This window comes from Myzus persicae, unplaced genomic scaffold, assembly GCF_001856785.1.
Source record: "Myzus persicae strain clone G006 unplaced genomic scaffold, MPER_G0061.0, whole genome shotgun sequence".
NCBI classification, from domain to species: Eukaryota; Metazoa; Arthropoda; class Insecta; order Hemiptera; family Aphididae; genus Myzus; species Myzus persicae.
The window spans coordinates 1,305-73,393 of NW_019104003.1; the positions used below are offsets into that span (position 1 = coordinate 1,305).

The window sequence follows — 72,089 nt, forward strand, 5'->3', positions numbered from 1 at the left end:
TTTATTTTTTACCTAAAAGTTTTCCAAAGTGATGGTAAAACGTTTAAATTTTACTTTGTTATTACCAACTAAGTATTAATAAATAATAATCAAATTAATTATAAATGCATATTGTATAGTATTAAATATTATTAAATTAACAGTTAATAAAACAACTACTTGTCTAAATACAAACATTTATAAAATTAATTTTAATTATTATTACTTATTAGTAAGAATGATGTATTTAATTAAAGATAAGCTATTATTTTATTTTACCATAGTTTTCGTAGACAGCATCTTATGATAACAGCAGTATCAAAAATAAAATAACATGGACATTAATTAAGCTCATAATATGTATTCATACATTAACATTCATGAAATATGGTTAAATAAACAACTAACAACTACCTAACTCATTATATATGCTGTTATTATACTTTTTGATTTATTTAAGAAAATAATAGTTAGTTGTAAATATTAAATACTGTTCACTGTTACCTGCTGGCTACTAGCACACAAGCGAATTACTCTCAAATCACTCCAGAATAGATTTTTATGGGTTATCACTGTTAACTAATAACTAGACACTCAAACTGAGCTTACATACAAAAAAAAATATTTTATTTTATATGATTATTTTTATTACTTTTTGCTCATAAGATATTCTGATATTGTATACATATAAATTATTATAATATTTATAATTTATATTTTATTTATTCTTGAATAAAATATTTGTTAAACTTTAACAATAAAGCCATTTCAAAATTGGTATCAGACATGGAACCCCTTCTTCTGCTAAAAACCTGTCCTCCTGCACTAAACAAACGTTCAACATGAGCTGACGATGGTACTGCAGTATTGTACTCAATATAGGCTTCTTTCAATGTTATTGGCAAATCTTCTGGAGATTTTATGTTATGGTTCAATAAATAATCAGAAACTATTTTTTGTAAATCATAATTATTTTGGGATTCTTGCAACTCATCTTCAAAAAGCAAAAAATCATCATCCTCTGTCACATTTTGATGTGACAAATCATTTTGAACCAAAGGTTGTGAAGAAGTATATGTACTGCCTGCATCCTCAGCACAAGTTTTTAAAGTTTCAACCAACTTTTCTTTAATACTTATTTTTTCTTCTGAGCTGGCCCAGTTCAACTTAAATTTAGGAATTAAAGCAGATGATATCTGACATGTGCTAGAACTCATGTATCTTTGAAACCTATAAATACCAAATACAATACAATAATTGTTTAAAATAGTTTAAGTAATTTTATTATAATTAAAATCAAATACCTTTTTTCTATTCCTTTTTGCAAAGCATTTACCAATGGCGTACAGTAGTTTAAACTTGACAAACTTTTTAATGATTTATTAATCGCAGTTAATGTAGGAAGTAAATATCCAAGACACACATGTTTGTCCCCTTGTAATATGTCTAAGCTTTTTGCGATTGGCTGCATAACCTAAACATTTTAATAAATAGTATAACTTTAGTCTTTAAGTACTTTAATACTAGATATATTAAACTGTATTGCAATTATGGGAAACAAAAAAATATGAGTTGATAGTTATAAATATATTATATAAATACCTTGCAATACTCAATTAGAAATAAAGTTTCACGTGGTCTAGAAAATGGTGGCAATGACGTTATAGAAAATACTTCATCTATTTTATTCAAATTACTGACAATGCATTTAATAGCGTCATAAAATGAATTCCACCTAGAATGTAATTTAGATGTAATATGAGTTTTTTTTATTCAAAATAGTTAAATAATACATAAATATACACAAGGATATAAATTTACATTATGTACCTTGTAGCATTAGGAGTAATTAAATATCTGCCAAGAACATTTTTTATTTGATCAGCATATTGCGTTGATTGGTTCTGCTTGTTAAATATAGGTACTCAACAATTAATAATTTAACATTTTGTAAAATTGAATACTCCCTATTATTCTGTATAAGTATGACGTTTTATGTAATATAAAAAAGACAAATCTTTAAATGAAATATTATGATATATTACCACAATAATGAAATTATTATTATTGCACTTGGGTATCTATGTGGAATCGATAAACTGCAATGTTGATCGATATGGCTTAAGTTTTAATAGATTTGGTTTGGCTTTTTTCATGTATGGTAGCTTTTCAGAAAATGACAAAATGTGTCATAGTATACGTTATTGCGTCGTACGTCCGTGCACCTCTTATATGTATATTGCATAAATTCGTAGAAAACGTGAACATTTAAAGGTAATATTGTTGTTGAAATAGCTCTGCAAAGTAGTGCTGCAGGTGTATCCTTTATTATTATTTACTACCTATATGTTGTATAATATTATGTATCTAACGGGTATATTGGAGCGTTTGATTGGCACACGCACACAATACTTATATAGTAACAGTGTTGTTATTAATTAAATAATTAACGAATTTCTTTCTTACCACAGTATAGCAAGATTTAATGCAATTTTTTTCTCCTACTCTCTTACGGCGAGCTGTGATTTTTTTATTTCGTAGAAAATCTAAACACTGGATGTCTGATCCACGGACACAATAATAATATCATACAGTTTTAATATCTAACCGCACGTAGCCGGAGCACGCTCTATTGTAATGGACGGTCTGGTCCCCCGACGTGAACGCACTCCAGCCAGGATCTACGCCTCGACAGTGCACTTGTTTGTCCGCTCGCCGCAGTGGTTGGTGACTGGTTATAGGTATATATACGGCAGGGGCCGTGTGTGCTGGCGTGGAGCGTTTGGGTTTCGATTGCTCTTCGCGTGTCGTACACCGTCCGTCGTCGAACGCGTATCTGCCGACTGCTGCAGGTAGAATATCTCTAAATGACGCGAATTAAATAATTAAAAAAATTTAGTATTACATATATTATAATAGGCGCTATCGTGATTTCAATCGTTTCGTTTGTTAAGACCATATTGTAACGATTAGTATACACTTTATATTATATATACGCGTTTATATATTATTTTGTTAAATAATTATCGTTAGTTACGACGTCGTCATTCCGATCGTCTGATTTGCGCAGCACATTATGTATACGTAAAATACTTAATATTATTATCGAATAGAATAATTCATATAAAAATGGCCGAAGTGTTGCGATTACCGGAGGACGAGCGTAAGAGAACGGCGCAATCCGCCAGGCAGAAAGCCATTAAATTTGGGCGGACTTTGGTGGGAAAAAAGGCCGTGATCAGCAAAGCCATCGTGGATAGTTGGCACAGAAGAAAAGGACGTAAAGTCAGACCGTAAGTCGCTGCCATTTATTTATTAGTTTTCAGAATACTTTTTATAAGGAAGTATTTAGTATATGATTTAAAAATTACATGTACCTCCACCACTTCGCTATAGGACGAACGTGTTCGTGAGAAATAACAATTTCGATAATATCGCGCTTATTAAAATGTATAGTAGGTAATAATTGTATAGGTAATTGTATTAGGTATAGTGTTTAAAGTGTACTTTTTTTGCTATCAGGATAGTATGTAAACATCGTCTGTACGAACGACGATCGAGTAATTATTTTTTCGTAATCTTTTCAGGTTGGAAGGGGTATTTAATTATATTAATTTGATGTTATAATAATATATATAAACGTATAAATAAATGTATTTACAGTCTATATTATAACTTGTATACAACCATACATAATATTGGAGTAATTTTAATAATTTGATAAATATCAAAGTCTGTATTACGGATAAATCATAGATTTATACTATTTATAGTCAAAAAGGTTTTATGTAGACATGTTGTATATTATTACAATGTATTTGATAATTGTATGTTTTTTATGTCTAACATTAAATATAATATATAATACCTATCTAGGTAGATAGATTTATGTACTAAATTATTGTGTAAACGTAAGGCGTAACCATTAGCAACGAAATCAAACATAAAACCATAAATCGATATGTTTTCTAAAATCATAATAATATATGACGAGGTTTCCGGGTACAATAACACACACGTATCGTAAAGGTGAAGTTATCCTTAAATTTAAAAAAAATGGTACACAATCTGTGTCCTTTATACAGGAGGACGCACCCTCCAAACAGGTTTTATAAACATCCTGCAAACAGCTGAAATGTGTTGTTAAACGTAATAAAGGTTCTACCCGAATAGGCCGAATATTTAGTAATATTATGCGACGGATGTTGTTCGATTTGGCAAAGCGAGTATGTACTATGTATGGAGACTAAAAAAAATTAAAATAGGTGAATAAAAATTGTTTTAAATACTGTATCGTAAATAATGAACCAAAATCGTATTGAAATATGCGATTTGAATAATACACTATATTTTGTAATGAGTTGCATAAATCAAACATGTTTTATTTGTATATAGGTACACATTTTATATTATGCTTATCGTATATTTTAATAAAATGTTGAATATTAATATTAAGATAACGTATTATCCAAACATTTTGTATTTTCGTCCGATATTATATTGTTATTATTATCAATGTGCGCTCGGTTGTCACGCTAAAGTGTAAATACGTGAATGAATTAAACATGAAATTACAATATTCGATATCACGCACACGCACCTGGGAATTGGTTAGCACATTGTTGGATTGACTGTATTATTGCACGATGCATAATTTATATTATGATAAATGCATAAATGCAGCTGTCAGCCTGTCGCGAGTAGCCAAATTGAGACATTTTTGTTTTTTTACTAATAATAAAATCACACAATTACAACGTACTTATTAGTTGCTTGTACACACTAATACATTTTAAATAGGACTCTGGGCTTATAGCATTTGCTTATTTTTATGGTTTGACATAAAATCTAGCAGAGTGCTACGGAAGTGTATGTCATGTTACGAGTTTACAACCCATTCAATTGTGAAATTTGAAAGTGATTTTTTCAAGGGGTTTTCAAGAAAAAGAAGCTTATTTCCAGTTTTTAATATTATTTTTGCTTTTATGCATATTATCTCTGTTGATATATACATCATAGCCTAGTTAAAGATAGGCGGTCCAGACAAAAACCTAGAGATTTTAGATAATTTTAGTTATTTTTTGTTGTTTTATTATTGTTCACGGTAAACTTGGAACTAAAAATAATTTTACTCCTTATTTTCTAGTAATAAACTCCGCAACTCGTATTTGATCTCATAGGACATAGGTCCTAAATATTTATTATATTATTTATGCATTATGCCTGTCCATTAGTAAATTACTATACTTACCGAACACCAAACTGACTGGATTTTGTCCTATACCATACTCACTTTGGCTGTAACGCGAAAATAGTTTGATCGAAAACCAATTTCCTATACCGTTGACTGATGGAAAATGTCGTGGTTACATTAACTATCTCTAAGAGTACAATCTCCTTTACAATATTATGATATATTCGATCACTTCAAATTTCGACCGTGGTATAAACTTTAACATGTTGACCTGCAGTGACCAAGCGTCCAAGTATAAACTTACCACAGTATAAATTGACTGAGGTGACCACTGTTCACATAATATATACAGTCACAGACGTATAATATGGAACTCGTGAGTGGAGAAAGAGGTTACTAGGAAAGAAGTATTCCCAGGTATTAACCACATGGTGTACACTTTACCACAGTATACCAAATTGTTGAAAATATTCCACCATGGGTTATGTGGTTTGTCTGAATGACTAGTCAAATCGTTCTACCTAAAAAATATTATTTCATTTGGCGAAGAACGAGAAAATTCTAACCACATATGGATTACACTGACATGAAGGTAGTGCAATAGCCCCTTAAATTATGTGGTAAACAGTAACCCATATGGTTCACAATTATTGGGCATGCCATGTGGTAGTATTTAGTGTGTAATATTCAATACGTTAAAGTAACAAAATGTTGGTCACTAGCTGCATTGCTGCATACAAGTTAAGTATATTAAATATAGCACGAAGAGTTCAGAGCTAATTGATATTTTTTGTACCACTCATAAGAGGTGTCCTTTGGCGATACACACTTCTTTTTTTTTTAAATGAAAACCCTCCCTTTTTTACGGAAAATCAACGCCCAGACCAAACCGCTGGGTCTAGAGACTTGAAATTTTGTTGAGAAGTACCTTAAGCAATGTAAGGGCGCACTAAGAAAGGATTTTTCAAAATTCGACCTCTAAGGGGGTAAAATGGGGGTTTTTTGTATTGCTATATAATACACGAGCAACGCCGTGACGGGACAGCTAGTATTGTTATATTAAATTTAATAATATACTAATCTCGGGCCATTTTTACAAATTATTTATATCGATAGATCAAATGATTGTAAAAACATCTAAGCCCATACCTACTTGACCCATTTCCATATCATAGCTTCCTTATTAGGTACATAAAGTTTTGTAACTTCTAAGCTACTTGTTCAAATTTTGATCTAGATACATTCAAATTATCAAAAAAATATCTACAGAATAATTATAAGTGAAAAGGCGGGTTCTTATTATCTTTAAGCGAGACAAAAATCTCAAGTATTCGAAAAAATGGTTTTCAAGTACGTATTTAAAAATTCCAAAAATCAGAATCATATATTGATGTATGAATGATTTGAGCATACAAAATAGAGTGAGCAAGCATGCTTAAAAAATCAGCTTGTACCTACATAGGGTTAGGTATATGATATTTTTTAAAAAATTAATTTGTTTTACCGTGGTATAATTGAAAGCAAATAGTAGGCAGTATTAAACAAAGGGGTGATGTAGGTGAGTTACACCACCCATTCTACTTGAACATGTTTATTTGTTACAGATACATAATAAAATGGTGAAAAATATAATATTTATATCACAATATAAGCCAGCTGTCCTATGTAGTATGTAGTCATTATTTAACACATATATTCGAACCTATATTTGAACATTTAGGTTCGGTGGACTTGTGGACATAACACTTTCCCTTTAAAATTCCTGGCTACACACCTGCGGGTTTACTCAATGATGAGGTAGGTACACTCGAAACCTACGATACAGCAGAGCGACTTCACGGTTTTTTTACTCTTTGTTTTATGATTAAAATGTAAAACGTACAATACCATTTACTGTAGGCTGTCACTTAATGGAACTGATCGATTTTAGATTCCTTCCGAGTGAAGTTAAAAATGCCTGATTTGAGTGCAAATGTGTTGTTATTTTACAGTTTTTATGTAAATTATTTTTTTATCAAACCGTGTGTTTACGTGCGCCTTAATATTTGCATGTATAATATGGACGGTCACCTATTCGACACTAAAGTGTTGTGTTGTGTGACTCTAGTATATCAAGGAGAACATTCGTAAAGACTTAAAATAGACTTATTGTAATCAATAATTATCATTGCATTCGTGACGTTCGAGCACACGAAACATCGACATCGAAATATTATTATTATTATTATGTATCGGTATATGCTATTCTCGTTAAGTTATTTTTACGAGAGTAAATCGTGGTCGGCATAGCGTTCCATAGATAGGTATATAATGAGTACAACTAGGTAATTTTTTGATGTTTTTTTTTTAAAAACAAAATCAAAAACTTACCAAACCGGATTTAATCATCATTCATTCACGTGACGGTGCATAATATTGTGTATATCAATTTGGTTTTCGCTAACCTAACGTGTTAATGCACTTAAACCAATACGGAGGAAGTTTATACATAGATGGAAAAATTTGTGAGTGGTTTCGAGATTGGTAGGTGATACTCTTCATACTAATACTCCACATTCGCATATTCTGTTTGAAATTCTAAGCCTAAGGAGTGTTGTTGCAATTTATTATTCACTTCAAGGTGGTCTATAAAAGTTTCCCCACACCTCACAAAACAACGACCCAAAAACCAATATGTATAATGTATTATTTATCACTGAATATTAAGTATAGCACGAACAATTTTTGTTGATATTTCCTGATATGAATGTATTTCTTAAATTATTTACTATCTATATAATTTTCAAAATTTTTGCCAAACGTTTAACTAGCATCAATGTTTTTTTTTATATCTTACTGTTACATTCTGAACACATATTTTATTTAAATACAATAATTAGTAGGTACCACTAATAACAATAATAATAATAAAATAAATGATATCTACAGACATTATTTTTGAAAAATTTAAGCTGACCACGTAATCGCATATAAAAAACCCACAATATTCATAGAGATAAAATTCTATTTAAAGTTGACAAAATTCTTGTTAACATGGGTCATGGAGCCGACATGATCAAAATGTTAGATTGATAATTGATATGAGTATGATCAATAGTATAAAATCAATTATTGTTATGTATATACCATTTAAGTACTATTGTATTACTACATACACTGATTTTTGATAAAACAAATTGTTAATGCCGGCGACAAAAAGTATTTTCACTACGGTAATATTATTTTGTAAGATCCTTTAACTTTTACCTTAAAAAGACAATACGAATAATCAATATTATACTATAAAAGTTTTGTTGTTGACAATAATACTGTTAATTTTTTATAACTTGTTTACGCGATTAAATAACTGAATTTTTTTATACATTTATTTTTAGGTTAATGCAAAAATAATTATAAAATCATGACATATTATGCATAACATATACAATATTTATAATATTTAGGTTTAAAATAAATTGGGAAGAGGGTTGCGGGTGCTAAGCGCAATTTATGATTGGAATTTGACTGCATATTAATATAATATTATTATTATGTGGTTACTTATGAATTTATTGTTAAAACTAAAAAGCTTAAAAGTTTTCTATATTATAGGCTTACGTATTCATATAAGATATATTCAATATTAATTAGGTAATTGCATCGTTAATAGTTAACAGTGTCAATAAATTGTTAACACCGTAGGACGGTACGTGCAATATAAATCACTTATTAACTAATAAAGTTTATAATTCTATAACCAGAACAATGCATAACATTTACATTTATTTCAATATTGCAGAGCGAAATATGGTGTTGTAATATTTTACAATTAGATTTATATCTTCTTACTTTATTATAGCGCAGAATGCAATGCATAGTTAAAACATTCTTAGTATCCTGCAACACTATGTACAACGGACTAAACTGTAAAAATATAAGAATAGACTAATAATAACGGACAACTATCGTAAAACTAAAAAAAAACTATTATTGTATTGTATATAACTATAATATATATTCGTATTTGACCATTCGCGCTTTTACAGATTACAGCCATACCTGAGCATTAGCGTTATTGTTTTCATTGTCTTCTATCGTTCTATGGACCTTCAAGTATCTACGTAATTTCATTTTCACTGAGTAGAAAAAAAAATTAAAATCTGTTACAAAATAACAATAGTGAATTGTAAAAGTCGATCATAATCTCATTAATTGTCTGTTTGTTGATAACAATATTGGTAATTTATTATCAAAAGTAGTTGGGCTTTTTTCTATTCACGGTGGGGCCGACAAAACATCTACGTAGTCAAATTATTATCATTTATTTATATAGGCAATGTGAAGAAGAAAATAGAATAAAAAAAAATGGAGAATATCTCTGATAAAATATTTTTGAATATTGCCACTCAATTTATAATTATTTTGGTTTTGAAGTCTCGTGACTCGTACAGACGAGTTATTATTAAATTGCACAGACGTCGACAGACAGTTGGTACCTACCTCCCATGTACATTTACCTATATGTATATAGAATAAATATCAGTATTTTACTGGCTGTTTTTTCTCTTCTTAGGGTCACGACTCATACGATATCGTAATTATATATTTCACGAAAATCAATTTAAACGTTATAGGTTCAAGGACCAAGATGCTAAGAATAAAAAAACAAAAAATACGCAAACCATCATAATAGTAATTAATAATATAGGATAGGTCATATTGCATTATTATTCTTAGTGAAATTTTTTTAAACGCATCTAACTACAGTTGAATAGTTTGAGTATACTTTAATATTTTTAAAAATGTTATTGTATTTTACTACATTATATAGGTAGTACATTTAATAAGTACTGTTGTACAAAGTATGCAAAATAAATAATAATGAATTGTAATTTGTAATGATCTATGAAAACGTTATTTATGTTTATTTTATTTATGGATATAATTATATATTATGAACCCACATTTTTTATTGACCGAAAGGCGAATAGCAGCTTTTAGAGCCCGAGTGGAACGATGTATGAATTGCGATAGTTTTATAATGACAAGTTTTTATTTTGTTTCTGTATCGGTGATCTTGTTTTGACGTTTTGTAACAGTTAAGATGTTTCAATCTTCATCTTCAAGGTGGTTTTTGGTAGTAAATTATATCTAGTCCAAGTTCAACGATGCCAAATGACGATTCCAAAAAATTTTTAAAAAAACCTGAAAAAGTAAATTACGGAAAACGGATAAGCGGAATTCAAGCCGAAACATTACCAGTTTACAAGAAAATCAATTTTTCTCGTTATAAATAAATGAAAAATTGTACAGAAATTTGTCATTTTGACCATGCGCTTATATTATTAATATTTTCAAGGCATCGTATTTCTAAATTATTGTTAGACATTTAAATTTTTTTACTCTTTTTCGTATAATATGATGAATGATCATCAAATTTAAAAAGCTTGAAATACATAGTTCTTCATTTGTTTTTCTTTCTGGAATTAAAAAGAGTTTAGCTTAAATACACATTTATTTTTTTGAGCTCTTTAAAATTAAATTTTGATGGCATTAGATATTATTAGATATACAAATAATAACAGGTGGTCTTTAAACGATTTTAGTAATTTAAGATAATAAATCAAAACAATACACAAATTAGAAATTATTTTGAGATTCCAATTTTACGATTATAGTCATACCATTCCACTTGATAATAATACTAGCATAATATGTTTTGTAACACTATTTCTTCTAAACAAATTATTAGATGTGCAGATGCGAAGGGATTGATTTATTATATATCTTCTATTTTTTAATGATACTTTATGATGATAGATGGTTTGGCTCTGTTACAACTATTCTTAAGTACATGTATATGTAAGCATATTATGTAGAATGTAGATTTAAAAAGTAATTATGTTATTTTATTTTATTAAAATATATTATGTTGATCATTAAACGAAATATACCTACATACATAGGTTATATTATTTAATTATGGTAAGTATCATTCATACTGCGTTAGATCATATACTGTACTTGCGAAATATTTATCTAAACCTGCAGTGGCATATCCAAAACTTTTATATTTAGGAAGAAAGGAGGATGGTAAAAATAACTGGCTGGTAAGTATTTGTACCACAAGGTATAAAATATTGAAAAAAATTGAAAAAAAAACACATCATTTTTGCGAAAAATAAATGCATTCATCACTCAGTTCAAAGTCTAAAATTAGTATGAACAATTAATGTAGGTGTAATCACTAGAAGGTAACACTAAATATTTTGGGCAGAAAACTACTAGTTTTTTGTTGGTGTTTTTCCAGTCTGCAAAAGTCTGAAAATTACATATATTATTGAAAAATTCAAATGCCTACCCTTTTTCCGCGCGTACAGTGCATCACAATTTTTGTTTTAATTACAATCCCCTCTCCACCACACTCCTTTTGAATTGAGCAATATTAAAGTTTTTTCTGTCTTCGAAATTATTCGATTGAGAGTAGTTTAAAAATCGTACCAATCAGTTCAAATCATACGAAATACAATCACATAGCATTTTGTGAAATCCTATGCAATAAAAAATAAATAATGCGAATAACAACAGAACATGCGATTAAATAAATATAGATATGTTATGTAGAAACGGTTTCAACATCGTTTTTCTTATAAAAACTAGAAAGTCTTATATACATACAACATGCGATATTATATACACATAATAGTATGGCTGTATCAATATACATATCATGCATACATTTATTTTATTTATTTATTTATTTACAAATAAAAAAAATTGTACAAATGAGATGACATGCGATGTTACAAAGTTGGTATATTCACTAAAACTTGTGGCTATGGTGTGGGTAGGGCTCAGATATGACATACAACTAAAATATAACATAAATGTAGTTGAACTTGATCAACAATAATTTTTAATCAAATTATTCACGCATATAACCTACACTTAAATAAAAATATTACATACTAGATAACAAAATATTAAAATTTTTCTCTATCAATGTAACGTTTAAAATGTCAATAATGATTTCCGAAAATAGATGAATTAATTTTAAGCCATACCTAAATTTTACAAAAAAAAAAATTGGTTGTAATACATATATTAAAATAGCAACAAAATAACATTGACGTGAAATTTTTTTTTATCAATTAGGTATAATACTCTACAGACCGGTGGGCGGTGACTAAAATATAAGTAGTATATTAAATAAAAAACGCCGTGTATTACATCGTTATTAATTATTTAATACATATATTATGTGATGTAGCCAATGCCAATCATAAATGTATTAATCATGATTATTGTTGTTTTTAATTTGAACTTTCAGTATAATGTAAGCTGCTTGTGAATTGCCAGTGATTAATCTTAAATTTGTAATACTCATATAGTTATGTTTAGTATATACTATATTTGATGAAAATTTGGAATATAAATATGTGGTTGTTGTCATTGACTTGAGTTTCATATTAAGATAAGAATAACTATTTTTAGTCATATAATATTTGAACATATTTTATTGTTTTCGTCCAATGTCTAAATATGCCGAATATACGGTAGACTAATACCTAATTAATAATGACAAATTAACAGATAAGGTTATATTTGAATCTTAGCCCAATGTGCAGAGCATATTAATCCCCCTGAGGGCTAAGGTATGTCACATCATTAAATCATTTTAATACTACACATTTTAATATATAATATAGGTAATCTTCGTTACTTATAATAAATTACATAATTAATGAGCTAACTGCAAATACGCTGTAAACAAGACCCGAGGAATCTATTGGTATGACTTTTATCTCAAGTGGTCAAGTCGTTCAAAAGTTATACGATTTATAATGGAATAACATTCAAGAATATTATATTTTGTCTATAAAGTAGAAGTTGTATATTACAACTGTCTACAATTTTTTTTCTTTAATGTAGATATACAGTAATTAATTTTCTTTTAACTTGTGGTTGTTTTTTTTATTGTATCATAGATGAAATCGTGCTTACGAAGGGCGGCGGTAAACTCTCCCGATTTTATGGTAAACTCTCCCGATGGTAAACTCTCCCGGGTTAATATTATGTTTACCTGAAGTAAATGTGTAAACTCTCCCGGGTCAAAATTATGTTTACCTGAATTAAATGTGTAAACTCTCCCGGGTCAACTTTATAGTTACCTGTAGGAAGTATGTAAGCTCTCACGAGTTGTTTTAAATGTTATTGCTACACTACGAGTTGGCTACCCTGCAGAGATTGTGATTGACTATTTTTAATAGAAACTTAAACGTATATTGAATTTTTTGAAATTTTATTTTTTATTGTATTTTGACTATAATATGATGTTCATAGCAGCTAAAGACATTAATTTATATTGTTATTATTATTATTATTATTATTATTATTATTATATATGATTGACTATTTTTAAACGCAACTTAAATGTATATTAAATTTATTTTATGATTTTTACTAGACCCGGGAGAGTTTACATGTTCTCTTTAGGTAGTACTAAACTAGACCCGGGAGAGTTTACACGTTTTCGTCAGGTAGTACTGGAGTAGACCCGGGAGAGTTTACACGTTTTCGTCAGGTAGTACTGGAGTAGACCCGGGAGAGTTTACCATCGGGGGAGTTTACCATCGGGACTCGGGAGAGTTTACAATCGCCCCTTACGAAATGGGTGGGAGACGAAACTCCCTCTATTATTGTTCTCGGAACCTTTGGGCTCAATCCCTATTCATTTGCAGAGGATCCTATTTACGGCCATGGGTACAAGTGTACACGAAGTAGGAGCATAGTACACGCACTATTCACATAATACATGGTGTCCCGTTAGGATTTACCCGTTGCGATGTCTCCTGAACGACCTGAACTATGGAGGTATCATATTTCTGGTTTTTAATAATACTCGTGGGGACGAGAACTACAAATACTTCATGTTTCAATTTATTTTAATGTTTTGGTAAAAAAGTTATATATTTTTTCATTTAATCATTTTCCAAAAAATTGAAGATAATTATTTTGTAGAGTTAATTTTTTGGAAAATACACTTTATTACAAACATGGGCAAATAACTGTAATAAAAATATATATTTTTATTTAATTATTTTCCAAAAGATTGAAGATAACCATTTTGTAGAGCTTATTTTTCTGAAAATATTGACCTCCAACATTTTATTTTCATTAATCCCCTGATTTTTAATATTATTTCTAGTTTCGAGAAAAATGGCTAATTATTTAATGCCAAAGTGGTATCAAACATGCGGTGGGTGCTTGCCGTGCGGCCGGCGAACGCTTTCAGTGCGGTCCGTAATTTTTGTCGAAACTAGAAAAAATACTAAAAATCAGGAGATTAATGAAAATAAAAAGTTGAAGGTCAATATTTTCAGAAAAATAAGCTCTACAAAATGTTTACCTTCAATTTTTTGGAAAATAATTAAGTAAAAAAATATATTTTTATTACATTAACTTGCCGATGCTTGAATGCCATATCCAACACTGTTTACCGACCAATGATGATAAATAAACACTGTGACGAATTTATAAATAATTAAGAAGACCTATACAGGCACAATAATATTACAACAAATCATTATATGACGCAGGTAGCAGTATTATGCTTATTATTAAAGGTAGCACCTATCAGTATAGTCTGTAGATAGACTGAAATGTCTGAAATAATTCATATACTCTGATTTGTGGCCGTATCTTATTATATTATTATGTGCATATTTATTTCAATTTTAAATAAATTACATTTTATATAATATGTTATGCAATAACGAATTTAAGTAGTTATAATATAAAAAACTAGAGCAGACGATTCTGGATGCTGACAGGCTCTTTAGTTATTTAAAATATCTAATTGCACAACAATGTTTTGTTCTGAAATATATTATGTGTAACCAGGCAAAATTGTTGCCACTTGCCAAAATTATATACCGAGTAATAATCGTTTTGTTAAAAAGTTTTAACGTTTTTTGAATTTTGTTTTTAGATTATTTAGTCATTACAAAACAACATTTTTGAAAATTATATTTTTATTATTTTTATTGTAATATTAGTTTTTTGAGTTTTTACTTTATTTTTAACTATATAATCCAAAGCAGAATATATTTCAGAGGACTTATTTTAACTTTTAAGTCTAGATGAGCTAAGATTATTCCAAATATAAAATACTACCACAAAACTATGGCTCGATCAACTGAAGTCTGAAGTGAAATATCTCTTATTAGTTATTATATTCGATAAAAGACTAACTTCAGCCAATCACCTCAATAACAAACGTTAGCCACTACTGAACAGGCTCCAATCGTCGTATATATTTTTTTTAGCCATTCTAAGATCACTCCACTCCAGTATTAACCCAAATGCACCAATCCATAAAACTTTTATATAAAGTCATTCTCTAACCAATCTGGTCATATCGTAATCTGGTATTTTAACATAAATATGTTTTTGAGCTGGCTACAACTCTTTTTCTGACCGATTTTTGAAATGCTCATAACATTTATTATTCTTACCATGGTAATCCTCACATCAAAAACATATTTATGATTCATAGATTTTACTTGGATAGATTTTCCTTATTCATTTCGATTTGTAACGTTAAGTTAGTTTTTGCCTTACAAATTGTATCTATGTCATAGAGTTGACTGCTGAGTGCTGATCATTGTTAGTGGTATTCTATAAAGGGTGATTTTTAATCATGCTCATCCTATTTTTATGCTCAAAGTATGCATACTTTAAAATTTAGATTTTTGGAATTTTTAAATATACTTGAGTCTTGAAGACCATTTTTCGAATAATCATTGAAATTGTTTGTACTACTTAAGAATGATCCTGTGACAATACAAACTCCAGTTTTTCAAATAAGAACCTCCCTTTTTCATTACTATCGATTTATCAGTATAAATAATTTGTAAAGTTAAATTGTAAGTATAATAATTACTACATCTAACATTAAATAGGTATAGTTTTTATTTTTAAAAAACCATTTTCAAGGATTATTATCCTAGTAAAAACATTTTAATAACTCAGAAACTACCCATTAGAATAATTTTGATTTAGATACATCAACATTTTCAAAAAAAATCATCCGCTAAATAATTTTCAGTAAAATAGGGGGAAGGGTTCTCATTTGAAAAATAGATGATTGTATAGCAGCCACAGGATACTCCCGTGAAGTAGTTAAAAAAATATCAGACCTTTGAAAATATGGTCTATAGGTCTACTTGGAAATTCTAAAAATCAGAATTTGAATAAATGTACCTACCATTAAAGAGAAAAATGAGCGTGAGTATGCTTAAAAAGTCACCCTGTATAATCACTGTTGTGGGCCAAAAGCCATACTAATATTTTAACAACAAGCATCTCGTGGCTATTGAAAAACAACATATGTTATGTAGCTACGAATTTTTGTAAACTATACTGTAGTATGATAACTGCAGGGCTAGGCCTCTATGCATTTGCATGTTTTTTCTTCGAATCCGAATTGATTGGTTGTTTGACATGTCTACAGTTTGGATCATTCTCGTTTAAATACATAAACTTTTTTTGAATATTTTTAACATAATGCATTAATACATATGATTACATAACTAAAAACTCGAAAATCTTTTGAATTTTAAGCCATTCTTATCTTGGTCAGAAAACCGGTAGGATTACCTACCTGCAGACTACGCATTATTTTTGTTTTTCATTAGTACCATCAAGTTTTATTTAATATATAAATCCACGCTTGTTTCAATTACTGATTATTCATGTTTCAAAATTTGAAGAAGACATCATTACAACAATATTCAAATGACAACATAAAATGAATAATTCTAATTTCATCTAAATAATAAATGTTTATTAACTAATATTTAGTTTCCACGAGTTTCTGATTGTTATGTAAAAAGTATTACGTAAATGTCATTTAGAAATAGAAAAAAAGTTCCTGCATATTTTTGCATATTTTGGGAAATACAATGTATATTTCACAATTTTTTATTGCATTTCAATAGTAGCCCTAATGGTAAGAGTATCGGTTATTGCCAAAACAACATGGTCATAATTCCACGAATCCGAAAAATCTGCGGATCCAGCTATAAACGCAGGCTTCTTAAAATCGATGGCCATAGTTATTTTCGCATAAACGATATTAATTAGTAACCACTGTTTAATATTCATAATTACCAAGCAACTCTTCGCTTTTTTATGAAAACAACTGCTTTTCACGACAACAATTATTGCAAGGACAAATTCGTTTCGTCACCAGCTCCAGTCCAGGATATAGAATTATAAAATACTATAATTAGGGAGCCGTTGAAACCTGGGCACCTCAAACCACTCACGCATACACGGACTGTACACTTTTTTAATTATTGCTTAAATTAAAATAGAAATAACCATAGATTTATTTACTGTTGACAGTTGTTTTCAACTAATTATCTAAAAACCACCATGATCGGGATCTCTGGCAGTCCTCATATAATAGTACGAACAAATAGTGTTATAAAACTGGTTGTTTGAAGAGGAGTGGTTCGATTTTTTCAATACAAATTATACAAAAAATGTTTGGCTCGGTTTAAATGAAATGAAATATCGGACAACATATTTTCTTTTTTCGATGACTTGAAAGTATCTTAAGAAGAATATTTCAAAAAACTTTAAAACTTTTCACCTACATTTCTACCTTTTAAATTATAATGATATGAGTACTGTTACAGTTTTACTATATCATTAGAATTAATAGGTATAATTTATAGTTAGGCTAGAGTATTGAACTTTGGAATATCTTGTATCTTACTTGTATCATTTGTGATCAGGACCGGATTGCGGCCGATAATTTTTCAATTCATTAATGTATGAAACGAATTTTTTGCAGCAATGTTGTAGAAAATTCAGAAAAAATTGTATTTAATTGCTCCTTAGTTGTAAATATTATTTTCTGACGATGCATTGATGCCAAGAGGGGTGGACGATCAGTCGAACCGAAATCTAAAACTTTAAACACTTATTATAATCAATTTTTCATACTCTCGAGTTGTGGTACAAAAATACAAAATATTTATAATTTTTATTTGTAGGTACCGATTTTATTATAAAAATGCAATAACAAATTATTTTTAGCAACAGTGTATTCGGGAAGTTGCCGGTATCTATCCCCCCCTGATATCAGTCCGTCGCAAACAATTTGTCCGTCACGAATTGTGATAAACGTCTGGCAGAAGTTTCATATCTTCCAAAATTGATGCGAATACTTGAAATAATGTACATAAAAATGTATGCGAAAATAATATTATTACACTGTGGAGTGTGGGGTTTAGTAAGTTGGGAAATGCTTAAATGTTAGAGGGTATCTCACATGCCATCTCAAGGAGCAATTATAAAAATATAACGATGAGTGATAACACTTTCAGTACCTATATAAATAGGGTGTTACACCATGTTTGCCTCTGCCATTTTAACTAATTTTTAAACTTTTATCGGTTTAGAATATATATATACACATTAAAATATTGTTAATAATCCATATAGTCGTAAAATTCTATTAAAGTTATAATTTACCATATTTTTGGTAATTTATATTGTCACATTGATCCTGATGTTTGACCATTATTTGTCTGAAGTTGTGGTGAGCATGGAGTTTTTATTGTAATTCGATCAATTAAATGGTAATAACAATTCATTTAATGTTGTCTTCATTTTGGTTTGTCAACATTGGTACCTATATAGTATATAGTATATAGGTATACACTATACACGTATGATATCCTCAGGGACTACTTTTTGAAATATTTCATTTTTATGAAAAATAAAAATAAAATTTTCATTTGAAACTATATAGGCTGTAGAAAGTACGGTAAACATATCAACTTAGTTAAATGTTAAGTGGAAAACTAGAAACCGTTATAGAAATACTCCTTACATCGTAATATTGTACTGCATCTATAAGACATATAGCTGCTACATTATACAAATTACATAACAATTAACTATCTATATGTTTCCTAAATCGTGATCGGGGATTAAATATTGATAACCACTAATCGGGTATTTGAAATTAATCTGACCATTTACTGACGATTTTATAAAACATATCAAGAAAAACAAAATTAAAGAAAAAATGTTTTCAATTTTTCCAGAAGGGTGAAATTTTCAAGTTGTAATATTTCAAAGTGAAAATTGTAGGTGAAATATTTCACATACACATACACTACACATATTGTACGACGCTATCATTCCCACTGCATGCCGTTTTTATACGCCAACAGTGTTACTAAACCTACTCGACAGACACTCTGTATGTGTGCCTTTAAATTAAATAGACATTCAATGCAACGAATATAATATATAATTATAATTCGCACACATTCCGTGTGTAGTGACCTATCCCATTAAAATAATATCGCCACAATGTCAAGTATAATTAATTTTGCGATTTAGCAATATTAGGTACTTGTTAGTATATACACACGCGCGACACGCTGTTCCTCATATTATATTTGTATGTGTTATATAATATATTGTTAGAAAATATGTTCTACAAACAGATATATTACATCGGAATGTCACATTCTAACAGAGTGTACATAATAATATGGTATCAGCTGTTTCTACTTCTCTTGCATTTTTTTAAACCATAGTCGAGTAAAAAGTTTGTTTTAAACAATCGATAGTATTTAAAAGCTTATATAGCGAAGTCGAAGTGTTTGATCAACCATACAGGCATAAGCATATAATTATAAAAACATGTACTTATTACTTATATAACGATACAATGACAAAAAAATAAGTTGACTCTTTTAAGCGATGAAAAAATATTATTACACTGAAAGGCTGCGGTGGAGACTCGTTTATGTGCTATAGGTACATGACGTGACAACTAATAATAATATCATAATAAACAATAGTATACCTAGTAAATGAGTAATGCTCCACGTCACAATATCACACTAAAGTACCTACAACCTACGTAATAAAAGTTATATGAGTTTGATTTCAATTACTTATGAAAATTTGTCGTATCACAATATACAATAGAAAAAAAAATATTTTGACGTAAATATGTTTTTGGTGTGGGTATTCTAACTTTTTTTCGACCGATTTTCGCTTTGTTTCTTGCCATAGAAATGCAAATCAACAATAAAAACAAAAATAAAATAATGAAATTCCTATCTTAATGCTACTAGCTATTTTTCTACCACACTATACCAAAACATACCTATGATTCCATGACAAAATAACATATGATGGTAACGCCTATATGATGATGACAACGATCTGATATATCGTCGGGTCTCGCGCACATCATTGTATCCAGTTCGCCTCATAATAAACTATGTAATTGTATATATACAGGGTGTAACAGGAAAACCCGATAAATTAAATAATTTTTGTTCGAATCAATTTTTTTCAACTTTTTTTTACATTTATTTTTTATAAAAACATTTATTTAAATCATGTAGTTTTTTGTCTTACAATTTTTTGAAATCTCATAATTTTTTGAAAAAGTACTGTTGATCCAGTGATAAAAACATTTCAAACTCAAAAAGTAATGAACTGTTTTAAAATATTTTACGAAAATGTTTGAATAAGTAAGTAGGTACTATTGTGGAAATCGAAATACTTTTTACAAAAGTTATTACTTTTCAAATTCAAAACATTTCAACATTTTAAAAAATCATAAAAAATAAACTACCAGACTCAAATAAATTTTTTTACGGTCAATTAAAAAAAAACCCCAGATACCAATTGGTTATTTTGAATTTATCAAAACAATATTTAAATAAAATTTAAAATATTTTATTACAAAATAAAAACTGTTATATTATACGTGTAACGCAAACGTCAATAATTCATAAACGTAAAAAAAAAAAAATAACGAATACTGATTATGGAACCAAAGTTATTTCATTTGTCAGGTCTTTCTGTTTCACCCTGTACATTAATCATGACGACCAATGAAAAGTGGAGAACTGCACACCTATACTGCGATGACCGGCGGGGCAAAGATAGTAAGCGTATCATTAAATTTCCATCTTACCATGTTATTTTGTCATGGCGTCGTATGGTTCCTCGATTTTCCGGAAGATATCTAGTAGTAGTACCTATTATGCTACGTTTAATGGAAATAACTGACCTGCAGTGACCCTATACGACGATATAGGGAAAACAATACGTTTTATCTATACAGGTATATTATCACGCAATCCACTCTACGCCTGCAAAGTCGATTGCAATATTATGTATTCGGCGCATTCGAATAATTGCGTTCCTAAATTATATTTTATCCGAGTTGCGTCCGCGGTTTTCTCGTGACATGTACGAATTGTGTCCACGGGTTTTTCAGCGACTAAGTGTAATGTTTGGTGATAAACTCGTAGACAACTTCGGTTATGGATATCTTATCTGCAAATACAGTTGGAAATTAATTGTTTTTAATTAATTAGGTACACTATACAATATACAATATACAATTACAATTTTTAATCTGACCATTTTTTAAAGTCAAAATTATATTTCAAGAATTTATTTAAAAAAACTATGATTCAGTTAAAAAACAAAAATATGGATGGGGTTCGCTATTCAGAGGGTTCGGATTGTACAGAAAGTTTGTAGGTGGTTTCCGAGAAAACGTCCACTATTGGGAGGTGTCCGTTAGGGAAGGTTTCACCGAAGTTGTGTATTTAGGGATCGATTTAGGCCACAACACTCATATTCGATGTACCTACAATATTGTTCAAAAATAACGTAGGTACACACAACAATGTATACACATTGTATGAGGTGTACGTTTGCTAACTCGGCAGTAGCAGCCCACGTCCCAAACTTAAATTAGAACGTTCGCATTACATGTGTGTATGCATGGAAGGTACCTAACGATCTACTACAAAACAAATCTCCGAAAAAAAAACTATCCCCTTCCCCGGTCGTAATGCTTGCACCTCCCCACCACTGCAGCTTGTCGCGTTCTAATACAATAATAAGCGTTCTTCGGCGAAGGTCGGCCCCTCTAAAATAATATTTATTATTATTATCATCGTCATCGTCATCGTCATCGTCACGAATCATGATGAATTCGTTTACCAAGCGTTTGGGTTCATTGGCAACCGGTTACAGCGGCGTACCGTTCAGTCGCCACCAAGTTGTGCTTAGGTGTTATGTGCTCGCCACTATAATATCTGTCCACAACGCCTCTGTTTTATGTACAACTTTCGTCTGCACTCGCGTCACGGTCACAGTCGAAAGCAATATTAATAATAAAAACGAAAATGGAGGACGAAGATTCGATATGGAAAGTGTTTTACGATCGGGTACAGCGGAAACTGAGCGCTCAGAGTACTTCGCCGGACATACGGTAATAATATATTGTATTATAATTAAATATCCGTAAAATGTGTTATCAATTATGCATAAATAATAATAATAATAATAATAATATAATGAGTTGTCTTATTATTATTATTGTAATTATTATTATTGCAGTAGTTACACTGTGGTCTGTGGCCGTGGCTAGTTAGTGTATATAAAGGATAACTGTCCAGTCGTAAAGAGTGTAATTAATTTTTACTTGTTTATTTTTAGATATCGATCTAGCCGTAGGGCTGGTATATCGTAACTATATTGTAACTAGGACATTATAATTTATTAATATTAATATATTACCATATATTATAGAAATCACAATCCACACTCCACAGACCCTACATGTTTATGAATTATAATTCCCTAGCCTCACAACAGTTGGACCAGTCCATTGCATGATATACTTATGTATTTACTATTTACAAATTTATCTTTGTCATCCAGGATGGTTGCCGGATACATGAGGGAGGCAATCGTCGCCATTAACTCACCCCCGCTCTAAAAAAAATGTGTTGTACAACTTGTACAATTTTATAAATAGTAATTACATTGGCATTTTTATATAATCAACTTATTTTATTAACATAAATATGATTTTTGGGGGGGATGCAAGATTTTTAGCTTTTGACCGATTTTTCGTAACATTTTCTTTTTCATGGGTACTTATCTGTAACTACTCCAGCCCAAAAATATATACTTATGATTCATATAGACTTTTGATGCGGAGGCAATATATCGAGTAACGTGCTATAGTTTTTTTTTCATTTTATAGTGTTTACCTACTTTATTAGACAGTTAATTAAATCGGTGACAACTTTTTTTTTGTTATTTTTTTTTGTAATTAAAAAATTAATATTCTTCGAAATAGTGAGTTCCGAATAAATTTCCTGTATTTTATATTATAATTTATAATTTCTTTAAATTATTTTCTAAAATGGAAATATTAGACGACAGGATCAAATAATAAAACGATAGGTTACTTGTTAGTTGTTATATAAAAAATAAGAAATAAAAATAAAATTGAAAATATCATATACCTACCTATAAGTAACATAAAATTGTAACTACTAACTACCATTTATACGTAATATGTTGTACTAAATATATAATTATAAAATTAATAAACCTAATGATTTCTAATAAAAAAATGTTTCTGTACCATGGGTACGTTTTTAAAAAAATGTTTCTGTACCATGGGTACGTTTTTAAAAAAATGTTTCTGTACCTCCTTCCTCCTCCTTGAAAAATCTTGGTTACTCCATTGATATGTGGTATATGTACTCTTAATGCACAATTAATTGAGGCGAATTAAAAGTGATTATAGTCTACATGAGATAAGTTGTTATTTCGTATTGATATATTTTAATTTTGAATAATACTTATAGTACCAAGTAACTTGGTAACTAAATGGACTTCAAGTTATCTTCATTATTATACATTTTTCACTGTGATTTGGAATATATTGTTAAAATGTTTGTTGCGTTTACAACTTTATTTGGGTATTTAAAATCGTGTAAAATATGGTTTACTAAAAAATTACAAAAATATTAATACATTTATATTAATTAATTTAGAAACTCATTTCGTGTCACGTATTATATGTAACTACAAATATATATTATTTCCTATAAAGGAATCTATTAATAATAATTACCAATACATTCATCCATCAATTATTGTAAGCAGCTGGTCGTTAGTAATCTGGTATTTTATAAATCCGGCTTTGTTAACGGAGTTTAATGATTTACAGACTACAGTCCAGGGGTATCCAACATTTTTTTTAAATCAAGCTCAATCTGAGATACATTTCGCCATTTCGACATTTGCGAACCAAAATTGTTTGGGTAACAGAACCGATTTAATGACGTTGAAAAGATATCTGATGAATCATTTTATTACCATTTTATTATTTTATTTCATCTTAATCTTACGAAAGATAAAAAATATTTTTACCAGTAATTTATTTTTATTGAATGATTTCACTTATCGACCGAATTCCTCGCAACTACAAGTAGGATATTATATAATATTCATTATATAGCTAGATTTTTGCGTTGAAGATCAAAACATCAATCAGCTTGGCAAGATTGCTCAGAAAGCTTTATGGGCTCTAGATTGGAGACCCCTGAATGGCTGAAATGTACATAATATGTTTTACAAATAGTTTTCCTGTCACTCGACGCAATCGCTTGACAATGCTTTTTTCATTTGCATTGTTGAATCTAAACAACATTTGTGATATTTAAAATATTTAAAATAAACGTGTAGATAGGTACATTATTTTGTATATGTACTTATTACCTGATATAAAGATATATATTGAGCATGTTATGCACAAAAATGAAAAGTGACAATTCATAATGATCTAATAGTAAATTAATGGGTTATAATACCCCTAAGTATACGAATTCTTACGTACAAAAGTGTTGTAAGTTAATTTGTAATTGTTCATAGATTTTTATTTTTAATTGGTTTTCGAAATCGTCATTGCGAGAAATTTATTGTTCAATGGAACAATGTGGACATCAAGTATAAGTGCACAACCAACCTGTAATAATTAATAGCATAGCAAACTATTGTAAGTAATTAAAATGGCTTTATTTTGAATTGTTAACTCATTGCTTATAATCATCGTGAACAATTTAAGATAAATCAATTTATATTTTGGGTACACAAAAAAATAACAATATTAGTAACAAGGAAGTATCTAAATAAATACAATTTTAAGTTGTAATAAGTACCTATACTTGCTAGTATATTAGGTAGAATAAGACTACTATTAATTAGGAAGAAGAAAAAAAAGAAGGGTCGTACTTATATAGTGTGAAGTATAACACATTCTTGTCTTGCAAGTTGCACATTTTAAGTAAATGCCTTTTTATTACTTAACTAACCATTAATTTGTTGCGCTCAAAATTATACAAGCATTTGAACATTGTGATTCTCTAACCAAAGTCGATAAAAACCGAGTTGAATTGAATATTTTTAAGATTTTTATATTATATTAGACTATTAGAGTAATTTAAATATTGATAAACCAAGAACATATCAAAGTACTTAAATGAGTTACTAATTTTAAATTTTAAACATAATAATCATATTAAAAATTCTGAAATATGCTAAATAACTCAATACCCAATTTTAAAAAAACGGGGAGACACTTTGCAGTTTATACTATTAATGCAGAATGATTCACCAACCATACTCTCCCCCTATTTTCTTTTAATAACTAATTTATTCAAATTCAGATTTTTAGAATTTTTAAATATTATGCTAAGACTATTTTTCAGATTTTTTTTGTACAACTTAAGGAGTGTCTAGTGATGATACAAATGTCTTTGTTTGACTGATTTTTAACCCCTCCTCCACCCCCTTTAACTGTTAATTATTTAGTGGATAAATTATTTTGAACATTTTAACGTACCTTATTCAAAATTTGAACAAGTAGTTTTTCAGTTATTAAAATGTTTGTACTACGGATGAAGAGTTAAATATAACTCAAAAACAACTTCTTTGAATAATTTAAAATTATTTTGATTTTAATGCCACAAAATCTTCAGAAAAAATATATTCTAATTAATATAGGTACAATATAGAGAAGGGGGTCCTCATTTGAAAATCAGAAGTTTGTTATGTCTATACCTCCACACAGGACACTCTTTTAGTAGTACACAAAATTTGAAGAATTAAAAAATATGTTCTTTAATCATACTTCGAACCAGATTTTGAATAACTGCATTATTGAAGCAAAAAAAAAGAGGTGAGCATGTTAGGTTCAATGCTAAATTATTGTATACGAAAAATGATTCTGTGCGGAAACGATGTGTCAGTCTCTAATTCTAAACCTAAAGATATTTTATTGTATATATTTTATACTACTACTTGTAATTTACTTGTCCGTTAGTAATACGGTTGGTTTAACTAATAATTGTAGTCAAGAACCAATCGCATATATTATTTCATAAACATATCTACCTATTCAATATTCATATCGCGCGTACAAACCGTTAAAAACTTAAACTGAAGTACTATGGACTCTAGTAAATACCACTACTATATAGAATGTTGTGAATATGTTTTATTTTACCACTGTACAGATTAAAATTAATTTTAATACTTATTTTTAAAGTATTACTGTGAATATTTAATTAATATACGTTATGACGGTAAGTTTCAAGTCCCCACAAATAATATTTTTTTGAACTACAACGAAATAAGTAACAACTAAACCGTTCATAAATTGTAGTTTCCCATTTCGTCAAAATTTGAACTTTTAAGTGTATTAAGAAAATTCTGGTAGGTATGTATTTTTTATATTTTTAGATTGCTGTAAGAACAATTTATGAGGATGTGTAAGAGTTTCAAGTCTTATATAGGTATTAATTATTAAACAATTGTGTGAATTTTCAACTAAACATACAATATATTTATATTACAACACGCGAGTCGTGGACGGACGGACGGACCATGGTTAGATTGGCTTTCACATCATAGTTATGTAAATGTACACATTTTTTTTTATTTCAGTGGGTATTACTTTGTTTTTTTCATGTGCTATACGCCTTTATGACAAAAAGTCAAAAGTGTTGTATTGTGTCATTAATCTGATTAATTCTATCTATGGAGCACAGTGTTTGAAAACAATTTCTGAAATAATTATCTTGCTTATTGTATAAATAATAATACTATAATATGTAAAAATTGTTCATATATAGCATGAACAGAATGGAGTATTAATAGATAAATTCACATGACATGACATCATTCTATTGTTTTTTTTTTTATCTTGATTACAACAGGCGTTTGAGGTAGATTAGTAGGTAGGTATTTTGAGAGTTTTTTTCTATTTAGCTATTAGGTATAGTTTATTATTATATAAGTACGTTATTCTATAGTTTCACCTTGAGACCATAAAGGCAATTGTCTCTGTGTTTAAATTAAAATGTTCCAGTACCCTAGTTATTTTAACATGAATAATAATTTATTTAGAACACATCAAATATGTTCCAAATGATTTCATATGGTATTTTAGGAACTTAAATGGGAGGGTATTGTTGAGTAAAGTATACCACATACCGAAAACCACTAGGTGACCTTAGGTCTTCGATATGTATTAGTTATAGTTGTTAGCTATACATTTATTTAACTATTTGAGTTATAGTATAGGTATATGAAACATCAAACGATGACAGACATAGTACAAACATGGTGCATATTGATTGTGTTTCTTACCTATGCTTTTTTCATTCGGAAAATTCAAATCAGACTTGGAACCCGGGAAGACTTTTAAATTACATTTAAATGTCTGAGAATGTCCGACGTATACTACATTATCTTTTATACATATATATATATATACTTGGATCTTAGGTATTTTGAATGTGTGTTAGAAGTGAGTCATAAATTAAGATTTATATATATTTATAGGTATATCTTATAATCCATGGTGTGAGTACACCACGCCGTCTGCATATTATTATAGTTTTCTCCTTATTTGACTCATCGCCAATTTCAATATTACATACCCATTAATCTCGCATAATTTCTATTGATCTTATACCACCTACATCATTTACAATGAATATAATGTGTAAACTTGTTACTTGTATAGTTTATTTATAGTACCAAAATTTATCTAACCGTGTACGCAATATCCGGCAGTTCAAAGGGTTAAGGGTTACGGGAAATAAACATAATATGATATTGTTGATTGCTTAGGTACACCGCACCCAAAATAAATCCTTTTTTGGACAACCGAAAATATATAATCCCCGAGTCATACGACAAAATGGTAAATACAATATAATAATTATCTATTATTGTTTGTTGCCGTTTTCATTCAAACACACATCCGTTGAGAATGGACTATCTATGTGAACACATTTTTTAATATTTACAGTATACGTTTGCAAAACCTTCGTCGATTGTTTACCTAATGAGCTAGCACTCAACTATGACTATTATAGAACCGAAAACGTTTCCTTCCGGTGCGGTTAACGATCGTTAAGTTATGAATAATTGTCAATAGAAATAAAACTGCAACAAATGTACACAGTATTATAGATAAATCAATTATAATTTATCAGTAAATGCAAATTACTTACGCACATAATTGTTTGTCGAAAATATTAAAGTATGTAGGTTTTTTTTCATTGATAAATATATAATATTATATATGTATATATTATTGGATATTATCTCCTTAAAAGCCGCTCGGGAATTAACAATCAATTTAGATTTTAGATAGTATATAATTGTTGCACTGTCGTGAGTCATGGCGACTAATTATAGGTAATAATATTACAATATTACAGTTACAACACGTTAGTCGATGATAAATGATTTTAAAGCGCTCTTATTATTTTGTTGGTTATGTAGACTTTGACGGGACATAATATATAATATGTAGTGTGTACTTACGTGTAATAGGCAACGCAACGTTTGTTATGTTAGGTGAATTGTTGTTTGATTTGTATAGGTACATACATGTTTCACATTAATTTTCCGAAAAGTATAACTTTGAAATTATCGATTTTCATTTACAATTAATAGAGTTGGCATTTTGGTGTACGAGTATTGCATTGTTTTATTTTTCGTTTAAAATGTCGGAAGTGCATCAATATGATCCTATAGAATCAATTTTCACAGACGTTCAGCACTACTATGATCAGAAAAAAGAAAATCGTAACTATGAGCTTCAAAATTTTTTAAGGTAATACAATTTGAGATGCACTCTGTTCAAATATGAAATAATGTTACGTACGTAAATACTTGCCATGTTATTTGGGATTCAAAACTTGTTTATAGTTAAACTGCAAAACACTATAAACATAGTTATTAATTTAAGTATTAACTATGTTCTTATACAGTTATTTTATGACATAATTATTGGTTTATATCAAATGTATGCTGCAAACAACTTTATAATTAATAATTTCACAAATGTATGTATAATTATATGCTTATTGATATTATTTACCTATCTATAATCATAGGAGCAAATAGTGTTTGAAAATAGGGAGAGGGCTAAAACTCTACAATAATAGCTTAAAAATCATTTTAGGAAATGTTTGGTGGGGACTATTGAAATTTTTTGAGAGGGGGGCTTAAGCCCTAAAGCCACCTCGCTATTTGCACCTATGAATTTACATTCTTCTGATTCGATGAATTTTGTGTCATATTGTTCTATTTTATTAATGATTCTATTTTCAGTTATTTTGTACTAACCTATTTAATGTAATATCTATCAACCCACGGCCTACGGGCTATGACTTATGATAAAAGTAATTATTTAGGCCGTGAACTTTACCATACAATCAATCATATAGACTCATAAGCATCATCACCAAGCATATTATGGCTATAAATACAAGTTTACACGTTGTGAATATTGAACATAGTATTATAACAATTTATTCTTATATTATATGCGTTAAAAAGTGAATAAAAACTAAATAACTAATAAGTACTGCAACATAAAGTATTTCGTTACTTGATGTATAATGTACAATGTACATATTATACGATATGCAAACAAGTTACGATTTATTTGATAGGTTAAAAAGAAAAACTTCCTATTAGTCGTAAGTTATACTCTAACATTAATTAATTTTACAGTCAGCACAAGAGGACAAGGTAAATAAACAAAAAAAAAATAATAATGCTATAATATCTTATACTTGTACGTATAAAATAAGTGCTATATTATATGTGTATGGTGTGCATGTTTACAAATTATAATAGAACACCGATGAAATAGTTCATATAATTATGTTGTTGAATTAGGATTATATCTATACCGAAAGTTTATGTTGAGGCAATATTATTATTTAGAGAAATATTAGTTTATAATTTTTTAGCTTTTTAATATTCATAATGGAAGCGTGATCAATATCTCATTTGGTAGAAATAAGGGTATTAGCATAAATTGGAATGAAATGTTGACATGATATTTTGTGTATAAGACAATATTGAAGCGGAGTGAGTAGAAATGTGCAGAAGAAGGCGTAGGATGATTGTGTGGGTACTATTGAGGTCCATGTGAAGATTTTAGTTTTGGGAATAGAGAGATCGAATGTTGGCGTAATTTGTTTTCATTGTTAATTATCTTGGTACCAAAGTCCGGTCGTACATCCTCTGTAGTTGGCACGCAGCCATGCAGTTTTGTAGCATATTGGGATATTTGAGTAGTTTTTTATTTTGTTCAAAGAATTTGAATTTTAACTTCACAATATTGAATTGTCAAAGTGATTTTATTTCATAAAGTCAACATTACTTTTTAACATATTTCTATATTTCGTATCAAATACTAACATGGTGCTTAATTATTACAATGTCTAATGGAAGTCGCGATAGACAGACACAATAGGCACGTTTTATAATATTATAGATGTATGTCAAGTTATACCTACCTAATAAAAAACATAAAAGATGACCTTAGATATTCTAAAAAAAATTGTGTCATTATTTTATAACATTTATTTAAAGAATTTTTTTTTGTAGGCAAAATATTTTTAAATGTCTTTTAAGACACATTTTAGCTTTATATTATGTTTGTATAAACGTAAACGTAATAAACAAAATATGTACTTAGAATACATCGACAATCATGATCTAGATGACTAGACATTATGTCATTATCAGCCAGTCGTTTAATACGCCTTGTTCTAAAATTATGTGTATAATCTGTCTTATAGATAATAGTATAATCCTATACCTACCTACTTAATCGAAACAAAATGATTTATTGTAATAATGTTGATACATATTAATTTTTTTGTAATAATAATATCATGTCTTAAGAAAATATTCTCATAACCAAATATTTATTTTTTTGCATAACTATGTATGTTTTCTTATAGTTACAATTACTTAATTTTATAATTAAATTTATTATGCGTGGAAGAACTCGTTTATATTGTATATTGGATAATTAGATCAAATGAAATGAAATTATTTCATTGTTACAGTCAAAATCATAAACATTTTAAAATTATCTTTCAGTTAAAAATATAATTTTATTTTAATACCTAGGTTAGGTTAGGTTAGGTTAACCTACAGTTAAGTACACCTAAGTACATTATGATATAAATATAATATAATTTAGTATTGCTCTTGTGATTATTATCGTGCGTTTTCAAAATAAATCATAAATGGTAACAACAAAACCATACAAAAAGTTAATTACTTATTGATACATCAAATATTCGTATTACACAAAAAACAATAACTCATTTCAAAATGCATTAACAACAGCCAGGAGCTTTTGTTGTTAACTTCTTATTATTACGCTATAAATCTTTTAGCATTAGCTATGAACATTACTTTTAGATAAAGATGACATTTATCAAATTGAAGGATTAATAATATTTAATTTATATTAATTAAAATAATCGATGATAAATGTTTGCTTTATTTTAAGAATTATAATTTATATTTGAGACATTATTTAATTATTTTTAAATTGTATTCTTTTAGAGTTGAGCAAATGGACGGTGGATTTTTTGAGCGTTATGGTTCAGGATTCAAGGAAAATTTTGAAGAGGACACCATTATTGCCGAAAAGGATAAATTTGCTACTCTAAATGCAAGAGAAATTTCTAAAGTTGACAATGATATTGCCGAGAGGACTCAATTATCTTACAAAGAGTTATTATCATCATTGTTGGAATTGAATGCAAGTATTTTTTTTCTTATACCTACCTTAAGAAACCTAATCAACTTTTTTTGCTTCGTCACGTATTCAAAAACATCTTACTCCCCTAGAGAACTATACTATAGGATTGGCTAAGGTTAGCTAGTTAGCTAACGTAACCTAAGGATTGGGGTGTCAATATTATAATAGAATCCAAATCCGTACACCTTACCTTCACTCATCGTCAGAATAATGTCCAACTCCTAACTATAATTCTTAATGAACTAATTTTACCGGTAAAATAAGTTATATTTAAGTATTACTATACGTCTATACCGGTAAAGCACGATTGAGCATATACTTTTTTAGCAACACGATTGAGCATAGAATATTTTATGCGACGTTGCCACATCCACGTTGCCAAAATTTTGTAATGTATTTATTATTTTCAAGAACTATCACAAGAATTTATTAGGATGCCAAACTTAAACGAGCCACAAGCTGTGAGCCGAGCCCACCTTTATTGAGAATGTCATCGGAAAAACTAGAATTTTATACAAAAACTTTTGACCAATATTCAAATCGTAAGAATCTTTACTAAATATTATATTTAAGCCAACTTGGAGATATCAGATAGCTGATATCCAGGTATATGAATTTAATTTATTATAATTATCAATTTCAAACCAGCAAGAATGAATACTTTATTATTTTTATTACTATTATTATAACCAAACAAGTAAATTGGTAGATCTATGGCATTAGACTATTATGGACTATGGTCTATATGACATTTTGACTATGTTATTTATTATTTTTTTTTTTTTTGGATAACATAGTTCAAAATTTAAAATAGCAACATTACAGAGTTTTTTATGCTCAATTGTGTAGGTTTTATTTTGTATTTCTATATCTTTTGATACGCCGACAAATTTGCTAAATTGTGTAGTAAAAAGGTGTTTTATGAGCAATCGTGTTGTAGCCTTATTATACATACTAACTTCTTATGTGGTCTTCGGTAATTTACACGCAACAAACCCTTATCCTTAAACGATCGCTTCCGTCTCCTCTGCTATCTGTTAATCTACAATCACACAGAATTAGCAACTAAACTATTAATCTATATTGACATTTCATAAAATAAATTTGAACATACGGAGTCAATTACGCGGCTCTCAAGATTTCAAATGCTAATTTATTCAACGTATTCAATTTAAAATTCTAAGCCCCTTCGAGCTATAACCGGAGTACCTTGTTATGTATCAAATCATTTCATACACAATGATGACCTTGCCAATTCTCTATAGTTCGTGACGTAGCCAAAGCGCATACAATTTATACAAACGGTTCAACATAAATCTCCAAAATCTCATAAATCCACTAATTAAAGGACTTGCATCAACAGAATATATGCCTGGTAATCCCCAGAACAGATGAAGAGCTGGAGTCGTTACCTGCTAATTAATACAACTCATAGTTATTCATTCATTACACTCACTATTTTGTTCATTATATTGTAACAAATTGTAAAATCAAAATATCAAGTTTAAAAAACTTATATAAAATTAAAACCTCATGAATGCAAAATGCAAAACAATTAAAAACGATAACGATAAAAAATGTTGTTTCGTAATAATTTAAAAACCAATATTTTCAAAAAAGATAATTCCTTTCGAGATTATGCGAGTGTATCGCCCTGTGTGACTTTTACTAGTATAATACACTATAAAACAGGTACCTACCTAACATAAAAATAAAAATACACAGAAATCTATTAAAAAGAATTTACCCACTAAGAAGTTACTAACGATGCGCTTTGATATTAAAGGTTAATTCTGTAAACATTTTAAGAAAACCTATTTATGTTAAAAATTATGGTCTGTATAATTTGGCTGTAATGATTATTGTGAAAAATGTTTGATAATTTTAGCAATTTTTTTGTTGCTATACATAGATTGTATTTTATTTAAAAGTCGTTTTCAATACAAAGCATTATAATTACATGTTGTACCTACTCACCTTCCGGTTCGAAATTCTCTAGTTATTTTTTACTAGTTAGGTACTACCTATGTAATTAACGTTTATAATGTGGCATTGTGCATAAACTTCAAAAAGCTTGGGAACTGTATATAATAGTGTACAGAAAATCGAAAATAAATCAAAAATAATGTTTCATTAATTTGTTTAAGTAATTTCTCAATATACCTCTACTTTACTGGTATATTTTGTTTGATATTGCATAATAAATATTAATGTCACGTAGGCTATATAACCTTTAGGTATGTCGTATGTAAATCATTTTGTAATCTACCTAATACATAACAGCCAATAACTATTCTAAAAATGACAATTAGACATATAATAATTTGACTATAATATTATGACACAAATACAAGTAGGAATATACCTTCTACAGTACCTACTACTGTTATATAATTTATTACTGTTTATTATAACTAATGAAATTTTAAAGGTAGAACAATCTTCTGGTTAATTAATTTAACAAATACAAATCTTATAGAAAACATGTGTTGTGTATTCGGCATGCAAATCACACATCCGTGTCAAATACGACATCGCTGATTGGCTTTTAATTAAGATACATTGTGATTTAAGGGTTTAAAGCACTTGGAAAGTCATACGAAAAACAAAAACGACAATACATTTTATATCTTATGGATACCATACGACATATATTATGTAAATAAAATTAGACTATTTAAAACGCATGGTGTTAAACTAAGTTAATGAAAATATTATACCTATACGAATTCACATATTTGTTATAGTTACCTAAAAAATTTTGATTGAGATTGTTAACGACTAATGACTGTAAGTCATGTAAAATATAATATATATACATTAAGCTGAGTTATCATAATAAAAATTTGCTATACAGGAACATTATAAAAAAGTGTAACTCTAAAAATCGTCGAACTAGAGTTGTATACAAAAACTAATTTTAATTATTTAATCATTGACATAGTTTCGCTGTATATTTTATCCAATGCAAATATAGTATATTATAATATTATTATAAAATAATTAACTAAAAAATCATAAATACCTAGTATACCATAAAAATATGTGTGATTGAGGAATAGTAGTTGTATGGAGGTATTTAATATTTACCTAATGCCGGGTTACTATGACTGAAAAATATAAATATTAATAAAATAATAAATAATATTTTAAAGAACTTTTATTCTAATAAAAATGTCAATGTGGTATTATCCGACATACATATAATAATACATAAAATAAAATTTAAAAACTAATGATTTATCTCCACATTAAGTCATATTCTTATTTAAACATTATTCAATAGCGCATTCGTGTCTGTTTAGCATTAGGTATTATTATTTATTTAATTGTGTTAATGAACTGTCTTAATAAATATTATCTGATTTTAAAATTAAATAGTTACTATAATTTACAGTTTTATATTAATAAAATAATAAACAATCATAAATGGATTATGCACATTTGTATATACTTCGTTATTTTGACGTTTATCAAGATCCACATTAAAAAAATCTCAACATAAAATATACGGGGGCGGAGTTTGGTTTAGGTCACTGTTTGGCACTATAGCAGATTACCACAGAAATAGCACATTTGGCTTGGGCAGCACACGCGTACGATTTATCTTTAGAAGTGCTATTTCATCTGAGTATTCAACACAGTTTTTTCACTCTCAGATAACTCATTCATTCTCCGAAATTTTGTATAAAATGAAGTCTAATTTTAAAGCAAAACATTTTAACTTTAGGGGTGTTAAAAAAGAAGAAATGCAAAGAAGAAATGAAAATCAAATACAGTATATGACTGTTGGTCTAATCGATATTTGATAATAAATATACCTATAAGTACTACGAAGACAAAAGTTTAATGGAACAAATGTATTTTTCTATTACAGATAAACGAATTATACGAAGAAGTATTGCATGAAATATTACATTGCATTGGGATGGAAAAAAATTGTTTAAATCAAGAAAATGTAATTGAATTTGCCCGAAAAGCATTTAAAATTGAACAAGATACTCACGAAGCTATATATCAAGCCGTTATAGAAAAAGAAGTAAGCCCCTACCGATTTTACGCTAATTATTATTCATTAAAAATATTATTTAAATCAAGTGTAAGCAGTATTATAGTTATTAGTAAAATGTAATAACTAAAAAGTAATTATTTTAATATTATATTTTGTTCAAAAGGCTCCAAACATAATGTTAAATATTGAAATCATCGAGGGGAAAGACATAAAACCAAAAGATGCTAATGGTTTTAGCGATCCGTTTTGTACCTTATTTTTGTCGTCTACTCAACAACATAGATATAACACTTCGGTTAAAAGTCAAACTCTGCGGCCAGTCTGGGAAGAGCACTTTTCACTGTAGGTATTTCCACAAATATTTATTATATAATATTATTAGACATAAGAAATCAAAACTATAGGTGTTCAATTTAGGCCGGTCGAGACTCCTGCTGACGATATTTTATGCGTGGAAGTTTGGGACTTTGATCCGGCGGAAACAGTGAAAGAAAAAGTTACAAAGGTCGGCGACATTAAAGGATTCAAAGGAATGAGAAGGTTCATGAAAGAAATCGCGGTAACTGCTACGAACGGTAAACACGATAATGAAATTATCGGCGGTACGCTCATACCACTTAAGGTAATTATTACATATTTATTTTTTCACTTTTTCTTGACGACTGGCGTTTTAACATATTTTTCGTTGCTATTATATATAGACAATACCTTCTCGAGGTCAAATAGCTTGGTACAGTTTGGAGAAAAAAGGCAAGGGCAAGCCTCAGGGGAATTTGTTATTAAAATTGTCGTTTGGCAGTGAAAAAAATAAACAAGTTGCCGCTCAAGAACATAGACATCTACTGCGAGTATTGTTAGCTCACCAAATGAATGTACAACAGGTGAATTTTTATTTAAGACAAATGAAAAAAAAATGAACTTAATATAATATTTAACTTTAGCCTGAAATGAATTCGTGGACGGGTGATTTTTTACCAGAGTCTAGCTTAATTATACAACAACATGTAGCACAGAGTAATATCGGTGCGGTTGACGAGTGTTTGGGCCAATGGATTGAATTTATTAACGCTCACGTGTTAAGTCCTGTGGTCAATTTTAAAGTATTTTCGGACTTAATAGACAGTTTAGTGAAGCCCATAACCACCGGACGATTATCCAACGAAGAGGTAAACAAATATTACTGACATTTTGACGTTTTGAATTTTTAATAAAAACGTGTGTTCTACCATTTAGTTAAAAATGTTCTGGCAATCGTCTAAAAAAATATTGCCATTTTGCTTCAATGCTATTCGAACGATACGTAAAAAACCTGCAGAAGACGTACAGACGTTGAATCAATTAGAATACGTTTTAAAGTAAATTTAATGAAACAATAATGTTATTATTTTAACGAGACAATATTTTTAAATGCAATTTTGAAATTTTTAGTATATTACGAAATCTTACTTCGTTGGAGTTACCAAATGATTTAGATCTCTTCCCCTCGGATGTTTATGGTTGGCTGTTACCATGCGAACACATCAGAGACATAAAAAGTACATTGCACGACGCTGTCGTCCATGGAGCGGTGGATTGGTTAGCATTTATTTTAATATCGGATCATCGGTTATTTTTCTAATTGGGTTTTCTATGTCTATACAGGCATGTTCACATATTAGAAAACAACAAACCCGATGATTTTACGGATGAAGGACAGATGAAACTTCAACTTAAAATAATTCAACTTCTGAAACTAGATTTGCAGAGAGCTGTAGAGTTTCATAATAAGCTGTTTATTAAGTAAAATAACCTAATAATGTTCAATATTAATTAAATAGTATAAAAAAAATATTTTACATCAATAAAATTTATTAATTTAAAGGAAAATGCAATTTCCGTATGCCAGTACACTATTTTCAATATACGAATGTAAAATATCTGAAATGTGTGAACCATTCATCACTCGCATTTGTATGAACATGAAGCCAATTAATTTTGAGGAAAACGGACGACTTCAAGTTGACAACGACCCGCTTGCAATGGGAACGTCACTTTTTGAACTTTACATGGGGATTCAGAAATTTGTCGAGTAATTTTTTACAGTTCTTTGCGCGATGCACGACAATAATAAAAATAACACGTTTTTTATGAAATATTTTTAGTTTGGGAAAAAACGACTGCAACATAGACTTGGAGAGTACTCATTTGGTCAAGTATCACATATGGTTCCAACAAGGTGTTGCTAGGTGGTTGGATATCGCCGCATATAAGGCCATGCAACGCATCGAAAGAGCTGTCGATTTGGACAAATTAGTCAAAGTGGACATATCGGTAGAGTACAGTTCGTCGGCAGTGGACACATTGGCAATTTTCTACCAAATAAAAGTGTTTTGGCAACAACTAGCATGGCCTGACGCCGAAGGATCTTACTCATTCGTGGCAAAGATAATCGATGACATTTGCAGGTGTTCAGTATACTTTTCGGACAAGACGGCTTTTAAAGTTAACAGTACCGTAATTGACAATACAAAATTCGAAGTCACCAAAGAAGTAATAAATTAATTTAAAACTTAAATAGAGAAAAAAAAAAATATATTTAGCATTGACACAAAGGTGTGCATTAAAAAGTTAATTTAATTTTTAACTAACCTAACTTAAGTAGGTACCTACCTATAGTCGGTTAATTTTTCAACTAACTTACTAACTAAATTAGTTAGAGCAACCATATCATACGGTTAGTTAAAATCATATTTACTTATGCCCATAGGCTATACAATTGTACCTTAAGGCTATTGAAAGCTGATCATAAGTGTGAGTGAATTCCCCGAATGCTTAATGAAATTTAAGATAAACTACAGCTAAGATTCTTGGAAATCGTAATGTACAAATCAAATGCGCAGTCGTCACACATCACTATGTTTTGTGATCAAAGAAGTTTCAACAATAAAGTCCCAAAAAGTGGAAGAAAAACTCACCCAGTATCAAAAACCTTATTTTAATTTTAAAAACATAATTGAATTCTTTACTCTCTTTTCTAGATTATGTACCAAATTAATTTTTTTTTTTCAAAATTCACTTATCTAGTGTTATTAAAAGAAACAACCGAAAATCCATTCCCAACATTAACTAGAAAAAAGAATAAGGAATTCAAACATTCTTTTAAAATTATAGTTGAACTTCTGGAAGTAAATTTTTCTCTCCTGATTATTGATTTAAATGCACGAAAAATACTATGAAATAAATACCCACTTTCAACAGCCTTTAGATTAAACTAATCATTTAATTTTCTTTTCTCTGTTTTTTATAACAATTTTATATACAAGTAAACATATAAATATATCTTGGTTTAATAATTCTGTTAACACAAGCATGTAACTGGCAACTTACTAAAACAGCTAGTTCAATAAGAAAGAAATAAGAATAAATGGTAGGAAGCGATTTTACCATAATATTTAGCTATTATTAAAAAAAATTAAAAAGTGTACAATCATTACTGTAAGTGACTCTGCAGTACTTTATTAAAAATTAACTTAATTTTAACCGAGTTAAGTTAAAACTTTTTTCCGCATTAATTTTAAACTTATTTATTTAATGAAGGTATTGTTTGCTAACTATTAGTTTATGAACTAACTCAATCCAGTTAATGTTTTCCATAAGCTTGTCCATCTTTGAACAATGTATGTTAGGCAGACTATAAGTTAGTAAGTTAGGCCCAACTGGACCTAACTTACTAACTTATATTTTTTCCTTTATCTTAAATTAATAATGAATATCACTTTTCTTACGCATTCAATAATTTATAGTGGTGCCTAGCTGTGAACAATATAGATTATGTAAAACAATCCATACGTCCATTCGTCAATGATTTGGGTCTAACACAATTGATGGAGAGTTTGGCAAATTATAAGAGTGAAAATTCAGCAGATCATTGCAAAAAAACATTGGATTTAGTTGTTGATAATGCAATTGATACAGTAAACAACAAGATAATAGACCTTTTACAGACTGTTGTGAACAAAGTATGTTTAAATTGAAAATTTTAGAAAAGAGAATAATCAACTTTTTTAAGTCATGTTCTAGTAAAAAAATATTTTCTTTTTTTTAGATGTCCCCACAAATAAGTAAATTTTTGATGGAAGGAGCAGAAGTTATTAACACAAACAATAGTCATTTAGAAAATTTAATGTCATATTTGGATGAAAATCTTTGTACGTTAAGTAAGGAACTTAACGAAGAAAATTTTCAACGTATACTTGACATTATAGTTGATCAAATAGCAACAATAATGTATAATCTTATACAGCATAATTTAGAGGTAAGCAATTTATATGTCTAATGGTGCAAATAATAATATTAATTGTTTATCATTTACATATTTTGATAGAAAAAGAAACCACCTACATATTTTAGGAATCTAAGAGATAGTTTTCATATGTTGTTTGGATTTTTGCAAAAAGATAACAATACTGAATATAAAAGTGAAACAATTCAAAAGCTTGAAGCACTAATGCATTTACATACATTGGATACTGTAGATCTTATACATGAATACTATTTAGAAAGACTTCAAAAACAAAAAGAGATGGAAGAGGCTAATGAAGGAGTATTAACTGTAAAATTAATATTTATCAACAATGTTCTCAAAGTAGATGTACTAAATGCAAATGGAATTAAAGCAATGGACACTAATGGTATTTAAATATAAGAATTTAATATATAAATCTGTGTGTATAAACCAGAATTTTCACACAACATTGTTTTTCAGGTTTCAGCGATCCATTTATTAAAGTACGTCTGTTACCCAAAGAAAAATTTATTCATGCCATTAAACCTACAACAGCAGTGCAGAAAAAAACTTTGTACCCTTTATTTGATGAAAGTTTTAAAATGTTAGTATAATAATAGCTTACAACAGAATTTTTAATATATTTGACTATTTTGTTATTATTTTGCTTACAGTCCTCTAACTCCTGAACAACGCGCTGAAGAAAATGGTTTAGTAATGTTTATAGTGAAAGATCAAGATTTCATGGGAATGACAAATGAGTTTGTATCTGAAACATTTGTGCATTTTAAAGATATTCCATTTACACAGTTGGAAAATGACTTAGGTAGTGTACCTCAAATAAAATTAAAACTGACGTCTCCTAAATCTTTAGGTAATTATTAATAAAATAATTTATTAGGTCATTAATATCGTTATAGTTTTGTATTTATTTTATTAAACATTATAGATTCAAAAATTCTTCAAGCTCTTGATACTAGACCAACAGACAAATTGGCAAAAGAATTTCTTAAGAGAGAAAAAATAAAAATTGCAGCAGCAAATTCGACACCAAAAAAATGACTACAGTCCATTATTGGACAAATTAAGCGTAATACGTCCACATTGACACGAAAAATTAAAAATTCATTTTGATTTGTTGTATAAATAAATTGAGATTTTAAATTTATCAAAAAAATTATAATGTAAGACTGAACTAGGGATGACATTTTTTTTTTACATATTTTAAATTTAAATGCAGCACATGGCTGTGTTACAATAGGTATAAATAAATGATTTTTAAAGTTAAGTATAAAATCTGTAATTTGTAGCTGATTTATAATTAATTTTATATTATATTTCTTAATTATCTTATTATATTTGGTATAGATATTGTATTAAATTATAACAAATAATTGGGGCAATATTAACTTAATAGATAAGTATACAAATTTTGTATCAATAAATTGAACAAATATTAATTTTTAATAATACAAATTGTTTTATTTAAATACCAAATTAAAGAACATTAGTTGATAAATCCCAATGTATTTGAACATTTTCTTACAAATAGGTTTATTATAATTAAGGGTCAGTGCACATATCTGATTGATACTTACCCTGTTTATAATACACTTATTCATGTTTAAATTTGTTTATGCATACTGTTTAGTTGATAATAATTTGAATAGTTTCATAATGTGGGGGAAGAAGGATCTATTGGTAAAAATATAATAATAGTTATATTCAATTCAGTCTCCTTGAACTGAAAACAATTTTCCAATCTCCCTTGTTAGTGTAAATAATAATACTTGGAACAGTTGGAACTTGCAAGGTAAAGAAAATAAAATAAATTGATAGGTAGATGTGTAAAGATAATAAATAATAAGTACTAGGTATACAGAATACAAATATTTAATATAATTTGGGTTCAAAAATACATAAAATACATTGAATAAAAATATATTAGAAAATAAAGTACCTACCTAATGAAATTCATTTTTATACAAAAATATATGCCTAACTGTAATTGTTTAAAAAAAATATCTGATTGTACCGTTATACCTACACAAAGTATAAAAATAGTACAATTATATTTTTACATAATTCAACAAATTTGGTACCTAAGCTATTTAGAAATTAGTAAATTCCATAGACAAGACAAATATGAAAGGTTGCATTATTAAGAGAATAGTATTTGCTTTAGCTTATGGCTAGTATACCTGTATCTATCTTGTAAGTTGTAACATAAAAATCGAGTTATTAATTTTAACTATACAATATAACATATTCTACATTATTACTATTTAAAATACATAGTTTAAGCATTATAAACCGTTGTTATCTCATAAAATACAAAAGTAAAAAACATCAAAATATAATATTAAGATAGGTACTAGATATAGGTACATAAAATGAATACATAGGTATATTTTTTTTAAATGTATTAAAAAGAATAAGTAAACAAATCATTTTTACTCACAATTCATCCTTTTGGTTATTTTTTTGATAAACAGGAAATGCCCAAAATTCACTAGGTAGACCATTTGAATCTCTCTCACGTTTAACAAAAGCACTGAATGAAGATATACAGTTGCCAATAAAATAATCTGCCTTTCCTAATATTGCAAGATCTATGTGCGGACTGTCTCTATCGTATTTTACAGCATTCAAATTAAAACTTGATAATGCATGTGAAAGTTCAGGGATTAGATGATTATTATCAGATGCTACAAAAACAGTACTTATGTCTTTGCCATATTTTCGAATGATTCTTTTGAGTTGTTTCACAACTGTTTCAAAAGTTGGATAGCATAATTCTTCTGACGCTTTTCCATATTCATTTCTGTAGCCTAAGCACTGGGGAGCTGAGAACAACAAAGAGTTCTTGGTGATATGTTCACAAGCCCTGACCCAATCAATACCATTGCGCAAGTGAATACCAATAAATTTTCCAGGTTTAATTCTATTATTTATAAAAGAGTTGGCTAAGCTATTTATTTCGTCATTCCATTTTAAGTACTTATGAATCTCTACATTTTCTTTTTGAATTGGAAAACTTGCTGGAGCACCAACAAATGCTAATACCGGCCATTCAGATGGTGGATACTTCTCGTGCCATTTTGTTACCATGTCGTGATGATAAACATCATAGTTCAGTGGGGCATAGAATTCAGAAGATGAAAAATCAATGCCATATGTATCCCAAAATGATTCAAAAGGGTTTCCTGCTTTGGCATTACATCCTTCCGATTCACCTCTTTGCATGTAACAAAATGATGTTCGACTTGCTGGCGGCCATAAATCATTCGAATATTTGGTCATAAAGTCGTTCATTAACTCGACTCTGTGATACTCTAAAAGTGGATCTACCTTGAAGTATGTATCAAATGGAATTTGAACAGATTTCTGCTGGCCATAGCGGTATTCAATCCAATGAGGTAATAAGAGCGTGCGATTTAAAGCTTTGGCAAAACCAATGGCTCCCAAAAAGTGGTCGGCTTGGTTTCCAAAACGGCCCATACACGGACAGTAGGCTATGTAACCAGAAGGATCTTGGGTGAATGCAAAATTCAAAAAATACGTACCAAAAAATAGAAATGTGAGATAAGTACCCATATTTGATTGAAATGATAAGTAAAGAGAGCTGAAATAGACAACTAGATTAAATGAATACACTACATTACAATAAAAATACTAAAACTATACAAGTGATGAACTTTTTAAGTTTAAGTAGAAAAATCTAGGTACATATTTTTAGGATATTATTTATCAAAAAATATCCAATAGATAAATAATTGCACTATAATTTATAACAAATTAATAAGTGTTAACTATTAAGAACTATCAGCTGTAAGCCTGTAAATTAGAAATATTTAATTAATAAGTAATAACTATTAACTATTCATACATTAAACAAATTTATTTACCCGTTATAAAGTCGGCAAGAAATTTCGAAAACCAATTTAAGGTTCTTGATAACAGTATAACTCGAAGATAGCATTCAAACAGTGGTGAAAACATAATATAGAACAAAGACGACAGACTTTTTTTCGCGTATTATGCTGGCTACACTGCACAGTTCAATGGCATGGTGATTGGTGACGGCCGATGGGCGGAGGGTGAAGCAGGAACTAAATAATATGATAAAAGTACGAAACGTCGAAACTTGCTTCGTTGAGTTTGTTCACTGACTGGTTAGTGGTTAGTAATAATTTGCCAAATATTTGGCAATTAAAGTGATGAAGTCAAAAACTGCCAAATTATTAACACATACTACAAAGTAATATCTATTTTTTAAATAATTGTTTTGTACGATCGCGTAGTATAAAGATGTCTTCAAAAGCTGAAAAGGACAAGCAGAAACAAATACAGGATAGATGTCTGTCATTGCTGAACCAAATGTTGAAAGATGACGATAACAAGTACTGTGTGGACTGTGATTCAAAAGGTAAACACTAATTAAGCATAAAATGTTACACATTCTATAACTTAATATTTTAATATTACTATTTACAAACTTAGGACCAAGATGGGCTTCGTGGAATTTGGGAATATTCCTGTGCATAAGATGTGCCGGTATTCATCGTAATCTAGGGGTACACATAAGCAAAGTAAGGTCTGTGAATTTGGATTCTTGGACTCCTGAACAAGTGGTGGTGTGTACACATTATTTTTCTTTGGTGAATACATTTTATCATTTTTTATTAAACAGTAAATTCTATTATCACAGAATTTGCAACAAATGGGAAATAGTCGAGCTAGAGCTGTTTATGAAGCAAACCTACCGGATAATTTTAGACGCCCACAAACTGATTCTGCATTAGAGGCATTCATTCGTTCAAAGTACGAACACAAAAAGTACATTGCCAAGGAATGGGTGCAGCCTCCATTACCTAAAGTAAACATTTCATCCATACCATTAATATTATAATAATTATTATTATTAGCAACATGAAACTTTTGAAGTATAGTGAGCAAGTAGTTTATTATTAAACTTATCTAATTTTAGTTATTTTCTTATAATTCAATTAATCCTTAATATGCTTATCAGATCAATGTTATATCTGACCATATGATAATTTTCTGTAAACATTTAACATTACAATATTGAAATGTTGTGTTTTTAAAGTAATAATGTTTCAGGTACCTAGTTTAAAATTAAAAAACGTGGCTAAGAATCAGTTCAATAATTAATGCTATAATATATTATATAATTGTTATAGATCACATCTGTAACTAAAATATTGTATTTTAAACAGTTTCTTTCATGTTCAAAAAATTATTTTAATATATTCACGGCTGAGAGAAAATCTGAGTCCTCTTTGAAAGAACCGTTGCGTTTAAGATGTATTTTTATATAAATTTGATTTAAAAAATACAAGTAATAACTAGGTATCTGGTCGCCAATATTTGAACCAGCTGTAAAGATTGTTAGTCTACAAATTTAATATTTGTTAAAATAAATCCCATATGAAATTAATATTCACCATGTCACATATATGTAACACTGGCCTTAAACATGTTAATAATAATTGTAACTGACGTTTAAGAGATTATTATCATCTAATGATTAAAATAATGTATTTACCATCATAGTAATTTTTAATTGGTATGTAAACATTAAAAAATACAATACTAAATGTAAAAAAATATATATACCTACCTTTAAATTAATTAAAAGTAGTTAATAGTACCTATTGAAATTAAGTTTTTTACTTAAAATTTTATTTTATATGTTTAGGTAAATTGGGATAAAGATTTAGAAGAAGAAGCTGAAAAACAGAAGAAGAAAAAACGAGAACCAAAACCTGGATCAATCATGCGCAGTGTGCCTTCAATTGTGCCAAATCCATTACCTAAACCTATTTCTTTAAGCCCAAAATTATCATCAAACAAGAAACCAATTTCAACTGATTCAAATCATTCCACTGATCTTCTCGGTTTGGGTATATAATTCAATCTATTTCGAAATAATTCACAACTTTTTAACTATTAATGTATTATTATTTTACAGATACTCCCACAAAAGATTCAAACCCTACATTGATAGATACGTCCTTCACATCTTCCAGTTCAGATTCAACAGATCCGTTCAGTAGTTTTTTAAGTGCATCTGTTTCTTCTACCACAACCGCTTCTCCCCAAATTCAACAAGCTATTGATCCAATGGTTGGCCGTTCTACTGAAGAGGAAAACTTTTTCAATCAACCAACGGCTACAAAAAATAAACTCACTACCGATTCTATTCTGGCATTATATGGAAAAACATCATCCCCAAATAACACAGCCGCTAGCCAGTACACAAGTAAATAACTTTTACTAACAATGTTTTTTTGATGATATTAAAAAAATAAATGTTTTCTTGTGTCTTAGGTCAAAATAACGGTTTCGTTCCTCCTCAGCCACAACAACCATTTTTCAATGCTTTCAATAACAATGGATTTCAAAATATGCAATCCATCAATAATCTTGTATGATTATTTATGAATAATTAATTACTGTATTTTAATTATGGCTAACATTCAAACTTTTAATTTTTTTAATTTAGGGGAATTCTATCAATTTGCTATCCAATAACTCTAATGATTTTAGCAATCTCCAGTCATCAACAAATTCAAGTTTTGCTTCAAATCCATTTTACAGTATGGCTGCAAAAAATGCACCAACTCAATTTAACAATCATGTAAGTAATGTACTTGTTTTGGTTTATTTAGTTTATTGAATAACTGCTATTTGTTCTTTCCATCTTATAGTGCTAACAGCAAATTTTACACTCAGCATTTTACGCTTATCTCCTTTAGGTTAAAAATTAATGTGAATCAACTTCTTATACGAGCTATATTAGTTGTAAACTTGAAGCTATAATAAAAAAAAAAAAAACTTCTTATACAATGTAAAGGTATGATTATTATCTAAGGCATCTCTCAGGTGTTTGATTGTATTTTATATTAAGATAAACAAACAATTTTAAAATACTTTTAACTCGTTTTAAAATTAAAATATAATAAAAAGCCTAACCTATAAGATGCCCTGGATCTTACATTTAAATTTTCTAAGAGGTCAATTCACTAATTTTAAACTTATAGAGCTAAACGTTTTCTGCTGAGCTTAAAATTCGTTATGTTACTCACTTGTAAAACGGAGGCAACAAATGTCAGTGTAGCGTCCTCTTAAAGTTTAAAGTAAAAAATATAAGTTATTTCATTAAATAAATTTATTTAAATGGTGTTGGGAGTAATATTGTGTCACTGTTAGTTTTTACTTTACATGCTTTATAGCATATTATTTGATACAAAAATACAATAATTATTATGATTGTTAAGTGAACGCCATACCTGTGTGTATAGTTTTTGTCTTAAAAGTAACATAGCACATTTGTATTCAGTGGTTTCAATTTTGTGCAGTAACCTTAAATAATACTGTGAATTGGTGTATGTATTATCAAACTTAAAGGTAAGAACATTATATGTTTTCTCTTAGGGTTTTTTTTACAACATTTTTATTTTTAAGCAAAATTAATCAAGTATGCAATGTAAGGTACAGTATTAAGATTTAAAAATCTTAAACTTGATTAATAATTAAAATATCATAAAACCCTCAAGTAAACACAGATAATGAACTTACCTTTAAGTTTGTTAATAGGCCAATTCACTGCACTATTAAGGTTACTATATGAAATTGAATCTGCTGAACACAAATTTGCTATGTTGTACATTTGATGGGGGCAACATATGCGATTTGGCATCCTCTTAAAATGAAACATCCATCAGTATCTTAAACATTTAAATATTTTAAATATATTGTTTCTTAATAATGTGTATCTAACCTAACCTATAATTGATTCATTTTCTTAACTTTAAGATTGTTTTAAATGAAAAATTCAATGTGCAGTTTCACTATTGTATTTGTGTGTATAATAATTTATTAAAAATAAATAAATACAATGTAATTTATATTGACACCCTATTAAAAATAATAAACATTTATAGTTGAATTGTACAATCAAAATAAATGTATTTATTTTGTATCTTTAAGTACAATGTAATCAGCTGTAGTATATTATTTCATGCCTATTAAGTAAATTGTTTTGTTTCATAAAAATACTTGATACACAGTTAACAATCAATTATGCAAATAATACTACGAAATCATCACATAACAATTCTAATTAAATTGCACGCCTTATAAATCATAATACATTGGTTATTTAACATCATGTGTCATAAGCAGATAGGTTCAATCGTAAAATGATTATAAGCACTTATTTAAATTGAAAATGGTACTTAAAAATATTATTCTACACCTGTAATCGATACTTGATTTAAAATTTAAGTTTGGTGGAACCAGCATTTTTTTATTGTTATTATTATTATTAAATCCAAGTTACAAAAACATTTTAAGTTCATAATATTTTAATGGAAATGAGTATCTAACCTCTATAAGCAATGCTTGCATTGAAGGCAGAAAGTACTTACATATAATATTGCTAAGATAACAAAAGTAGAGTACAGAAAATAAAGATGACCTTAATATACAGAAATAGATTTAAAATAGGATAAAATATGACAAAAATGTTACATAGATAATGTATTAACACAATATATGAGATTTGAGTCATACAAAAATAGATTAAAAAAAAGATTTTTCGCATTACACATGCTTTGTGTCAGCAGCAATCACTTATCTTGAGACAACATGGCGTAACCGGTCATTATCTTTTTGAGTATTTTTAATATTATAAATAAACCAAATGTTATATTGCAATTCTAATACCTCTATCATTTTTAGCACAGAAAGTCACACATGTATACGTAAATCAAACATCAAAAAGAAAATTTTTAGATAGGTCAATTATTGTGTAAAGTAACTTTTACATGTACAAGATAGGTAATTATATCTAGTCCGGCCCAATGATGTCACTCTGCTATTCTAAATGCCCTAATATGTATTTTTACATGGATGTTTGACCAAATCATTTTCAATAGTTCTAATTACAATAATTTAGTATTAAATAATAATTTGAAGAAAACTTCTTTAGTGTTGTTGACTCCTTGAATACTTAATACTTAATACCAACTTACAATTTATAGTTGTTTACTTATATCAATAAATGGTATTCTGGTAATAAATGTTTGCAATTGTATAAATTGCTGTTTTCTCAGCAGATTGTAATAACTATTGCTTTTTTTTATCACTTGAACTTGTACCATAAACCTCATATACCTACCTTCTCGTGAACCTAAGATCCAATACATTGTTTTAATCATTAATGAAGTTACAATAAATTGTTTAGACAAACAAATAATTCTTTTAGGCAGTAGAACTGTTACTATTTATTTAAAATATTGGATACTAATTACTTACTATACTAGAATCATGCTTTTTAACTTGTAGTTAATACCCAAACAATTTTATTTGTAAATACACTTTTAGGAGAGCCCTGTAGTAAAGAATAATCAGTTTCCAGCATTTGATTCTCAAAAGGATTTAGTTCATGTGAGTAAATTTACTGTAAGATAATACATATATCATAATAAATAAATAATTTTTGACATAAAATCTATTTTTGTAGTTGCCTCAACAAATGACCATGCTGAATTTGGGGCATCCAACTACAGCTCCATCAACTGTCAACGGCTTTACAGACCTTTCTAATGGATTTACTGACCTCTCTAACGGCTTTACAGACCTCTCCAACGGCTTTACAGACCTTACCAATGGCTTTACAGACCTTGCGAAACAATCACAAACTGGCCAAACGCTTTCACCTAATTTATGGCAGTAGTTACTGCTTGTTGGTTGTTCACAATCGTTTTGTTATTCAAACGTTTTAAATTTAATACAAGTTAAATTAAAATACATTTTCATTGGCAAAATGTATTTTTAATTGTAATTTGTAAATTATGAGACGGTACGTTTACATTTTTTGCGTATTTATAACGCTCTGCTTTACCTATATATTCACGGAACCGTCCAATAAATGGAGCTCGGCATGTAAATAAACGTATCAAAGTAAACCATGCATCTTCAATGTCTAAAATATCTATCGCTCTATTTAAAATAAACAAATTTACGATTACTCTTTTATGATAATTGATTGGTTTACAAATCTATAAAATTGTAATTCAATGAACTGCACTATAATTGTACTCTTGTACAAAATATTCATAAAAGCATCATACTATCGTGAACCTCTTTTATGCTGTGTGTCAACGACAAAGACATTACAAATATTTATTATAATTATGTACACATTTTTAATCGATATACCTATATAAATTTGTATTTTATTATTTATTAAATAAACCAGAGCAAAAGTTATTCATATTAAATTACATAAATAAATAGGCTCTGGTAAAATTGTTTTTTTAAGCGTAACCACCATTTAGTGTGGATTTATTTAAATTCATATTGGTGATTTACAAAATATAAAATATAATATAAATATTTTATTAGTCATAATTGATATTTAAGTTTTTGTGCAATTATATGAAATTTATAATATAATTAGATTTGTAACTTATCCAGTGGTATTCATTATTATGTTTTTATTCCTAATTAAGTCAAGTTATTCACCATTAATAGTTTCCAGATGTATAATTATCACAAGTCGGATCAACAATCCTGTATCAATAAGTTTTGGAATTTTCAGTCTCTTCTGACAAACGAGTTATGCACACCAATTCAAAATTCGAATAGTAACATAAGTAAAACTAGAGTAAGAGTTTACACATTAAAAGACCACACATACTGAAGCAGTAGTATTTGAAACTAATAAAAAATATTTGTTCATTTTTTTTAGGCGCAAAGTGACGAATGTATAATTTTGGTTTTTTATAATGGTGTGTGTTTTTTTGTATCTGTCTACATTTTTTATTGTAGAAAAAATACTTAAACCTTTAAAAAAAAAGTTTTTTGTTTACATATTATACATAACTGTATAGGTAGCTTTTATATTCAAAAACTACTCGATTGATTTGGACGGGAATTTCAAAAAAAAATAGATAGTAGTTTGAACTACCTTAAAATATATCTAGTGTTAAATCCAATTTTCAGACTGCGGTTTTACACCTATGTTTAATTATTTCACCCAGCTAAGTACACCGATCAGTACTACCTAACCAGTGAACTAGGTAAGGTAAACTAAAAGCTAAAGAGATTTACTTGACATTTTTGTGGACACTATGACCTAACATAACTTCGTATCACCGTGTAACACTAAGGGAGGATGAAAATCAAAATTTTGTTTGTTTCTAAAGGGTTGCCATTGGTTATTCTGACAAATGGGGTAATGCTCATCGCGTTTATGGCCTCAAATAAAGAAATTATATCTTAAAACAAAAATTAGAGTTGTTCTTAGGGATATGACAGAACTTAAATAACTTAAACCAAGTGCTATAATATCCAAATCCTTCACATGTGAACAGTGGCGGCGAGATATAATACTATTTGAAGCAATTGCTTCATATAGCTTCATAGCTCCAACATAGTAAATTATCATTTTGATGTAATAAAGGGGATGGTTGGTGGTAAAAAAATTTAAAATGTACAATTTGCTTCAAAGATTAAAAGGTCATGCTGCCACTGCATGTGAATATTGTCCACCTCGGACGAATTAGTACATAAAGCGATGTACGCCGATGCCAATTTGTCGGGCTATAGAACTAAAAATTGACGTTAGTTTATCCGAAGTGATAAGACTTAAAAACTGCTGGACCATTTTCAATAAAAGTCGACTTTTTTCAATAGAATAATAGTTTTATTTATTTAAATGGTAGTTTTTTATCGCATATTAGGACATTAGGTAGGTATATTACTATTGAAATTAGAAGAAATATGGTAAAAAATTTTTACAATTATATTGTTTAAACTTTTCAATTATAGGTATGTACGTTGTCACTAATTACTTAAATAGGTACCTAATTTTTTTTTAATTTTTCTTAAATTATGAAACACTAATTTAATATAATATACTAAATTAAATAATGTAAAATTAAATGCCTAATATTTTAAACATAAAGCACATTCAAAGAATAGGTATAGAAAAACTATATTGTGTTTGTTATTCATATTTTGAACTGAACAAAGCAAAATGAACTGTGGTTAACTGGTTAAGGAGTTTAGGCTGGCCTATTGGCTATATGGCTTACTCATAAATTAATGAATATTAGTACGAAATTAGAGTCCTAGAACCACCCCTTCGAACAACGCATAGAAAAATCCAATTTTCTACATAATTTTTTTTCGATTTGCCATTTTACTTAAATTAATTATGTTTTCGAATTAAAGTTTTCTCTGAGGTACCTACTGGTTGATAAAAATTTTTATATCATTGAATATACATTTTTTTAGCTTACATAATATTATATTACACGTCATATATTGATACATCTACACTAAATTATGTATATACCTAGCGCCCAAGCAGAATTTGGAAAGAACGTCGTTCATGAATGCAAGTTCATATTTTAGTGAACGACACGCGAACTTCACTCGTATTTTGCAAATTGGACGTAAACGACGTTTATATTTTAATGAATTGGAACGATTTTTAAGACACTCAATTTACCATTTTATAAGTATATATTAGTTTATATAGGTATTTGATATGTTTAAAATATATTGATATATTATCATATAATCTAATTCCTATTATAAAAAATTAATTGAACGACCCAGTGAACACATTAATTTTTTCAGTGAACTTGAACGTTTCTTAGAAAAAAAACTCGAACTTGAACGTAAACTAGTTCGTTTTTTAAGGACTGGACGTGAACGTGAACGAATTCATTTCTATAGGGAACGTTCCAAACATTGGTACCCAAGATCTACAGCCTACATCTGCATTCTGCAATGATCTTCAACCTTTTTGAATCGTGATCACTGTTTTCGTAAAAAAATTGTCCGCGATCCGTGTCGACTTTGTCAACCATGGAAGAAAAAATGGCGTTATAGCTGCTAGTTTTGTGTGATAATTTCCCGCGCATAAGTGTGCATAAAACATTTACAAAGAAGTTTCAATAAACATTTGCTCAAGAAGTTTGTGATCACAATTAAGTTCGATTAATTCGATTTTCTACGTCTGTAGACATTTAACCTGTCATTATATTTACTGTAAATGGTTGTTCAATCCATTCGTAACTTATTTGAATTCATAATTCAAAATGTTATGATACTTAATTTTTTATTTTTACAAAATGAGACCTATCACAAGCACAACCCATTTTAATAGCTTTCGCGACCCAGACTACACATACATCAACGATGATATGAATGTCGCACTAAATCGTCAACACTGCGTAATACATAGTATAATCTGCGATCAGTATATCAAGGTAAAATATTCAACTATCCTAACTTTAAATCTTAGTGCAGATATAGGTACCACAAACCTTGGTCACGAAATTCTACCATAAAATAATTGGTCACACGGGTTTTTACATTATTAGCACCACCGGGCTCAATGGTGATAAATGGTGTTACCTACACAAAAATCTACACTAGAGATGTGTACCAGGTTTTGTGCTAGTTCATTTTTACTTGTTTTCAAAAACCGCTCAGTGAAAATCAAAAATCAAACGTAAATTTTGAGTGAAAAATAGATAAAATACCTCCATTAAACAAGGTGTACCGAATACAAATATCATATTATTATAATTATGTGGAAGACCGTCTCCCCCCCTCCCTAAATGTTAAGAGGTTTTACAAAAACGATGTATACCTACTTATTAATTTTAAGTTATTAAGTACCTAATTATGACTTATCATGAATGTTGTATACTTGTATGTTGTACACTATATAAATTTGGTTGCATATAATTTGCGTATCTAAATTAATATAAGGCGCATTTTTATAACTTAAAATACTTAATTATAATATTATGTTTATTTAATTTAGAAAAAAAGTTTTAATAAAGTCATTAATTACGAATTAGGATTTATGAGTTACTAATGTAAACATAGTCTGGTAAGGATTAAATGGTAGCTACAGAATACAGTAAGGGTTTCTAGGTTTAATTAGATTACCTCTGTAGTCCCAAGGTTGGAAAGTGCTTTAAACAAAATAAAATAATTTACTAACGGTAAATTTAATTTTGATAAACAAATATTTATCATTTTGATTTTAAGAAATTAAATTTTTCAATTTAAAATGTTTGAAACAAAGAATTGTTCACAATTTAAAATTATTTTTAAACATATTTATACATATTTCAACCCTGGGGCCCTAGTTAGTATAGACTATTGAATTTATAGTGTTGTGTTATTTATTTTGAGTTTCATACAAATTATAAAAAATTATATTATAGCAAAAACTTTTATAAAAAAGGGGATCATTTTTTTATATTTTTCAAACAATTATGATTAGAATACTCATTAGAAAGATTTTAGATCAATTTATTAGGTAGGATAAAAATAAAAATGTTGAAACCTAAAATTGTACATGTCGTTAAAAAATCAAATCAAAAATAGTGTCATTGAAATTTTTAAAAATCAATAAAGTACAAAGACAAATATATGCACATAATTATGGTATATAATGTATTATTTGATTAGTACCTAATTAGTAATTACAGTGCATTATTAATTATTCTACATAAATTATAATCTAAGTATAAAATAAAACCAAAACGAAATATTTTCGTAAATCATGATGGTAATAATATATAGGCCATAGGTATAGTCAACAAACATTGTAAATTGTTGTAACTTGTAACTTGTAATACCAGCTATTATATGTTTGCTGCTCAACTACATATTGTAAAAACATTACAGGCACAGACACACAGTTAGGGTATCTCAGAAGAAAATGTGTATTTTGAATGTATAAAATATTCGAGAACACATTGAATATTACTTGTCAGTTATCAATATTGTATAAACATTTTAAACTAGCTGATATTTGAATAGGAAATACAGTCGAACATTCAACTTTATGAATATGCAAACGTTAACCCCTATTAGCTATTATGAATAAAAAATTTTCCTACATAATCTTGGATCAAAATGTCGTGTTACATTATTCTATATTCATAGTGGGGCCATTAATTAATATACGTAAACATTTTACATACATTAGTATTTAGTTAGTATATTATGAACATTTAGACTGAGCGTAATAATATTTAATTTTAATTCATTATAATTTACAACCGATGTTCAGTGTTTTCAATAACACTAACACATTATTGTTTATAACATAATATACAATTCATCGATAACAGATTACAGTGCTCCAATACGTATCAACTAAATATTTTATTTTTAAATATGACAGTTATAATATTTTGTAACATTATCATACATAGGGATCACTCATCACTAACATTACTTTAATATTTTTGTATATAATATATAATCTTTCAATTATAATAGAATTACACTTGAAGAGATTTTTCAAAAATAAATCATGCATGTACCCAGGTATATACCTAGCAACATGCCAATATGCCTACTTTAAATATTAGTATACTTGAGTTTTCATTTGATAAAATAAATATCAAAGTGTCTAAGACAAGGTAGGTATACCTATTTAAATGAGTGGTGCACTTTTATGTCTACTGCAGCTGTTGCACGAAGGTACTTAACTTATAAAAAGAATTGCGTCGAAATCATAACTATTGTTTAGCTATAACAGACATAATTGTTTACAAATTTCGTAAGATCTGATTTATGGAAGTGGTTGTCTTGTTTATATTCTTATTTTTTCGATATGGCGTAGATCACAATTTATTCAAAAATATAGTTATACTAGTGCCTAATATTACTTATTAATTATTATTATAGTTAGATTAAATTATTAATGTACACAGTATACTAAGTACTACCTAGCAGTTTTTACATATTTATTTAGTGATACCTACTATTACGCATTTCCGCCTATACTATTATTTGTCTACTTTAATTTAATAATGAATATTATTCAAACTTATAATATTCTATTTGAACAAATGCCTAGGTACAATACCTATAACTAAAAGTAATCATTATTATTTATATTTCCAGTTGTGTGCTTACCGTATAAGTGTATTACATACTAATATCCTCTAAAGAGTCTAAAGCGAAAATAAACATACAAAAAAAAAATAACCTTATAAACAAATATTTTATATAAGCATTATAATAATAAATAATCTGCCTCACTGGTTTTGTAGCGACGTGTATAAACAAAAATTTTCGATCAGTCACATAATATGGCGAATTAACTGCCCAAAATACACCAAATATGAACAACTTTAAAATAGAAATTAAAGTTTCGTTCGTCATATTCAAATAGGTATATATCACGACTCTGACATTTGAATAGATACTTTCTTAACGTTAATGTATTTTTTACAAGACCGCAGGTTATTATAAATTACCTATTTATAATAACCTATAATGTGATTACCTATTGCTTATTATAAATTGTTCTAAAAATTTTATTTTTGAAATTTGTAACTTAATAATAGTTGTTTTTCGAATATGTAGGGGCCTATCGTGATTTCTGGAAAACAACATTCCTGAATATATTTTTTCCCAATTTAAATTTCCTCTGATATAAATCTTTCCAACTCAATTTTAAGCATCTGTCTACTTTCCTAACAATTATTTCCGAAATTTAATATTCATTTTAGTAAACAAATTTCGTTTTTATTTCTGATTGAAGCAGTAGTGTATTTTAATATTTTATTTATTTTAGATTCTGTTTGGTCCAATAACGAATGTATTGATTGTACAATGATACATGTATATTTTGGAATTTTCTGTGTTTATTACGATACTGTTAGCCGAGAAAAGAAATTTCAAATAACAAATTGAATTAGACAGGATTTTGTAGAAATCAATGGTAATGAACTAATGACCCTTACTAATGAGTAAGGACTACCATGACTATATTAAGGAAATACCTAGTGGTAAACAGATATTGGGAAGACCACGGTTACGCTGGGAAGACTGTATGTTTGCATGATGTAAACAATTGTATCTTGATTTACAGTGGGGGATATCGATAAATGGAGAATTGGAGAGAAATGGATAGATATTTGTTTGGCCGTATGCTTTAAATGACCGAAAAAACCAAAAATTAGAGAAGAGAGGAAACTACACTTTTTGTAGCACTAAAAATACTTAAATATTCAACTTTGAGGGTGGTTTCTGGTATCAAATTGGATTGACATAGGGTATATAATATATATTCTATACCTATTTACCATTATAAATTTAAATTTGAACTACGTTTTTTTTATTTATCATTTAAAACATCAACGACAAAGGTTATTAGCTTAAAATTTTACTAGATATGGCTATAGTTTTACAATTATTATAAGATATACGATTACGCAGTTACAAAAAAAATTTGTTTTAAGTTCAAATTTATTTTACAGGTCTATTTTTGTCAAGAAGTTATACTGTCAACATTTTCTGTGTTCAGAGTTTTGACCTAAAGCTGAGTCTAAATCGGATGAAATGTCATATTTCGAATTACGTTTTATAATATTTAGGTATGTAAAAATAATACTGTAATACACTATAGGTAGATATTATTTATAGAATAAATTTGTTTGTTGATTATTTGTAAAATTAGGTACATTCTGAGTTGTTCAGTAATAATTAAGAACTACTTGATAATATATTTAAATTAGGTTATAAATTACAAAATATCATAGTGTGGACATATAACAATACACGCATTTTTTTTTTAACATTTATTTGGAATCTGTAAGGTTAGTTTACAATAGGCATATATGCGGTGTTTATGTGTTTTTACGTGAGTTTACATGCGTTTAAGGAACTACACAACAGTAGTACTTATGGCGTGAGGGAACAACGCATCTCAATACTTTTTATTTGCATTAAATGTTTATTAATACTTGTTTGAATTTATATGTTTAAACGATTTCCTTACTAATTTGCTGAGCAATATATGATAATAAGAATTATATTGTTACTTTTTATAGTTAAAAACCGAATAAATAGAAATATAGTAATTTATTTTTTTTACATATTTTTTTTAACATTTTTATACATAAATAGTGTAACAAGTATTGCCTACAAAGTTATTAGTTACCTATATATTCTGTTATTAATTAGACGTCATAGCCCTTAGGTGGGTACATTTTTCAGAAAAATTATCGTTTAGGCATAATTTAATATTATTTTAATTTGTTGGCAATATCTTCAACCTGCGATTGAATAATTTAGTAGGTACTTATATGGGTACATAAGTACATTCTTCATTCGCGTGAGTAGAAATAATATTATGTCTGTCATGAATATTTGCTCAATATAATCGAAGGACAAAACGAGAGTGTCCAAAGTAATATTTTCTCATTTTCTTTCTTTTTTTCACACGTACATTTGTACCCGTTCATGTTCATGTTTTACGTAAAAAATTATGTATCCGGAGAAAATTGAAAGAAAATGCATGAAAGACCTTCAACTAAATTAATACGGTCAGAAATAATGTTCCTATAACCTATAAGGTAGTTAAATTCATAACATGTTATTAGGAAATAAATAACTATTTATTTGGTAATCCTGCTATACTTTTATTTAAAATGTAATGTTATTTGCTCTAATCATGTTAAATACTATATTAATATTTTCATAAAATTTACTTACCAATCAAGTAGTGTATTATTATGTAAATGTAACTAATTATTTATAATAAAAACAAAAAAATATTAAATTTTGATGTTAACCTAATGTTAAAAAGAAAAAACTATTATTTGCTTAAGATTTTATAAAACAAATCAAAAATGATTAAATTTTAACGAATGTATATATTATAAAATTTATGCCCGATTATTAATAATATTAATTATTGTTAAGTTGGTATTCTATACCTATACATTTATTTACTTATTTTATATTAATAAATAAGGTATGTATTTAACTATTTTGATTTGTCTAAATAATATAGATATTCCTACAACCTATAAATATAATTATGTATTGAGCATAAGACGGGCAATGTGTGTTTAATTTTTCTACCAAACAGAAGTAATCTAATATTTATATTTTTTAGGTGAACATAAAATAATAATTTATAATAAAAATCAACATTACACAAAAATATTATTATTTATATTAACAACTGAACAAAAAACTGATAATGTTTACAAACTTTCATAAGTGGTTTTCTTATTTTCATGATTTTACTCTAACTAGGTAGATAATATAAGAATAATAAAACCAACTAGCGCCTATCATGATTCCCTATTTCACTATGTCCTAAGCTTGTAGTTAAGGTGAATATTATTATAATAATCGGAGTAATTTTTCAAGTTTTTTACATTTAAGATTATGAACGGACAGTAATGAACGAATTGGTTTTTTTAGATTCTGAGAGGAGCCATGCATTTATTGGTTATACCTACAATGTGTGTGAGCGTGTTTTTTTATCCATTTTTTTTGTGTGTCTGCAACACCTTTTGGAGCAGTAAAAAATCGTGGAAATACTCGTGTTTTTAGGCAAAACCAGTTTTTGACAAAATCGATTTTGTTTTTTTCTTGTAATTCAAATATATATAGCTGTAGAGACTTGACATTTTCACCAAATATTTATATTAGCGTTTTCTAGACATAATTTATTTTTTTAAATATTTTGCCTTTTTTTGTGATATTTAGTCTTATGAATTGTTGACATTTATTATGTAAGTACTCTTTATTTTGTTTTCGATTTGCACCTAACCTAACCTTTTTTTTTTGGTAAAAAAGATTAAAAACAAGATTCTTCATTAGTTTCTTATATGACAACCAAAAAGCATAGTCCCAATCGGTTTTTTAATAACCATTTTAAAGTTCAAAACTTGACAATATTCATCGACCTCATCAAAAATTGTAAATTATTTTATAGTTAAAAATTAAAAAAATTATGAATTTTAAGCTGTGGCTTGAAGAGTTTAATATTATTCATTAAAGTTTATCATAAGTTTTTATGACAAAAACCAAAAAATCTAAAAAATACAAATAAACATTTATTTTTTTATTTTTTTATGGGTTTTTAAAGTTTAACTTTCGATTAAATAATATCATTATATTTACATTACCAAGGCAATTTTCGAAATATTTTGATTCATTTAAGCTGTTTATTCCGGGAACCCATATTTACACTGGCTTATGGTACATTGGTATCAACTTATAAGTTATCTAATAATATTCATTAATATTTCACTATGAAATAATATTATTACAGGTTATGTTTGATAAGTAATAAATAGGTAGGTATGAGATTGATTGTGGCAAACACTGGATCAGCCTATCTTATTAATGATTGAAAAATTAACTACTTATTTGAACACAATTATGAGATATCCTTAGAGATAGAGGCTGTTAATCTCCGTTATAGAACCGATCGTTATTGAATTAAAATTGAACACATCTCCTAGGACAGTGACCTAATCATCATTAACGAGGCACACCCGAACTATAGGTACCAGTAGAACAATTTCTCCGAATTGTTTTAATTATATACCCCAACACAACTAAAAAATCCATTTGAGGGGCAAGAAAAATTGTAATTATCAAGGTTAGAGTTAACGAAACATGACTGTACACTAGTATACTATGTTTCTGCTATAATGCTGGATGTACTGTATTTACTATTTTTTACACTTATAAGTTATTTAATAATAATTAATGAATATTGATTTTATCGTAATGTAGCAGGCAGGTATCTATTATATTATATCAGATGGGAGTTTTATTACTAAATATATTTTATTTATTTATACTCTAATTCTGAATTCAATTAGTTTGCATAACTAAAATTAAAAAAATTCAAGTGACTAAAACAACTCTGTATGAGCATGTGCACGTGGAATCTCATGTTTCCAGTTAATATAAATGTAATAATTATTTAACCAATGTTATAGTTTTCTTGTATTCTTGTAATATTGATTTTAGATTTTTTTTAAAAATTTTTTACCAGTATCATTAATAAAACAAGTATTTACCTAACAAATTTATTATTAATTATGTATATTAAAATTTAATTAAGTAATATGTATAGTTTTATGTACCCATTTTACTACCTATATAAAGTAAAAAAGTTGTCTGTAAAATGTATTCTTGTACATACAACATATTCCATACCTTCCTATCGTTAATCGTAACTGGTTATAATATAATTCGAGTTTAAATGAATTATAAATATTTTAAGATCTACCGCTGATAGCATTTAACGCAAGCTTAAATAATTTCTCATTTATTTTTAAAAAGTTTTAACAGCCAATGATAAGAATAATTATTACGAACTGTCGTATACGATCGTATTTCCAACTGTTTTCCGCATAATATACCAATATGGGTGATAATTTATTATACCTGGTATAGTGGTATTCGATAAGCATTATTGTTAAATGTATAGTGATATATAAGTGCTATAATAATTTTATATTTAAGATATTTTTGTCATTTATTGCGGATTATTATTGTTTTATTATTCACAGTTCGCTGTAATTTTTGTATGAACATTTACCTAAAAATGTTTATAATTATATATGTTTTTGGATATAAGACCGTACAATTATTTATTCAAGTTACAAAGTTATATGATATAATAAATTCGATGTGAAATAAAATTCCTCAAAAATTGTTAGGCACTTCAATGCTCACTGCTCAGTCTAGAAAACTTTCTAAAATTATTTTTTTTATAGCAACCCGTGTTTTGTTTTCAATGCGATGATATAGATATGACCTATGTTGCTAAAATGTATAATAATTATAACACTCACTTGCATTGAGCGGTGTTCAGCACGAACTACCCGTGTACCTACCTATCTTGTTTGGACATTAATTATTTTAATTTTTAATATTAAATAATTGTTGTTAATTAAACACTATTGTCCTTGACAAGTTTTAGTTTTCTATGTCTAAAGTCATCACTACTGAGGTTTTTCACACAGAAACACTCATATAATCATTAAATAAATCATTCATTTTCGTAAATGTGGATTCCTCTATAATAACTAATAAGTCTTAACTTTATTCTATGTACCTATTTAAGTAGATAAATACATAATGTATATGTAATTCGTATATTTTATTCAACCTATGCCAAAGAATAGTTCTCGATTTTACTACTGTTATTGGTAAATCCATCGTTATTTTTTAAGAGAATAAAAAAATGTGCTGATGTATATTTAATGGTTTTTTTTATGGATTTATGAAAAAATATAGTAAACATTTATTTTTTGTCATATTTGGAATTATTTTTAATTTTTTACATACAGATACATTTGTGATTTTTTAAAAATATTTTATTAAGTTACCTGTTTTGTTTTATATTTATGTCTTATGATAATATGCAATAATAATATTATTATTATTATTATAAATTTATACTTCATAAAATTCAGCGTAGGTACTTATTTCTGAAAGTTAAAATATTTAGTCACATATTCCTTTCTTAGTTCCTGTCGAATATAACGTTAAACTTCTTTCCGGCTAATTATACTAAATTTTGATTTATGTTTTATAAATTTACTTTTTGTCTGCTTACCTAGATACTTCATGTACTTCTTATTTTGATATAATTTGATACCTGCAGTAAGACAGCTCATCTAAGGCTACCTATACTGTTAACCATATTTTACCAGATAAAGTGATTCACATGTCTGACTCAATATTATTTTAATTATGTGCATTCGTATTTAGTTTTGGGTTGATAAAATTGATAAATTAGTTGAACTTTTTAATGATCTATACTTTTCAAAAAACAATGGCTATTAAAGTAATACATATTATTATAGAATACTGCAGCAAAAAAAATGTTGTATAATTATTAATTATATATTATATGCATCTTAATTTTATTGTTATAAAAAAAAAATTTTATTTAATTTTTTTTTTTTGAAATATTTCCCAGGTAGATACCTATTTAATTATAATACTAATTTATACTTCATAAAAGTACAAGGTTTCTTCGTTTAAAGTGCCTATTTTTATTGAAGTATAATAAGCAATTAATTTATTTGTAATCAATAATTACAAGCTTTATTGATTATTGCTTGTTATAACTTAGTTACGGTTGAAGAACAACAATTAACATTTTATAATCGTCACGAAAATCTAGTATCTACAGACTACAGTATAATTTTAAAATAATAATATTGACGTGAATTAAACTTTACAGGCCATTTTTAACCTTCTTTTTTGTTTTCATTATACTCGTTGCTATCTATATGTTCAGTATACTTATTACTTACCTTTATAATATGAAACTGTTTTGACTTTTAACTATTATAGACTATAGTTTTATATTTCTTAACGGAAGCAGGCAAGGACATTCAATTTTTATGGGAGCCCGGACATACTGGCATCGCAGGTAATGAATTCGCTGATACAGTACCAAAAACCTCAGCATTTATCAGGTGCCCTCTGAGCTCAAAAATTCAATATTCTGACTTTATCCCCAATCTTAGGATTTGCACAACCAACCTATGGATTAAACACTGGAAATCACTCTCTCCGTACTTCACCACCTGGTGCAGTAATATATCTCCATCTATCTCACCTCTACCCTGGTTTTACGACCTCAATATCACCAGGAAAAGTATAGCATCGTTCTCCCATCTTCGCTTTGGCCACACCCAACTTCCTTTTCTTTCCTTCAAACTTTCATTAAACTATTCTCCCCTCTGTACACTCCACAATGACCATGTGACATAACCCACCTCATCTTCAACTGCCCCAGTCTATCACTCCAACGTAACCACCTATTATCCATTTTCAACACCTCCAACATCCCTTGAAACACCAAAAATATCCTTCTTTTGTCAGTAAAACAATATCATTGATAATATATTATCTTTTTTTAACCATACATTTAATTTCTTCTTGTCTTTTTTGTAAAAAACTTATATTTTATTACTTATGTTTTGATCTTGCTTGTTAATACTAAACTGTTGAAACTAATTGTAATAACAAAGTTTAAATAAAAACTTTTATAGTTATATCCGCAAGCATAAATTATATACCTATGGGTACATTATGATGTATAATAGGTATTTTTAAATATTTAAACGAAAATGCTAAAAATCACATTCGTTTAACCACTATATGGGTTAGGTCTATATACACAAGACACAAGTACTGACTAGTGACTAATGGCGAGGGGTGGCGAAAGACTTAAACGTGTTAGCAAGGTAATTGTACAGTATCTATCTTATTATCTTATCTATGCTGTTATTCGGCACTATACAAATAGTGAGCGATATTTTGCTATGCATTGAATCGATTAAGTCTATGCAGACCTGCGTTTTTGTCTATGCCGACCTTTTTGCGGTCAAAATCTTAAGTGTTCAATTTTTTGACTCTACTATAGACGCTAATCCCTGCAGTATAATAGTTTGTAAATATGTGACTAGGTAATGCCACCGTCATAGTAGCTGTCTAATCAGTGGCGTGACTAAGATTCCAAATCTCCCGGGGACCTTAAATATTTTAAAATAAACAAAAGGCAACTCTTTACTATTTTATTCTGTAATCTATTTCAAATATCAAAATACTATTATATTCATATTTTTTTATTTATTATTTTATTGTGAATTTTGTAATCTAATATAAAAAATAGGGTATTGTTGGTTAGGCCAGGTCCCTCATCCACAGTTGATGGTGTTTGCCCACCTTGCCCATCCGATATTTTATGTCTATCTATGTATAATGTATATAAACATGTTGTTGCGGTATTGTGAAATGTTCCATACTTCATAAGAAATCTTTGCATTCTAGAACATTTTAATTCTTTTCTTCTATTTATAGATAATAATAATCTTGTCGCAGACACGGCACAATCTTGATAATGGGTACCCAATTATCGAAATAATATTGTTTTATCGGCACTCGTCAGTCAGTATAAATATAATAATGATTATAATGAAAATCGTAGATTTATTTTGCTATTATATAAGGTAGAATCACAATGGGCTTTCAACAGGTGAAAAAAATAATAATATCGCTGGTGATGGTAACTCATTGTAAGACCATTATTTCACAATCGGGTACAGTTAGGCATAGTTTATAAAATGTATAAAAAAACTGAACAATAAATCACACGAGAATCTTAAGTTTGGCTGCCTACAACTAATTAAGTAGTATGATATAAGTAACATAATAAAATATTTTAAAACATGGCTCGGTATATCTTTGTTATTTGTTGTATAATATAAAGTAAAAAAATTACAACCGATACGTAAGACAATTTAAAAGAGCGAACCATTCCATATTTATTTTGAACACTCTGTACTCGATAATCAATACATTTACACTATTTTAATCGTTATTAGAATGTACACGACTTTTTCAAACAACATAATTGTTGAGTTTAAATAATAAAATAATATTATGAATGATATTTTGATTTTTTAATAATTACCATAAAAAGAGCGTAACAGATCGACTTGTTTATGAAAGCCATTTGTAGGTAACATTACCGACAGTAAGAGCACTATACGATACAAACTAGTTTTTTGCCAATCGACCTGGTTTGGCACTTTTGTAGTATTGTTGTTTTGATATTGACTTTGAACTAATAAATAAAAGTGTATATTTTATAATTAATTATACAAAGCAAGGCATAATATTCTCGATCTGTATCGAAAGAATTTCATGGTTTTCTTTTATACGATTTGAAGGATTTATTGATGTTTACATTTTAATACATCTTTCCACAGTGAGTTATCCAACTTATAAAGTTATAAACAAATAAAAAAGTATATAAATTAAAATAGTTTTTCTATTTAAACTTTTAAATGAAAAAAAAAGAACTATATAATATAATTATGTCTTATGCATTATTAAAAATCTGTACATATTTATAAGAGAGTTATGAGTTATGTCTATTGAATAAAGTTTAGAAAAGTAATAATAATTATATTAGTTCTACAGTTATTAATTTATGTATAGTAAATACTGTTAAATTATAATCTATTAAAGTAATCATTAAGTACCTATAGGCATACAAGTTAGGCATATATTGTGTAAATAATGTAACAATTATACTAACTTTATAGTTTAAAATAGGTATTGTTGGGTGTAAGCTCGAGTTTGGTTCCTTAATTATACTGATTTTATTGATCTATTAAAAAACATAGTTTATTAATTCCATCTGTTTTAAATTGAATAAGTCTTTTCAAGAGTCAAGATTCATATCATCTTCACTCTTGACCTAGGTATTACATATTTTGAACTTAGAAGACAAGTTACACCAGAGTGTATAAGACGTTTAGTGTTTAAGACCAGAGTTACTCTCAATGGTTTATGGCTTTCACACTAGTCAAATCAACTTCATGGTTAATAAATTGTTTTAAGTTCTGTTGTATGCCACTAGGCGCTAATATTATAGCTCTTCTAGTTATGATGTTAGCTAAGAAAATAACTAACTTTGTTGATTTTTTTCGATATGTCTCTTGACATTTTTAAGTCGATTGCATATAACGTATTAACTAATAATAGTATTTTGTATTTTTGCCATTCGTTTATTTCTGTTTATCATATTTATCATATAATTATCTGGATTTAATTGCATTTTTTAAAAAATTTACTTGTGTTAATTAGGATGTTGTACTGTCCTTTGTTAAGGGGTTTTGCACCAGTTTATAGTTTAAAAATAAATAAATAAATATCTTTATCTTTGCCGCCTGAACTCTTCCTAAACGGCCGGCCTTATTTTGAGGAAATTGTTTGTGTATGTTTGAGTTGTTCCCTGGATGGTTTAGATTCACAATTGGACCCGGTAACTCCAACGCAGAGAGGTGCTCAAATAGAGAATTTGAGATTTACGATGGACATTTTTGTTTATAAATGGTTGCTTTTGGTTACAGGAGAAATAATTAGTAGAAATTAGTATTTTGTTTCGTATTTAAATGATTTCCATTAATTACTCGGGCAGATGAGGTAAAAGCATGCATCAAATAGTCACGTTTATGGTTTCGAATAAAGAAATTATACTTTTAAACAAATATGAGAGTTGAATGTATTGTATATATTTTTAGCTTAAATAGGTGCTCAAAAACTACTCAACCGATTTTGTGCAAATTTCATATTGTTCTTGGAGCTTAGAGACTAGTTTGAACAAAGTTAGATTTATACCAAGTGCTGCATCCAATCTACCAAAAGCGAATGGTCCGTGTTGTTTGAATTAGTTTTCGGATAAAGTCGGTTTAAACAACTAAAATTGGACGTAGATTTTCCGAAGTTAATAGCCTCAAAAAACAACCAGACTATTTTTAATAAAAGTTATATCGATCAGAGATCATTTGAAACTTGATGATTATAGCTTTTTTTTATTCAACTCTTATAGCTAAAGGGTAGTTCTGTAACTCACATTTGACTTTTCTTCAGTTTACCTGCGAAAAAATAATTTTTTTTAAATTATATTTATTAAAAATATAAATCTGTGGTCTGGGCTACGTCGGGCTGCACAGCTAGGAATACATAAAGAATAAAAATATTAGGAACTTTGACTTGTGTTTTGTTTTTTCGTTTTATGCAGTTGCTACATTTTTTCTCGAATTCAAAAATCTTGAACGTTTTATGCACGATTTCTCGTAAGTTTTTCTTAGTATTAATTTGAAAATAACCTAAACATATATAATATCCACAGTTCATTTTTAAAAGTTTGAAGTTAGAAATAAGTTTATGAGAATTGAAAGATTATTTTTATCAAACATTTTTCAAATTCAATTTAATGCCCAAGACTTAAAAATGTTATACTCGTACAAGATTTCTCTCACAGCAATTAAAAAAATATATCGTTAATACACGGGCATTTGAAGTTCAAAACATATATTTTATCGTAGTGACTTGAACTTTTAACATTTACGTATTAATATAACTATACAATTACTTTTAATATGCGCAATATATTATACAAGATGTAAAAGATGACATTTTTAAAATATTTAGCTATTTATACCCATGACTATTCTAATCACTCGGCCGCTCTTAGGTATTGACTTACAAGTTAATAGCAATCATAATTTATGATATATAATATATTATTGTAATAATTAGGTATTACATAACAACTATGCTATATTTTTGGCGAAAATTAGTTAACGTACCGTATTGTCTAATAGCAACGCAAATAAATTATAAAATGCCTTTACAAATAGAGTCAGCTGACACACCGTTTCCGCTCACAATCGTTTTTAGTTGCAATGATTTATCATTGAATTCAAATTTAACACATCCATTACTATACAGTGACCTACTCGATGAAGAGGTGTATTCAGAGCAGCAAAGTGACTTTCCCAGTTTTCTAAACATAAATATTTCTAAGGTTCATCATTCTGTACCAACATATACATTTTGTTTAAATCAAAATGTTTCTACTTTAAATGTTGAATACAATTATGTGCACCTATACATTTTTATAAATATACTATATATTATTTATATTCTGAATTGTAGGTTAGGGATATCTGACTATCTTACATTAAAATGAAATTTGAATGTGTAGATATTTGCGAGTCAGGGCATAAGCTAGTTGAAAAGTTAAAGTTAAGTTAATTTTAACATTTTAACTTAACTATTTGTAAATTTCATTTTCATTAACTTAATTTCTAACTGGACTGATTTTATCCATATAAACTTAAAAAAAACAACGAGCTACATTTAATCGAACCCAAGTTACGTTAATTTATAAATAATTATATAATAAATATATTATTGATGATGCATATTGCTATAACTAGTAAAATAGAAAATTAAAAAATGCAATTTAATGTAATTCTTATTCCAATAATAATCTGAATCGTTCAATTAACATAAATTAATTTAAGTTAATAAGTTCATTATAAGTTTCCATATAACTTTTCACTTAACTTAATTAAAAATTATCATTAACTTACTTGGATATTTGTGACACCATGCAACGTAATAAATAGCAATATATAATTTATTGTTTATGTAGATACATCGTCTAATATTGTAATACATGCATATACACATAGGACATTGGTATTTAATTAATTTGAATCAATAACACAGTATAATATATATGTATACTACTTTGCATATTAGAGTATTCTACATATTACAACAAAAGGTATATTATTTCTGTTTCAGATTTTCTGAGACCCGAAATGACTGTAGTTTTTCAATTGACGAAGGAGGACTTAGGAAAACTTCGGGTTGAAATAAACGTGGTGTGGGTATCTTCGACGATACGCTAAAATAAGACGTATTGAGGACAAAACAATGTCAAAATACAATCCAATAAAAAAATCGGTGTACGCATAAACATCATTGACATTATTTATAAAAATATGGTCATGTACACTTTTCGTTCGCAAGTTAAATGAAAAAATGAAAACAATGGCGTTTATGGTTTTTTTTTCTTTCTACTCACTCGACAATGTATACGCTCGTTGAAATGAGCGTACAAAAAAAAACACGGTTCATTTCTCTCGTTTCTAGGCGTTTTGACCTAAAAACCATTTTTACGACAGTTTGTATGATATACACCGCTTTAATTCGAGTACTACGCTATTGTAATTGAAATGTTATGCTTTCTAGACCAACTTAATATCCTAATATAATCCTATAGGATAAACCGATTTGAATATTTATATGGTTCCTTTATTATTACCTACTACCTATTGCAAGCCTTTAAAAATTACCTATTTGATTCTGGTGGGTGGAGTGATTGGTCTTACACACATATTTTACAAGAATCTATTAGTTCACCTTTTGGCGAGTGCAATAAAATTGCTCCATTATTCAATTTTTTGTACGGTTTCTGGTTGAAAATTTAACCTATTTGGAACTTAAGTAAAAATTCCCAGAACTTATCAAAATAATAGAGAAAAAAACAATAACAACAAAAAAATTACGAAAAACGAAGATAACTAAACGAAACCAGTTTTTGACAAAGTCTATTTTGGTTTTTTGATGTAATCCTAAAAGAGAATTTAAATATTTGAGATCTTTATTTCTTATCTAAAAATATTTGAAGTTTTCAACTTTTCTTAGTTTTATTTCGATTAATGTTTAAAAAAATGTTTTTTTATTGGTTGAAAGTCCTGAAAATTGTATACGATTCCTCGTAGATGCTCAAAAAGCAAACAAAAAGTATCAAAAATACATGTGCACGATATTTTTTTATAAGCGTTTGAAGTGGAACACATTCTATGTAATCGAATGTAAATATGTGTATCATCAGATTCAAATTTGATAGATACATTATAGTGGTCTAATTTATGACAAGGTACACTCTACACCTACTTTGCAGCAGCGAGCAGTTACTTACTTTCTCCCTTTTGGTTAAATAAGATGGATGATAGAAGCTTACGGCAGTACCTACCTATATTTGCTAATATAGTGCAAGTTCGTTCCTAAGTCGATAAATATAATATTTTTAATATGTAAGTAGGTACTTACTACTTACTACTTAGACAATTGTTCAATATTCTACTATTAATAATATCGAAAATCGTATTAATCTTTTGAATTAAAAAAAATTGTATGCAATTTAAAAATGACTAAAATATAAATTAAATGTATAAATGTAATGTTAGTATATATCTGAAATGTTCTTTTGTTTTAAACAAGTAAAAAAGTCAAAACATTATTAGTTAAGATCTGCAGGCTGCTATAAATTACTAAACTCTGAACTATATATAAACGTTTTTAAATTTATCGCTTTTAAATCCATTTATCTCAAATTGGTTTTATTGTAAAACCAATTTCACTCAAATCAGAATATATAAATCATAATGTTACATGTAAGTTATATTAAAAAAGCTAATTGGGAAAATAACGACTCAACATGAGTACCTATAAGGTGTGCGATAATTTATATTCTTATGTTGAGATATCTGCAATGATTTATTATTCTTGGCTATAATTTAATAATCAAACCAAAATAGTTATTAATTTGAATTCAAATTGATAGTGATAGTTTTATATATACCTATTCTGGATAGTTTAAACGAGAATTTCTATTTTTAATTTTGATTTTGTCCGTTTTAGATATGATTTATTATTGATTTAATTTTAATAGTTAAAATCTATAATAATACTTAACGAACTTTGAATTGACGTGGTTTATAATAAAATAATATTGATTTGGAAAACGTTGAAAATGTGGTCAAATTTTGGTTTAGTTTTCTTGGGGTTTTGAAACAAGCAGATTATTGATAGTTGTTTTTAAAAGCAGCTCACTGTTTACCTACACTGCAAATCGTAGTGACAGGAAATCTAAGGATTAAGATCGTTATGTTAGTTATTAAGATAAGATATTATAATACATTATAAAAATGAGTTTTTAATAATTTGACTTAATGCATCTAAGACTGAAAAGTCTGTTTTTTATTTGTAGTGTTCGGAGGCTTTGGTCTAAGGTTTTACTTCACATCTTCACAGTCGTAGCGTGCTGGTCAAAATTCACTTGAGTAGTGGTTTGTCCAATATTGTTCGTAAGCAGTGTTTTTTTTTTGCATAACAACAATACAACAGATTTTGATGTCGGCTTTAACTCGTATGTCATCAGCCATCAAGTAGGTATGCTTTTATTCGTTTCATTTTTTTTTTTTTTTTTGTTTCTTTATGATATTTGCCGTCCGTGTAAGACATTTGAAAAGTTGTTTATAAAATACAAGTTATAACCCTAGGCTCTATTGGTAGTTCATATTTTTCTGTACATCACACGAAGGCGATCAAACATATA

General features: G+C 28.2%; 4 protein-coding genes across 8 annotated transcripts; 2 read left to right on the forward strand and 2 right to left on the reverse strand.

Moving 5' to 3' along the window:
* Positions 1-673: 673 nt before the first annotated feature.
* LOC111037485 lies at positions 674-2,675 on the reverse strand. Its single transcript, XM_022320089.1, has 4 exons — positions 1,810-2,675; positions 1,582-1,714; positions 1,284-1,453; positions 674-1,209 (listed from the first exon to the last, which is right to left on the reverse strand). The coding sequence occupies exons 3-4, from the start codon at positions 1,448-1,450 to the stop codon at positions 702-704; spliced, it is 675 nt and encodes a 224-aa protein (XP_022175781.1). The 5' UTR covers positions 1,451-1,453; positions 1,582-1,714; positions 1,810-2,675; the 3' UTR covers positions 674-701.
* Positions 2,676-3,002: 327 nt separating this feature from the next.
* On the forward strand, positions 3,003-41,610 carry LOC111037484 (protein unc-13 homolog 4B). Of its 4 annotated transcripts, none has more exons than XM_022320085.1 (18): positions 3,003-3,272; positions 31,979-32,177; positions 36,055-36,216; positions 36,353-36,531; positions 36,607-36,811; positions 36,891-37,070; positions 37,131-37,355; positions 37,423-37,544; positions 37,618-37,764; positions 37,831-37,968; positions 38,051-38,257; positions 38,331-38,718; positions 39,972-40,187; positions 40,274-40,483; positions 40,553-40,859; positions 40,934-41,057; positions 41,128-41,327; positions 41,403-41,610. In XM_022320085.1, the coding sequence occupies exons 1-18, from the start codon at positions 3,109-3,111 to the stop codon at positions 41,513-41,515; spliced, it is 3,486 nt and encodes a 1,161-aa protein (XP_022175777.1). In that variant the 5' UTR covers positions 3,003-3,108; the 3' UTR covers positions 41,516-41,610. The 4 variants fall into 4 exon arrangements, with proteins under 4 accessions (XP_022175777.1, XP_022175779.1, XP_022175778.1 ...); XM_022320087.1 differs by lacking the exon at positions 3,003-3,272 and adding an exon at positions 22,246-22,493; XM_022320086.1 differs by lacking the exon at positions 3,003-3,272 and adding an exon at positions 28,850-29,213.
* A 1,254-nt stretch (positions 41,611-42,864) lies between these two features.
* Positions 42,865-44,399, reverse strand: LOC111037487 (GDP-fucose protein O-fucosyltransferase 1). The gene has a single exon (XM_022320093.1). It carries the CDS (start codon positions 44,048-44,050, stop codon positions 42,911-42,913), a length of 1,140 nt encoding a protein of 379 aa, XP_022175785.1. The 5' UTR covers positions 44,051-44,399; the 3' UTR covers positions 42,865-42,910.
* A 174-nt stretch (positions 44,400-44,573) lies between these two features.
* On the forward strand, positions 44,574-50,677 carry LOC111037486 (stromal membrane-associated protein 1). 2 transcript variants are annotated; one of them, XM_022320091.1, is made up of 9 exons: positions 44,574-44,882; positions 44,957-45,090; positions 45,165-45,332; positions 46,176-46,380; positions 46,449-46,739; positions 46,808-46,905; positions 46,983-47,117; positions 49,868-49,945; positions 50,007-50,677. In XM_022320091.1, exons 1-9 carry the CDS (start codon positions 44,765-44,767, stop codon positions 50,217-50,219), a joined length of 1,440 nt encoding a protein of 479 aa, XP_022175783.1. In that variant the 5' UTR covers positions 44,574-44,764; the 3' UTR covers positions 50,220-50,677. The 2 variants fall into 2 exon arrangements, with proteins under 2 accessions (XP_022175783.1, XP_022175784.1); XM_022320092.1 differs by having other exon boundaries at positions 44,575-44,882; positions 49,868-49,930.
* The last annotated feature ends 21,412 nt before the right edge of the window (positions 50,678-72,089 follow it).

Excerpts from the sequence above, each read along its gene's own strand:
- LOC111037484 (XM_022320085.1), top strand. The coding sequence starts at position 3,109 with ATGGCCGAAGTGTTGCGATTACCGGAGGACGAGCGTAAGAGAACGGCG. Across the intron at positions 40,188-40,273 it reads TACAGACTGTTGTGAACAAA|ATGTCCCCACAAATAAGTAA; the intron begins GTATGTTTAAAT and ends TCTTTTTTTTAG. Across the intron at positions 41,328-41,402 it reads GACGTCTCCTAAATCTTTAG|ATTCAAAAATTCTTCAAGCT; the intron begins GTAATTATTAAT and ends TAAACATTATAG.
- LOC111037487 (XM_022320093.1), bottom strand. The coding sequence starts at position 44,050 with ATGGGTACTTATCTCACATTTCTATTTTTTGGTACGTATTTTTTGAAT.
- LOC111037485 (XM_022320089.1), bottom strand. The coding sequence starts at position 1,450 with ATGCAGCCAATCGCAAAAAGCTTAGACATATTACAAGGGGACAAACAT. Across the intron at positions 1,210-1,283 it reads CAAAAAGGAATAGAAAAAAG|GTTTCAAAGATACATGAGTT; the intron begins GTATTTGATTTT and ends TGGTATTTATAG.
- LOC111037486 (XM_022320091.1), top strand. The coding sequence starts at position 44,765 with ATGTCTTCAAAAGCTGAAAAGGACAAGCAGAAACAAATACAGGATAGA. Across the intron at positions 46,381-46,448 it reads CACTGATCTTCTCGGTTTGG|ATACTCCCACAAAAGATTCA; the intron begins GTATATAATTCA and ends ATTATTTTACAG. Across the intron at positions 47,118-49,867 it reads CAACTCAATTTAACAATCAT|GAGAGCCCTGTAGTAAAGAA; the intron begins GTAAGTAATGTA and ends ATACACTTTTAG.